Source organism: Mytilus trossulus, chromosome 14 (assembly GCF_036588685.1).
Source record: "Mytilus trossulus isolate FHL-02 chromosome 14, PNRI_Mtr1.1.1.hap1, whole genome shotgun sequence".
Classification (NCBI taxonomy): Eukaryota; Metazoa; Mollusca; class Bivalvia; order Mytilida; family Mytilidae; genus Mytilus; species Mytilus trossulus.
In genome coordinates this window covers 14,058,022-14,128,400 of record NC_086386.1, presented here as the reverse complement: position 1 = coordinate 14,128,400, position 70,379 = coordinate 14,058,022, and the positions used below count along the sequence as shown (strand labels likewise).

At 33.8% G+C, this 70,379-nt stretch overlaps 1 protein-coding gene across 1 annotated transcript; it reads right to left on the bottom strand.

The window, feature by feature from the left end:
- Positions 1 to 35,702: 35,702 nt before the first annotated feature.
- Positions 35,703 to 57,847, bottom strand: LOC134697221 (macrophage mannose receptor 1-like). The gene is made up of 8 exons (XM_063559349.1): positions 57,677 to 57,847; positions 55,792 to 55,960; positions 52,196 to 52,305; positions 51,166 to 51,276; positions 39,489 to 39,660; positions 38,465 to 38,568; positions 38,003 to 38,119; positions 35,703 to 36,043 (listed from the first exon to the last, which is right to left on the bottom strand). The coding sequence occupies exons 1-8, from the start codon at positions 57,744 to 57,746 to the stop codon at positions 35,703 to 35,705; spliced, it is 1,194 nt and encodes a 397-aa protein (XP_063415419.1). The 5' UTR covers positions 57,747 to 57,847.
- Between the last annotated feature and the right edge of the window lie 12,532 nt (positions 57,848 to 70,379).

The window sequence follows — 70,379 nt, the reverse complement described above, 5'->3', positions numbered from 1 at the left end:
TATTGACTGTTTTTACCTAGTGTCTGACAAACTACAGTAGAACCAAGATCAAATGTCCAGTCATTCTATTGATCGTTCTTACGTAATGTCTGAAAAACAACAGTAGAACGGAGGTTACATGGCTAGTCATTATATTGATTGTTCTTACCTAGTGTATGACAAACTTCAGCAAAACGAAGATTACGTGTCCAGTCGTTATATTGATAGTTCTAACCTAGTGTATGACAAACTACAGTAGATCGGAGATAACATGGCTAGTCATTATATTGATAGTTCTTACCTAGTGTATGACAAACTTCAGCAAAACGGAGATTACATGTCCAGTCATTATATTGATAGTTCTTACCTAGTGTATGATAAACTACAGTAGAACGGAGATTACATGTCTAGTTATTCTATAGGTAGTTTTTACCTAGTGTCTGACAAACTATAGTAGAACGGAGATTACATGTCTAGTCATTATATTGATAGCTTTTACCTAGGGTAGAACGGAGATTACATGTCCAGTCATTATATTGATAGTTCTTACCTAGTGTATGACAAACTATAGTAGAACAGAGATTACATGTCTAGTCATTATATTGATAGTTCTTACCTAGGGTATGACAAACTACAGTAGAACCAAGCTCACATGTCCAGTCAGTCTATTGATTGTTCTCACCTAGTGTCTGACAAACTACAGTAGAACAGAGATTTCATGTCCAGTCAATCTATTGATCGTTCTTACGTAATGTCTGAAAAACAACAGTAGAACGGAGATTACATGGCTAGTCATTATATTGATTGTTCTAACCTAGTGTATGACAAACTTCAGCAAAACGGAGATTACGTGTCCAGTCGTTATATTGATATTTCTAACCTAGTGTATGACAAACTACAGTAGAACGGGGATTACATGTCCACTCATTATATTGATAGTTCTTACCTAGTGTATGACAAACTACAGTAGAACGAAGATTACATGGCTAGTCATTATATTGATAGTTTTTACCCAGTGTATGACAAACTTCAGCAAAAACGGAGATTACATGTCCAGTCATTATATTGATATTTCTTACCTAGTGTATGACAAACTACAGTAGAACGGGGATTACATGTCCACTCATTATATTGATAGTTCTTACTTAGTGTATGATAAACTACAGTAGAACGGAGATTACATGTCTAGTCATTCTAGAGGTAGTTTTTACCTAGTGTCTGACAAACTATAGTAGAACGGAGATTACATGTCTAGTCATTATATTGATAGCTTTTACCTAGGGTCTGACAAAATAAAGAAGAACGGAGATTACATGTCCAGTCATTATATTGATAGTTCTTACTTAGTGTATGACAAATAAAGTAGAACAGAGATTACATGTCTAGTCATTATATTGATAGTTCTTACCTAAGGTCTGACAAACAACAGGAGAACCAAGATCACATGTCCAATCAGTCTATTGACTGTTCTCACCTAGTGTCTGACAAACTACAGTTGAACAGAGATTTCATGTCCAGTCATTCTATTGATCGTTCTTACGTAATGTCTGAAAAACAACAGTAGAACGGAGATTACATGGCTATTCATTATATTAATTGTTCTAACCTAGTGTATGACAAACTTCAGCAAAACGGAGATTACGTGTCCAGTCGTTATATTGATATTTCTTACCTAGTGTATGACAAACTACAGTAGAACGGAGATTACATGTCCACTCATTATATTGATAGTTCTTACCTAGTGTATGATAAACTACAGTAGAACGGAGATTACATGTCTAGTTATTCTATAGGTAGTTTTTACCTAGTGTCTGACAAACTATAGTAGAACGGAGATTACATGTCTAGTCATTATATTGATAGCTTTTACCTAGGGTAGAACGGAGATTACATGTCCAGTCATTATATTGATAGTTCTTACCTAGTGTATGACAAACTATAGTAGAACAGAGATTACATGTCTAGTCATTATATTGATAGTTCTTACCTAGGGTCTGATAAAATACAATAGAACCAAGCTCACATGTCCAGTCAGTCTATTGATTGTTCTCACCTAGTGTCTGACAAACTACAGTAGAACAGAGATTTCATGTCCAGTCAATCTATTGATCGTTCTTACGTAATGTCTGAAAAACAACAGTAGAACGGAGATTACATGGCTAGTCATTACATTGATTGTTCTAACCTAGTGTATGACAAACTTCAGCAAAACGGAGATTACGTGTCCAGTCGTTATATTGATATTTCTAACCTAGTGTATGACAAACTACAGTTGAACGAAGATTACATGGCTAGTCATTATATTGATAGTTCTTACCCAGTGTATGACAAACTTCAGCAAAAACGGAGATTACATGTCCAGTCATTAGATTGATAGTTCTTACCTAGTGTATGACAAACTACAGTAGAACGGGGATTACATGTCCACTCATTATATTGATAGTTCTTACCTAGTGTATGATAAACTACAGTAGAACGGAGATTACATGTCTAGTCATTCTATAGGTAGTTTTTACCAAGTGTCTGACAAACTATAGAAGAACGGAGATTACATGTCTAGTCATTATATTGATAGCTTTTACCTAGGTTCTGACAAAATAAAGTAGAACGGAGATTACATGTCCAGTCATTATATTGATAGTTCTTACCTAGTGTATGACAAACTAAAGTAGAACAGAGATTACATGTCTAGTCATTATATTGATAGTTCTTACCTAAGGTCTGACAAACTACAGTAGAACCAAGATCACATGTCCAGTCAGTCTATTGACTGTTCTCACCTAGTGTCTGACAAACTACAGTTGAACAGAGATTTCATGTCCAGTCATTCTATTGATCGTTCTTACGTAATGTCTGAAAAACAAAAGTAGAACGGAGATTACATGGCTAGTCATTATATTGATTGTTCTTACCTAGTGTATGACAAACTTCAGCAAAACGGAGATTACATGTCCGGTCATTATATTGATACATGTGTAGCTTTTACCTAGTGTCTGACAAAATATAGTAGAATGGGGATTACGTGTCCACTCATTATATTGATAGTTCATACCTAGTGTATGATAAACTATAGTAGAACGGAGATTACATGTCTAGTAATTCTATAGGAAGTTTTTACCTAGTGTCTGACAAACTACAGTAGAACAGAGATTACATGTCTAGTCATTATATTGATAGCTTTTACCTAGTGTCTGACAAAATATAGTGGAACGAAAATTACATATCCAGTCATTATATTGATAGTTCTTACCTAGTGTATGACAAACTATAGTAGAACAGATATTATATGTCAAGTCACTTCTATTTATAGTTCTTAAATAGGGTCTGACAAACTACAGTAAAACCAAGATCACATGTCCAGTCAGTCTATTTACTGTTCTTACCTAGTGTCTGACAAAATATAGTAGAACGGAGATTACATGTCCAGTCATTCTATTGATCGTTCTTACGTAATGTCTGAAAAACAACGGTAGAACGGAGATTACATGGCTAGTCATTATATTGATTGTTCTTACCTAGTGTATGACAAACTTCAGCAAAACGGAGATTACATGTCCAGTCGTTATATTGATAGTTCTTATCTAGTGTATGACAAACTACAGTATAACAGAGATTACATGTCTAGTCATTATATTGATAGTTCTTACCTAGTGTATGACAAACTTCAGCAAAACGGAGATTACATGTCCGGTCATTATATTGATACATGTGTAGATTTTACCTAGTGCCTGACAAAATATAGTAGAACGGAGATTACATGTCTAGTCATTATATTGATAGCTTTTACCTAGTGTCTGACAAAATATAGTAGAACGGAGATTACATGTCCAGTCATTATATTGATAGTTCTTACCTAGTGTATGACAAACTATAGTAGAACAGAGATTACATGTCTAGTCATTATATTGATAGTTCTTACCTAAGGTCTGACAAACTACAGTAGAACCAAGATCACATGTCCAGTCAGTCTATTGACTGTTCTCACCTAGTGTCTGACAAACTACAGTTGAACAGAGATTTCATGTCCAGTCATTCTATTGATCGTTCTTACGTAATGTCTGAAAAACAAAAGTAGAACGGAGATTACATGGCTAGTCATTATATTGATTGTTCTTACCTAGTGTATGACAAACTACAGTAGAACAGAGATTACATGTCTAGTCATTATATTGATAGTTCTTACCTAGTGTATGACAAACTTCAGCAAAACGGAGATTACATGTCCGGTCATTATATTGATACATGTGTAGCTTTTACCTAGTGTCTGACAAAATATAGTAGAATGGAGATTACGTGTCCACTCATTATATTGATAGTTCTTACCTAGTGTATGATAAACTACAGTAGAACGGAGATTACATGTCTAGTCATTCTATAGGTAGTTTTTACCTAGTGTCTGACAAACTATAGAAGAACGGAGATTACATGTCTAGTCATTATATTGATAGCTTTTACCTAGGGTCTGACAAAATAAAGTAGAACGGAGATAACATGTCCAGTCATTATATTGATAGTTCTTACCTAGTGTATGACAAACTAAAGTAGAACAGAGATTACATGTCTAGTCATTATATTGATAGTTCTTACCTAAGGTCTGACAAACTACAGTAGAACCAAGATCACATGTCCAGTCAGTCTATTGACTGTTCTCACCTAGTGTCTGACAAACTACAGTAGAACAGAGATTACATGTCTAGTCATTATATTGATAGTTCTTACCTAGGGTCTAACAAACTACAGTAAAACGAAGATCACATGTCCAGTCAGTCTATTGACTGTTCTCACCTAGTGTCTGACAAACTACAGTTGAACAGAGATTTCATGTCCAGTCATTCTATTGATCGTTCTTACGTAATGTCTGAAAAACAAAAGTAGAACGGAGATAACATGGCTAGTCATTATATTGATTGTTCTTACCTAGTGTATGACAAACTACAGAAGAACAGAGATTACATGTCTAGTCATTATATTGATAGTTCTTACCTAGTGTATGACAAACTTCAGCAAAACGGAGATAACATGTCCGGTCATTATATTGATACATGTGTAGCTTTTACCTAGTGTCTGACAAAATATAGTAGAATGGAGATTACGTGTCCACTCATTATATTGATAGTTCTTACCTAGTGTATGATAAACTATAGTAGAACGGAGATTACATGTCTAGTAATTCTATAGGTAGTTTTTACCTAGTGTCTGACAAACTACAGTAGAACAGAGATTACATGTCTAGTCATTATATTGATAGCTTTTACCTAGTGTCTGACAAAATATAGTGGAACGAAGATTATATGTCCAGTCATTATATTGATAGTTCTTACCTAGTGTATGACAAACTATAGTAGAACAGATATTATATGTCAAGTCACTTCTATTTATAGTTCTTAAATAGGGTCTCACAAACTACAGTAAAACCAAGATCACAGGTCCAGTCAGTCTATTTATTGTTCTTACCTAGTGTCTGACAAAATATAGTAGAACGGAGATTACATGTCCAGTCATTCTATTGATCGTTCTTACGTAATGTCTGAAAAACAACGGTAGAACGGAGATTACATGGCTAGTCATTATATTGATTGTTCTTACCTAGTGTATGACAAACTTCAGCAAAACGGAGATTACATGTCCAGTCGTTATATTGATAGTTCTTATCTAGTGTATGACAAACTACAGTATAACAGAGATTACATGTCTAGTCATTATATTGATAGTTCTTACCTAGTGTATGACAAACTTCAGCAAAACGGAGATTACATGTCCGGTCAGTATATTGATACATGTGTAGATTTTACCTAGTGCCTGACAAAATATAGTAGAACGGAGATTACATGTCTAGTCATTATATTGATAGCTTTTACCTAGTGTCTGACAAAATATAGTAGAACGGAGATTACATGTCCAGTCATTATATTGATAGTTCTTACCTAGTGTATGACAAATTATAGTAGAACGGAGATTATATGTCAAGTCACTTCTATTGATAGTTCTAACATAGGGTCTGACAAACTACAGTAAAACCAAGATCACATGTCCAGTCAGTCTATTTACTGTTCTTACCTGGTGTCTGACAAAATATAGTAGAACGGAGATTTTATGTTCACTCATTATATTGATAGTTTTTACCTAGTGTATGACAAACTACAGTAGAACGGAGATTACATGTCCAATCATTATATTGATAGTTCTTACCTAGTGTATGACAAACAACAGTAGAACGGAGATTACATGTCTAGTCATTATATTGATAGTTCTTACCTAGGTTCTGACAAACTACAGTAAAACCAAGATCACATGTCCAGTCAGTCTATTGACTGTTCTCACCTAGTGTCTGACAAACTACAGTAGAACAGAGATTACATGTCTAGTCATTATATTGATAGTTCTTACCTAGGGTCTAACAAACTACAGTAAAACCAAGATCACATGTCCAGTCAGTCTATTGACTGTTCTCACCTAGTGTCTGACAAACTACAGTAGAACTGAGATTTCATGTCCAGTCATTCTATTGATCGTTCTTACGTTATGTCTGAAAAAGAACAGTAGAATGGAGATTACATGGCTAGTCATTATATTGATTGTTCTTACCTAGTGTATGACAAACTTCAGCAAAACGGAGATTACATGTCCAGTCGTTATATTGATAGTTTTTATCTAGTGTATGACAAACTAGAGTAGAACAGAGATAACATGTCTAGTCATTATATTGATAGTTCGTACCTAGTGTATGACAAACTTCAGCAAAACGGAGATTACATGTCCGGTCATTATATTGATAGCTTTTACCTAGTGTCTTACAAAATAATGTAGAACGGAGATTACATGTCCAGTCATTATATTGATAGTTCTTACCTAGTGTATGACAAACTATAATAGAACGGAGATTACATGTCCAGTCACTTCTATTGATAGTTTTTTCCTAGTGTATGACAAACTACAGTAGAACAGAGATTATATGGCTAGTCACTTCTATTGATAGTGTTTACCTAGTGTCTGAAAAACTACAGTGGAACGAAGATTTCATGTCTAGTCTTTATATAGATAGTTTTTACCTACTGTCTGATAAACGTCAGTAGAACGGAGATTACTTTTCCAGTCATTAGATTGATAGTTCTTACCTAGTGTATGAATAACTATAGTAGAACAGAGATTACATGTCTAGTCATTATATTGATAGTTCTTACCTAGTGTATGAATAACTATAGTAGAACAGAGATTACATGTCTAGTCATTATATTGATAGTTCTTACCTAGGGTCTGACAAACTACAGTAGAACCAAGCTCACATGTCCAGTCAGTCTATTGATTGTTCTCACCTAGTGTCTGACAAACTACAGTAGAACAGAGATTTCATGTCCAGTCAATCTATTGATCGTTCTTACGTAATGTCTGAAAAACAACAGTAGAACGGAGATTACATGGCTAGTCATTACATTGATTGTTCTAACCTAGTGTATGACAAACTTCAGCAAAACGGAGATTACGTGTCCAGTCGTTATATTGATATTTCTAACCTAGTGTATGACAAACTAGAGTTGAACGAAGATTACATGGCTAGTCATTATATTGATAGTTCTTACCCAGTGTATGACAAACTTCAGCAAAAACGGAGATTACATGTCCAGTCATTAGATTGATAGTTCTTACCTAGTGTATGACAAACTACAGTAGAACGGGGATTACATGTCCACTCATTATATTGATAGTTCTTACCTAGTGTATGATAAACTACAGTAGAACGGAGATTACATGTCTAGTCATTCTATAGGTAGTTTTTACCAAGTGTCTGACAAACTATAGAAGAACGGAGATTACATGTCTAGTCATTATATTGATAGCTTTTACCTAGGGTCTGACAAAATAAAGTAGAACGGAGATTACATGTCCAGTCATTATATTGATAGTTCTTACCTAGTGTATGACAAACTAAAGTAGAACAGAGATTACATGTCTAGTCATTATATTGATAGTTCTTACCCAAGGTCTGACAAACTACAGTAGAACCAAGATCACATGTCCAGTCAGTCTATTGACTGTTCTCACCTAGTGTCTGACAAACTACAGTTGAACAGAGATTTCATGTCCAGTCATTCTATTGATCGTTCTTACGTAATGTCTGAAAAACAAAAGTAGAACGGAGATTACATGGCTAGTCATTATATTGATTGTTCTTACCTAGTGTATGACAAACTACAGTAGAACAGAGATTACATGTCTAGTCATTATATTGATAGTTCTTACCTAGTGTATGACAAACTTCAGCAAAACGGAGATTACATGTCCGGTCATTATATTGATACATGTGTAGCTTTTACCTAGTGTCTGACAAAATATAGTAGAATGGAGATTACGTGTCCACTCATTATATTGATAGTTCATACCTAGTGTATGATAAACTATAGTAGAACGGAGATTACATGTCTAGTAATTCTATAGGTAGTTTTTACCTAGTGTCTGACAAACTACAGTAGAACAGAGATTACATGTCTAGTCATTATATTGATAGCTTTTACCTAGTGTCTGACAAAATATAGTGGAACGAAGATTACATATCCAGTCATTATATTGATAGTTCTTACCTAGTGTATGACAAACTATAGTAGAACAGATATTATATGTCAAGTCACTTCTATTTATAGTTCTTAAATAGGGTCTGACAAACTACAGTACAACCAAGATCACATGTCCAGTCAGTCTATTTACTGTTCTTACCTAGTGTCTGACAAAATATAGTAGAACGGAAATTACAAGTCCAGTCATTCTATTGATCGTTCTTACGTAATGTCTGAAAAACAACGGTAGAACGGAGATTACATGGCTAGTCATTATATTGATTGTTCTTACCTAGTGTATGACAAACTTCAGCAAAACGGAGATTACATGTCCAGTCGTTATATTGATAGTTCTTATCTAGTGTATGACAAACTACAGTATAACAGAGATTACATGTCTAGTCATTATATTGATAGTTCTTACCTAGTGTATGACAAACTTCAGCAAAACGGAGATTACATGTCCGGTCATTATATTGATACATGTGTAGATTTTACCTAGTGCCTGACAAAATATAGTAGAACGGAGATTACATGTCTAGTCATTATATTGATAGCTTTTACCTAGTGTCTGACAAAATATAGTAGAACGGAGATTACATGTCCAGTCATTATATTGATAGTTCTTACCTAGTGTATGACAAACTATAGTAGAACAGAGATTACATGTCTAGTCATTATATTGATAGTTCTTACCTAAGGTCTGACAAACTACAGTAGAACCAAGATCACATGTCCAGTCAGTCTATTGACTGTTCTCACCTAGTGTCTGACAAACTACAGTTGAACAGAGATTTCATGTCCAGTCATTCTATTGATCGTTCTTACGTAATGTCTGAAAAACAAAAGAAGAACGGAGATTACATGGCTAGTCATTATATTGATTGTTCTTACCTAGTGTATGACAAACTACAGTAGAACAGAGATTACATGTCTAGTCATTATATTGATAGTTCTTACCTAGTGTATGACAAACTTCAGCAAAACGGAGATTACATGACCGGTCATTATATTGATACATGTGTAGCTTTTACCTAGTGTCTGACAAAATATAGTAGAATGGAGATTACGTGTCCACTCATTATATTGATAGTTTTTACCTAGTGTATGATAAACTACAGTAGAACGGAGATTACATGTCTAGTCATTCTATAGGTAGTTTTTACCTAGTGTCTGACAAACTATAGAAGAACGGAGATTACATGTCTAGTCATTATATTGATAGCTTTTACCTAGGGTCTGACAAAATAAAGTAGAACGGAGATTACATGTCCAGTCATTATATTGATAGTTCTTACCTAGTGTATGACAAACTAAAGTAGAACAGAGATTACATGTCTAGTCATTATATTGATAGTTCTTACCTAAGGTCTGACAAACTACAGTAGAACCAAGATAACATGTCCAGTCAGTCTATTGACTGTTCTCACCTAGTGTCTGACAAACTACAGTAGAACAGAGATTACATGTCTAGTCATTATATTGATAGTTCTTACCTAGGGTCTAACAAACTACAGTAAAACGAAGATCACATGTCCAGTCAGTCTATTGACTGTTCTCACCTAGTGTCTGACAAACTACAGTTGAACAGAGATTTCATGTCCAGTCATTCTATTGATCGTTCTTACGTAATGTCTGAAAAACAAAAGTAGAACGGAGATTACATGGCTAGTCATTATATTGATTGTTCTTACCTAGTGTATGACAAACTACAGTAGAACAGAGATTACATGTCTAGTCATTATATTGATAGTTCTTACCTAGTGTATGATAAACTATAGTAGAACGGAGATTACATGTCTAGTAATTCTATAGGTAGTTTTTACCTAGTGTATGACAAACTACAGTAGAACAGAGATTACATGTCTTGTCATTATATTGATAGTTCTTACCTAGTGTATGACAAACTTCAGCAAAACGGAGATTACATGTCCGGTCATTATATTGATACATGTGTAGCTTTTACCTAGTGTCTGACAAAATATAGTAGAATGGAGATTACGTGTCCACTCATTATATTGATAGTTCTTACCTAGTGTATGATAAACTATAGTAGAACGGAGATTACATGTCTAGTAATTCTATAGGTAGTTTTTACCTAGTGTCTGACAAACTACAGTAGAACAGAGATTACATGTCTAGTCATTATATTGATAGCTTTTACCTAGTGTCTGACAAAATATAGTGGAACGAAGATTATATGTCCAGTCATTATATTGATAGTTCTTACCTAGTGTATGACAAACTATAGTAGAACAGATATTATATGTCAAGTCACTTCTATTTATAGTTCTTAAATAGGGTCTGACAAACTACAGTAAAACCAAGATCACATGTCCAGTCAGTCTATTTACTGTTCTTACCTAGTGTCTGACAAAATATAGTAGAACGGAGATTACATGTCCAGTCATTCTATTGATCGTTCTTACCTAGTGTATGACAAACTTCAGCAAAACGGAGATTACATGTCCAGTCGTTATATTGATAGTTCTTATCTAGTGTATGACAAACTACAGTATAACAGAGATTACATGTCTAGTCATTATATTGATAGTTCTTACCTAGTGTATGACAAACTTCAGCAAAACGGAGATTACATGTCCGGTCATTATATTGATACATGTGTAGATTTTACCTAGTGCCTGACAAAATATAGTAGAACGGAGATTACATGTCTAGTCATTATATTGATAGCTTTTACCTAGTGTCTGACAAAATATAGTAGAACGGAGATTACATGTCCAGTCATTATATTGATAGTTCTTACCTAGTGTATGACAAACTATAGTAGAACGGAGATTATATGTCAAGTCACTTCTATTGATAGTTCTAACATAGGGTCTGACAAACTACAGTAAAACCAAGATCACATGTCCAGTCAGTCTATTTACTGTTCTTACCTGGTGTCTGACAAAATATAGTAGAACGGAGATTTTATGTTCACTCATTATATTGATAGTTTTTACCTAGTGTATGACAAACTACAGTAGAACGGAGATTACATGTCCAATCATTATATTGATAGTTCTTACCTAGTGTATGACAAACAACAGTAGAACGGAGATTACATGTCTAGTCATTATATTGATAGTTCTTACCTAGGTTCTGACAAACTACAGTAAAACCAAGATCACATGTCCAGTCAGTCTATTGACTGTTCTCACCTAGTGTCTGACAAACTACAGTAGAACAGAGATTACATGTCTAGTCATTATATTGATAGTTCTTACCTAGGGTCTAACAAACTACAGTAAAACCAAGATCACATGTCCAGTCAGTCTATTGACTGTTCTCACCTAGTGTCTGACAAACTACAGTAGAACTGAGATTTCATGTCCAGTCATTCTATTGATCGTTCTTACGTTATGTCTGAAAAAGAACAGTAGAATGGAGATTACATGGCTAGTCATTATATTGATTGTTCTTACCTAGTGTATGACAAACTTCAGCAAAACGGAGATTACATGTCCAGTCGTTATATTGATAGTTTTTATCTAGTGTATGACAAACTAGAGTAGAACAGAGATAACATGTCTAGTCATTATATTGATAGTTCGTACCTAGTGTATGACAAACTTCAGCAAAACGGAGATTACATGTCCGGTCATTATATTGATAGCTTTTACCTAGTGTCTGACAAAATAATGTAGAACGGAGATTACATGTCCAGTCATTATATTGATAGTTCTTACCTAGTGTATGACAAACTATAGTAGAACGGAGATTACATGTCCAGTCACTTCTATTGATAGTTTTTTCCTAGTGTATGACAAACTACAGTAGAACAGAGATTATATGGCTAGTCACTTCTATTGATAGTGTTTACCTAGTGTCTGAAAAACTACAGTGGAACGAAGATTTCATGTCTAGTCTTTATATAGATAGTTTTTACCTACTGTCTGATAAACGTCAGTAGAACGGAGATTACTTTTCCAGTCATTAGATTGATAGTTCTAAAATGTGTCTGACAAACTACAGTAGAACAGAGATTACATGTCAAGTCTTAATGTAGATAGTTTTTACCTAGTGTTTGATAAAAGACAGTAGAACGAAGATTACATGTCCAGTCATTCTATTGATAGTTCTAACATGGGCCTGAAAAACTACAGTAGAACAGAGATTACATGTCTAGTCACTTCTATTAATAGTTGTTACCTAGTGTCTGACAAGCTACAGTAGAACGAAGATTACATGGCCAGTCATTATATTGATAGTTCTTATCAGTGTATGACAAATTACAGTACAACCAAGATCACATGTCGAGTCAGTCTATTGAGTGTTTTTACCTAGTGTTTGTCAGACTACAGTAGAACAGAGATTACATGTCCAGTCATTATATTTATAGTTCTTACCTAGGGTCTGAAAAACTACAGTAGAACCAAGATCATATGTCCAGTCATTCTATTGATCGTTCTTACGTAATGTCTGAAAAACAACAGTAGAACGGAGATTACATGGCTAGTCATTATATTGATTGTTCTTACCTAGTGTATGACAAACTTCAGCAAAACGGAGATTACATGAACAGTCGTTATATTGATAGTTCTAACCTAGTGTATGACAAACTACAGTAGAACGGATATTACATGGCTAGTCATTTTATTGATAGTTCTTACCTAGTGTCTGACAAACTATAGTAGAACAGAGATTACATGTCTAGTCATTGTATTGATAGTGTTTACCTAGTGTCTGAAAAACTACATTGGAACGAAGATTTCATGTCTAGTCTTTATATAGATAGTTTTTACCTACTGTCTGATAAACGTCAGTAGAACGGAGATTACTTTTCCAGTCATTAGATTGATAGTTCTAAAATGTGTCTGACAAACTACAGTAGAACAGGGATTACATGTCAAGTCTTAATATAGATAGTTTTTACCTAGTGTTTGATAAAAGACAGTAGAACGAAGATTACATGTCCAGTCATTCTATTGATAGTTCTAACATGGGTCTGAAAAACTACAGTAGAACAGAGATTACATGTCTAGTCACTTCTATTGATAGTTGTTACCGAGTGTCTGACAAGCTACAGTAGAACGAAGATTACATGGCCAGTCATTATATTGAGTGTTTTTACCTAGTGTCTGTCAGACTACAGTAGAACAGAGATTACATGTCCAGTCATTATATTTATAGTTCTTACCTAGGGTCTGAAGAACTACAGTAGAATCAAGATCATATGTCCAGTCATTCTATTGATCGTTCTTACGTAATGTCTGAAAAACAACAGTAGAACGGAGATTACATGGCTAGTCATTATATTGATTGTTCTTACCTAGTGTATGACAAACTTCAGCAAAACGGAGATTACATGAACATTCGTTATATTGATAGTTCTAACCTAGTGTATGACAAACTACAGTAGAACGGATATTACATGGCTAGTCATTATATTGATAGTTCTTACCTAGTGTCTGACAAACTATATTAGAACAGAGATTACATGTCTAGTCATTGTATTGATAGTTTTTACCTAGTGTCTGACAAACTACAGTAGAACAGTTTACATGTCTAGTCATTATATTAATAGTTCTTACCTTGTGTCTGACAAACTATAGTAGAACGAAGATTATATGTCAAGTCACTTCTTTTGATAGTTCTTACCTAGGGTCTGCCAAACTACAGAAGAACCAAGATCACATGTCAAGTCAGTCTATTGACTGTTCTTACCTAGTGTCTGACAAACGTCTGTAGAACGGAGATTACATGTCCACTCGATATATTGATAGTTCTTATCTAGTGTATGACAAACTACAGTAGAACGGCGATTACATGTCTAGTTATTATATTGATAGTTCTTACCTAGTGTCTGACAAACTATAGTAGAACTGAGATTACATGTCCACTCATTATATTGATAGTTTTTACCTAGTGTATGACAAACTACAGTGGAACGGTGATTACATGTTCACTCATTATATTGATAGTTTTTACCTAGTGTCTGATAAACGTCAGTAGAACGGAGATTACTTTTCCAGTCATTCTATTGATAGTTCTAACATGTGTCTGACAAACTACAGTAGAACAGAGATTACATGTCTAGTCTTAATATAGATAGTTTTTACCTAGTGTTTGATAAACGACAGTAGAACGAAGAAAATGAAACTATGTCACTGCATCTCATGTACTGTAATCGGTCACTGAGGCTGTTATTATTAGCACGCGCGACCCTCTTATCAATGTCCTATTTCTTAGATATCTACTTGCATAGGGAATTCCCTGAATCTGGTTGGTATGCCAATGTTGTTATGGCACAAGTTCCTAACGGCTGGTCCGTGAAGGTTAAAATACCAATTGGGTTAGACATCAGATTTAGAGCTAAATGAACTAACTGACCATTACTTACCGCTTATTTCCTTATCACAAGGAGATAGTTGAATGAAACAGTCATCCACGAAAAAGCTTTACTTAATGATAAGTGTTAAGATAAAGGGCAGCAATTCAACTTTTGTATGTATCAAATTTTGTAAATGTAAGTCTTGCATCCATCACTATCTAAATGACTTTTTACATTTAAGTAGACAAACTTGTATACTGTATTTATTTGCATGTTTATTACCGAATGTTCGTTATAAAGCCGCAAGCATGAATGACTGTTTATATTTACAAGAAGACTTTGCACATATCCTATCATAATCGAAAGAAGAGCATTTGTCTTGCAACCTTTTATCCGTTTACCTTTTTGTGATCAAACAATACGGGATAACCAGTAGAAACTACTATTGGAATAGATTTGTCATTACATTCAACCTTGTATGATAACTAAAGCTCTAAATGATCTTGAGTCCATGAACTAGTTTGATCAAGCGCTTTGAATTAAGACTCAATTTTGCGCTTTGTACCCAAGCAAATTAGCGACATTTTCTTGAAAAGATCTTGGAATCTACTTTGATATACTGCAGAATATACACTTTAATCAATGCAGTTGTCAATTGGCCAAAAGACACAATTGTGTTTCAAAAACTAAAAGAGTAATGTGGAATTAAACTTGAAATATGTGAAATTTATTTGAAAATAAATTTCATTCTGCAAATTATCATACTTGAAAGAATTGTCTCCCTTTGGTCTCTTTAGAACTCTTAAGTGCAGAGGGAAAAAGTGTTTATTGAACACATGACATAAAGCTATCTCAACTTCGATATGTTGAAGAAACATTATTTCTGAGGAAACAACCATTTGATTTATACTTGAAGGGAGGGGATTTCAGAATAACTTCTGAAAGGATAACATTTTGACTCGTAAGAATGAAAATAAAAAAAAAATGTACAGAATGGGACGAAAATACATGTTCTGCAATATAAAGTGCAGGATAGTTGAGATACATAAGTTTACAAAAATAACCATTTGTTTTCTCACGACAAAGCAAAATAAGCATGCATAGCAATAAATCAAAATAGCATCTGTTCAGAAAGAATAATAATCAACAGAACGCCACTACTTCCTTTCGAAAATGACATCACGCATTCGTAGCAACGGATGAAAACAATATCTATTCGGTAAAAAAAACCTACCTGACCACCTACCACCTCCCTCTATCCCCATATCAAGAACACTGCATATACAAATGTACATTCATAATCGCGTGTGATATATTGGGTTATATATATCAACTGAACTTTTGACAAAGAGAGATGTCTAGCATGATGGCATAACATATGTTTATAGAAAACAACGTTGTCTAGTCGCCTGGTTCAACAAATGTTTTTTGTTTTATCTTTGTTGAAGGTGGTAAGGTTTCCTATAATTTAAACTTTAGTCGATAGTCGCATCATCAATCATGCTACATTTACATTCTCCTAATTTTTTTCATATAAATCAGAAAAAAAAACATTAAAATTTCTTATAAATTGAAATTGACTAATTGTTAATTTCATTTGTTATAAGTTAAGTTTTCTGATGTTATTTGATGGTAAGCATTTTTTGTTTGACTTTGATTAAAATCATATATATGAAAACAATTTAAAGCTTGTTCCGTCAATTATAAAACAAGTAATTAGGGGTTTTATTTCCTGATTCAATGTTACAATTTGATTCTGTTATTACACACTTTTTAGCAAATTACTAACGTTTGTCAGTCGTAGACTAGTTCCATACCGGACAAAAATGGCTTTAACTTGATGAATTGAATGTGATATATCTGCGGTTTAACTAATTTCTAGAGGACAAATAATTCTGAAGTCAATAGTATTTAGTTAAACCACAAATTAATTGTATTAAAAGATTTAAAAAACCTTATAAATTACTCACATTACGCACAGATAGGTTTGCTCTTTCTGCTAGCTCTCCATTGTAACTAAAAATTCATGTCCCTAATAAGGGAGACAACTTTTGTATGGATCTCTAATTTTAGGGTCAATTACGGGAATTAGCAAAAAGCCTATTGTTTTGCGTCATTTCAGTAGATTAAGAATGAGAGTATTATATATGTACTTTATGGCAACATTGTGGCACTTTTTGTCATGAAAGGAAATAGTGCTGCAATGTAGCGAGAATTATGCTAGTGGCATCATTCAGCAAGCAATTATCCGGCGTCAATGTTCTGACAACCTGATTAGCTTGTAGCTTTAAAGCCGCAACATCGCATCATGTTATTGCTGCAACATTTTTTATTTCATAATCATAACGTCCGGTATGATTATCAGGTACAAAACCTCACAAATCTGGTAGGAAAACATGAAATTGCATTCATGTTATAATTTTTGTCTCTCAAAAACAGGATTTGAAGAACTTCACATAATTTTATGAAATAGTTATAAAAAGGGGTATTAAAGAAGTTTATCTGGCTGTCACATGCTAAAAATAATAAGCTTCAGGTTCACAGTCAAATGGTAGGTAATGTAAACCCTAAGGTTTTGTTGTTGTTGTATGGGTTTGTTTTGTTTTGTTTTGTTTCGGTTTTTTTTTTTAGGGGGGGAGACACCTGACAGCTGCATTTCATTACTTTTTGGTCTTAAAAGAGGTTTAACACTGCATTTAAAAGAAAAATGGTATTAGGGAAATTGCATCTACTTACATGTTCCAATAGAAATGAAATTGCTCGTCTTTAAATAATTTTTTGAAAAATCTCGGGTGTAACATATGTCGGTCGCCTGCTTTTGTTGTATTATGATATTTCAAAATGACATTTACTGAAGGCACACCCCAATTTTTTTTTTCTATATCTCTTAATAGTTGTTCCGACGATAATATTTCTATGAATATCACAGATCCTCAATTGTGACGTATAATGTAATGTCATATTCCAGTAAAGAAATTTCTGACAAAAAATTATACTCTTTTTCCTTTGGAAGCGTTTTTAAAAATACCTGTCGTCACTGCAGTTGTCACAATTGCCGACGCAATCTTTTATGCTACACATTTCATAACTATTATTCGAAGATTATATAAATAAATCCATTAAAAATTTAGTCACATTAAGCAAAATAAACTATAAAATACACTGTCTTAGTAAAAACACAGTCGCAAGAATGACAGTAAGAAAATTAAATGTAATATGAAATTATAGGAATGAAATAATCTTTAAAAATATGTACATAACATGAACTATACAGATATTCACTGTTGGGTTTGCTCAAATTAAATTTCCATCTGAATCCAATGTATTTATTGAAATTTCTTCTGAGTTATCTCCCATAGACCATTTAGAGTGACTATCCTATACAACAACAGTGAATGTCTCAGAGTGCAAATTTAGTATTTGATTTTAATGTTGGACTTTGTCTTGCTATTGTATTTTATGTTTTCTTATATATGTATTTATTGTAAATTACAAATATGTCTTAAGGTTTCACAGATCTGGAAAAACTATACAGTTTTAAAGGAAAAGAACTTTAAAAGTCCCTTGATTTCACAAATTTCATGGTATATTTATGTATACTCACTAATCATTAGAGTTATAAATATTGATAAAGATAAACGCATGCATGAAGGGTGATATTCTTAAAACAATTTCTTATAATTGTCAAGGTCTGTATACAAAGGAGAAACGGAGAGATGTTTTGAACTATTTAAAGTCGAAGAATTTTAATGTATATTGTCTTCAGGACACACATTTTACAGAACAAGATGAATTAAATATTAAAAATCAGTGGAAGGGAGAATGCCTTTTCAATTCATTTACATCCAATCAGAGAGGTGTGGCCATCTTTTTTAATGAAAACTTTGATCTTCAAATGCACAAAGTTAAAAAAGATGAGGGTGGAAATCTTCTTGGATTGGACATTACAATTGAAAAACAAAAAATTACTTTAGTAAATATTTATGGGCCAAATGTAGACACTCCTTGCTTTCATCAAAAGGTGGCTGACATTATTGAGGAATTTGATAACCAATCTTGTATTCTTTGTGGAGATTTTAACCTCATTCAAAGTTTTAATCTTGATACCCATAATTATGTTAATATCAACAACACAAAGTCTAGAGAAAAAGTATTACAGCTAATGGAAGACTTCAATCTAGTTGATCCATTTAGAGAATTATACCCCAATCTGAAAAGATTTACTTAGAGGAATAAAAACCCTTTAAACAATCTCGTTTAGATTTTTTTCTGATTTCTGATAATATTTTTCACTTTGTTAATGATGTTAAAATTGATAATAGTTACAGGTCTGATCATTCACCTGTGGTCTTTTCTTTCAAGATTAATGAATTTATAAAAGGCAGAGGCCTTTGGAATGTCTGTCACACAGAGGCAGGGAGGGATAACATGTATTCCAAAAGATGGTAAACCAAAACAATTTCTTAAAAATTACAGACCTATTACTTTACTAAATTCTACATATAGATTGGCATCAAGCTGTATAGCAGAGAGAATAAAATCTGTTTTGTCAAAATTAATAAGCTCGAATCAAACTGGTTTTGTTCCAGGTAGATATAAAGGCGAAAATTGTCGATTGATATATGATATTCAACATTTTACTGAAGAAAATAATATTCCAGGAATTCTCCTGCTGATTGATTTTGATAAGGCATTTGATTCCATATCTTGGTCATTTCTTTATGATACATAAAGATATTTTAATTTTGGTGAATCTGTTATATCCTGGGTTAAAACCTTCTATAACAATATAACAGCTGCGGTGACACAAAACTGCTGTCTGTCAGAGTTCTTCACTATAGAGAGAGGCTGTAGACAGGGAGATCCTTTATCCCCTTATATTTTCTTGCTATGTGCAGAAATATTAGGCATTTTGGTAAGAAATAGTAAGGAGATAAAGGGTATTACTATAGATGATACAGAGTTTGTACTTTCTCAATATGCAGATGATACATCCTTGATATTAGATTGCTCGCCAGAATCGCTCGATGCATCTCTTCGTGTTCTCCAATTGTATGCTGAAATCTCGGGACTGAAGATAAACATAGAAAAAAACAAGTGTTATTTGGATAGGTAGCAAAAAACATAGTCAGGATCAAATTTGTGTAAAGTGGGGATTGAAATGGGGCTCCAGTATATTTAAACTACTTGGAATTACTTTTTCAGTCGACCTAGATAGAATGATTAATTTAAATTATAGGCCAGTTTTAGATAATATAGACAACACTTTGCAAAAATGGTCAAAACAGTATCTCACCCCTTTGGAAAGATTACCATTTTAAAAACTTTGATCATAGCTAAATTAAATCATCTGTTTCTATCTATCCCTAGTCCAGATGAGAATATGTTACTTAATTTAACAAATAAAATGTATGCTTTTATCTGGGATAATAAACCAGATAAGGTCAAGCGAGATCTTTTATGTCAAGATTATTATAAGGGTGGTTTAAAAATGCTAAATTTAAAAGCATTTATACAGGGACTAAAACTTACATGGGTGAGACGTTTGTATAATTCGAATTCAAAGTGGGTGAGATTAGTCTCTATTCTGGAGCAAATAAATTTTATTGATATAAGTTATATTGGGCCTATTAAAAGGTCATCAAATAAATTTTGGCTAGAAGTTTTTGATGCTTGGAAAACCCTTAATCAAATTAGAAAACCAAGATGTATTGATGAAATTCTATCTTATTCTTTATGGGAGGTAGAAAACTTTAAAATTGGTGGTTCAAGAGTCTACTATAAAAACTGGGCAAATGCGGGAATTTGGACAGTGCAAGATTTGTTGGATGACCAGGGCAAAGTTATGTCATTTCAAAATTTCCAACAATTATATCAATTTAGGCCAAATATTTTACATTATTATGGAATAGCACACTCGCTTAATGAGTGGTTAAACACGATAAATATTGAAGTAAACGAGAGAAAAATTCATGCAATACTACCTTTTAACATAAGTATCTTTTTTTAATCAAAAAAAGGTTCAAAAGACATGTACAACATATTGAATGAAAAATATATTACATTTGCTGCAAAGGAACAATGGGAGAACCATCTTAATATGACTGGTATTAACTGGAAAAAAAATACACACTTCGTGTACAAAATATAGTAAAAGCACTAAGCTTAGCTGGTTCCAATATAGAATTATCCATAGAATTTTGAGAACTAATTCACTACTTTACAAGATAAAAATAAATAGTGACAACATGTGTACATTTTGTAAAGAAGGACCAGAGACCATAGAACATTTATTTTGGAGCTGTCCGAAGGTCGCCAGTTTCTGGCATGCACTAAACATTTGGATTTTTGAAATGACAAATATTGAACTGCCTTTGAATATTATGATTATTTTATTTGGTATCTTAGAAAATGTTGAAATGAATTTTGTTAAAAATAAGATTATTCTTTTTTCAAAATAATACATCTACCGAACAAAACTACAAGAAGTTTTGCCAAATTTAAATGCTTTAAAAAACTATTTAAAGGAACAGTTGAATTTAGAAAAAATACATTTCATTTAAAAACCTCTCTGTAGAGGAATATAACAAATACTGGAGTCCCTGGGCCCCTATCATAGAATAAATAAAAAATGTTAAAATTTTATTGAAACACCACTTATGCATATCGCAAGAACAAGTAAGACTTCAATGTTATAGGATATTTATTTATTTTCAAGCTACTATTGCACCATCATATATATTCAATTGTTGTTTATTATCTAATACTTCTTTTGTGTTAAAATGCCATTCTGTACACCTTTGTTCATACATGTTGTGCTAGTCTATTTGTTACAATAAAGAAAATTCATTATAAAAAAAAAAACACAGTCGCAGTTCCATTGTTATGATTATATTTCAAAAACATGAGCATATCACACCAACTTAACCATATATAAAAGTGTAGGCTAACATCTCTGTGAAAAAAAATCCATTTCCCATTATGCTTGAATAAAAAACATGAAAGAATTCGCAAAATAATGTTGTCTGCATTTGTTGACCTTTTCCCACCTGTTTTTAATTTGTTTCTTTACAAGAAAACTCCGTAAAGGGAGGTTATTTGATTGGGTAAATACAGGACAACTCAACTTTTCAGGGTCAATTTATTTCAACACAGTCAAGTTTGCCCACTGATTTTTATCTTTTCTTGTATAATCTTAATCCATTCTATCTTTTCATATAAACAACACTATAATACATGACTGTATCTTATCAAAATAGGCTCTACCCCTCCCTTTTATTGCACCTTTTACCATATTTTAGCTATAGAGATTTTTTTTTAAAGTTTACTGTTGAACTCAATTTTTATTTGTTTTTTTTTAACTGAAAAAAGTTTAAAATGTCTGAATATCTATATTATTTTCTTTTTATTAGACATAATTGATCATAATCTGTTAACACTGCATTTTCCTTCTTTTTTGCCATTTTAAAGTCCTATTACCAAGGAAACGGTAAACATATGGGGTTAAGTGTAAAAATATTTTTTGTTAAGCTCATGTGGCTCTACAGTCTTATTAGAATAAGTTCTCATCACTTGCTCCTCGATTTTTTATATGTCGCCGTGTGAGGCGACATATAAAAAAATCGAGAAACAAGTGATGAGAACTTATTTTAATAAGATGGGTGGCTCTATTGAAATCATTATGTTTAAAACAAACACTTTTTATTGCCTGACGAAATATTTTGGTAATTACAAAGAATTGATCTTAAATGCTAGAAATTTGGTGTAAATGTTTCTTTTTAAATTAATGATTACATAAGATGCCTGTATAGCCCGTATTTTTTTATTATGTCAGGGAACATATATTTAGTCTAGTCAGCTTCCTCCAGGCATGCTTGGAGGATGCTCCGAGCATTTTAGAGAAGCTAAAATCGTTAATACACCATATATATGCATTACATTCCCATTAATGTCAATCAAATTTTAAAGTTCTAGTTAAGAGCTTGTATGATCTTTTTGTAAGCATTGTGAACGCCTGTATAATAAAGATTTACTATGTTGCCCTAGAAAATTAGTTAACTGACACAAACATAGATACATCAAAACTTGAGATTAAACAGTTAAGGGACATTTCATCAACATGAGAACGAAAAGCTCTAATATAACTAAAACATATTTATATAAAGCCGGTCAAAATAACCCGACAGCGGTTGTAAAAAATCGATTACATCAAAATAGAAACAAGTCACCTTAAAAGTTGCCATTACTTGAAAATAACTATTAACGTTGTTGTCAAATCTATAAAAGATAGTGTTGAAAAACTATATAGGAAAAAAGAAATAGATTAACAAACTTATAATTTTTTGAAGAAAAATAACAAATCAAAACATAGACACTTCTTTCGAATATTCATAAAATCAATCTAGAAATAATAAATTAGGCCTTTCGAAATGGTCAAATAGTAAGCACCATAAACATTTCACACCGACCAATCTTTCATAAGTGTAACTCTACTATGAGACGCATTGAAAGATTACTGGATCTAATTCTAAAACCGTTATTGAAGAATTCATTATTTTTACATTCAAGATACGAAAGACTTCATTTATAGAATAGAGTCGCACAAGGTCAAGAAAGAATGCATTCGTATTGCCTATAATGGAACAGTTATCAATGCATTTTCGTTAGTTAACAAACAAGAATATACTTTAAAAATTTCAAACAAACAGCATAAACGGCATTTTTAAAGTTAAGAAACAATAAACTTGAATTAAATGGACATTTATACAAACTAATTATAGGAGCGCCTATTTGTGGTACATATTCTCCGACATGCAGATTAGCTGACTAGAATAAATATATGTTTCCTAACCAAGACAGTTGGTTATAAAAGGTAGACTTCACAGCTGAATAAAACAACATTTTTCATCCAAATTTTTATTGTGCATGTGATATCGTGACTTGATTAAGAATATTGACAAATAAAAGTATCAGACGAATTGTCACAAATGAAAACATGGTTTATACGGAAACACCACAGGCAAAAAGAAATAACATCGAACGTTCGTAGAAAAAGAAAATGTGAAGTCCAAATTGTTAAATCTGTACCAAAAAGTAAAATCACAAAAATACTGAACTCAGAGGGAAATCAATTCGGAAAGTCCATAATCACATGGCAAAATCAAATAACAAAACGCATCAAAAACAAATGGACAAGAACTGTCATATTCCTGACTTGGTACAGGTATTTTCAAATGTAGAAAATGGTGGATTAAACCTGGTTCTATAGCGCTAATCCTCTCACTTTAATAACAGTCTCATCAAATTCCGTTATATTTACATGATGTAGACTTTGTTTAGATATTTAAATCACCAAAGAACTATTTAATATGATAAATTCAAATAGTCCCGGAACAATACCCAAATACTTTATAAAAAAGATAAATTAACCCCAAGAAACAATGGTAATGTAGTAACTGGTCAATAGTAGGTATAATACAACACGAACTATAATATATTATTTTATTTTGCCATTGTTTTTCTTTCTTTATTCTTTGATAATGTTATGTCGTATTCCATTTTTGCAATTTACAGTTAACAAAACCCTTTCATTAAATAATATCTATAAGCCAACGAAAATAATTAAAAACATTGTCATAATTTTTTTTTTTTAAACTGTGAATGTTCAAAACAAATATTCAACAAACATTGGTTGAAACCACAAAAAACATCTGTTAAATAAAAACGTATCACATCTACGCGTATTATGCAAAAGTTAATGTTTACTGTCTCAAACGGGATATATAAAGAAATATATGATATATGAATATACACTGTATGATATAAGCAAGAAAGATTCATTATTCCCTGAATATTTATAGGTGTACAAATGTATATTGATCAAGGATATTGACATACATACCTAGTTTTAAAAAAGGAAGTGAAACGGCAGATATAAGAGTTGCCATGATTAATATAGAAACACCGCAGGGAAAAACAAATAACATCTAAACTTCGTAGAGAAAGAAGAGTTTCATCCGAATTGTCATTTGTGTAAAAGAGTAAGACGAAAGATAGCAGAGGGATAGTCAATTAATCAATCGAAAAATAATTGACAACGCCATGGCTAAAAATGGAAGACACAAAAAAGACCAATAATAGTACATATGTCAAAGAAACCTAAAGATTAAGCAAAACGTATATGAACCCCACCAGAAACCGGGGTTGATCCTAGCTGCTCCGGAAGAGAAGGCATATCCTGCTCCACTTTAAGAACCCGTCGTATCGAAGAGTTATTACAATCCTGATAAATAGCCTTATTCGGTATGTCACACTCGTGAAAAGGGAAGAGGATTGAAGTTACAACGTTAGGAACATATCCGATATCATCTGTGAAACGGTTATTCCATCACGGTTAACCAACTAGTGATGGCGTCCGTAAAATTTACGGAGGGCTGCTTTCAACTTTACCCTTGCAATTTCTAGGTTAATACATTTGTAGCTTCCTTGAAACAATGTTGACTTCGTTTAAACATCAAAATCCACAAGGAACTGTTTGATATGGTGCATCTAAATAGTCCTCTGAACACCGCTGAATCGTTGGCTCCATATTGAAGGGTGTACGTTGACAAATTATTGTAAACGTTTGTTTTATATATATTGTGACTTCGATGGAGAGTTGTCTTAATGGCACTGAAACCTCATCTCCTTAGTAATACCAGTGGAAAAATTTGTTTGATAAATTAAAGAATCTGACAAACAGTTGCTTAGATATATCATGCATCGATAAAAACACCCAGCCGTTTGAAATGATTTTTTTGAGTCAATAGATATATAAATCTTAATTGAAAACAGGGTTCAAACCTATGAAAGCGCTGGATAAAAACCGCATTTTTATACATGTACAAATTTGTTGGTAAAAGGTCTAAATACAGAACAAAACATTTTCCTAAAGACTTAAATAGTAAAAAGAGAGATTTAGTCATTTGTTTTACGTGTTGTAAGTTAATGCATATTATAAGTTGTTTCCAGGGCAACATTTTTACTAATTTCACTTGGAACATTGATGATATTAAAATCAATTTGTCAAATCTAGCACGTTTCAAGAGGTATACAGGAAGGATGCAACTTGACCGCTAGTTTCCATGGCAACACGTACATTCAAGTGCAAATATTGCGCAATTTGAATTAATCATTTTTTTAAACAATGTGATCCGTTTTTTTCTATATTGATTTTATTTTTTGTAAAATTGGAATGTTCCTATAATATTTTTCATAATCAGCATTTTTTGTTTTCCTCCTTTTGTGCAAACATGAGAAACAAACGGAAAACTTTTTTTTTCACAATTGATTCTAATTTGTGTATCATTATTAAAGTGTTTCCATAGCAACACAGTTAAAACTATAATGATGTTATACATGAATACGTTTAAAATTTTAATGATAAAAGTAATTTCTACAAATTGTGTATCCTTTTCTAACTGCAGAATTGCGTTTTGAAACAATTTAAGATTGCTTATTTTAGCGTTAATATTGATTCACTTATAGGGTCTTTGCATCGGAACTAAACACATTTATTCAAAAACCAGTTGTTGGCATGACACGGGTTATGTTCTTCTCATATATGTTATGATGATATGATACTAAACCCCTAACGGGAAGAATTGTGCCTGATATTCATATGATGAAATCATAATCTTTCAATCAGGTTAATTGAAGTTTGGAGCTGGCATGTCAGTTAAATGCTAGTAGTCTGTTTTAATTTATGTTTTATTGTCTTTTTGTTTATTTTCTTTGGTTACATCTTCTGACATCAGACTCGGACTTCTCTTGAATAGAATTTTAAATGTGCGTATTGTTATGCATTTACTTTTCTATATTGGCTAGAGTTATAGGGAGAGGGTTGAGATCTCATAAACATGTTTAACCCCGCCGCATTTTTGCGCCTGTCCCAAGCCAGGAGCCATAAATGTTTCCCATCAACTGAATTGCCAAATAATCGACTGAAGGGCAACCTTAAAAGCCCTCAAGTTCCAAACGAATACTACACAAAGGTTAGGAGTGGGTTAATGTGATTATGATTGAATTTTAACCATAACAGTTGTTGAATCACATTTTATATATATTAGAAAACGCTTATGTCTTACTATTTGGTTCCTTGAATACAAATTGCCTTGCTTTCAATTTTTATAATAAATAAAATCTGGCACAATGTTGATTAAAATTGAGAATGGATATGGGGAATGTGTCAAAGAGACAACAACCCGACCATAGAAAAAAAAATACAGCAGAAGGTCACCAATAGGTCTTCAATGTAGCGAATTCCCGCACACGGAGGCGTCCTTCAACTTGCCCCTAAGCAAATATATACTAGTTAAGTGATAGTGATACTTTTGCCAAGACCATACTGTATGACTTCAGAAACTCGTCTTACTGTCCTTCCGACAACGATAATTTTACAAGTAGGCAAGATTTGTTGCTGGCCATCAATGAACAGATAAAGTTTAGTGACAATGAAACGTCAATAGAATTTGATTACGCAACATCAATTGCCAGACATGCTTACTGCCGCAACGTCAACTGCTATTCAAATTAGGAGTGGGTTAATGTGATTATGATTGAAATTTGATTTTACCATAACAGTTGTTAACTCACATTACTAAAATAAATATGTTTCAAAAAATCATGTAAATATTTGTTTCTCTTTTCTTAATTTTAAACTAAACGTTATTTATCAGATGAGACTATGTTTGTTTATGAATTTGAGGTTTGGTAAATGCAAAACCAGAAGGTGTAAAACTGAACCCAAAACATGTCAGACAGAATTTCTTGACCTTTCTGACAATTATTTTGGCGTTTGTAACATGCAGTCATCGCTTTGACGGGAACACATTCATTCAAAAATAACACAAACATAATATAGTGTTATAACGTTTCTAAAGCCTTTTTAGTTTGAAATGATGTATATCCGGTTGGGGGTAAAACTGGTCATCGGTGCTCACTGGTATGCGTAGCAACCCAAGTTTTGCCATTTTTCTTCTTTTTTTTCATCAAGTCAAGTTAGTGTGTAAATTTTGTAGAAAATATAACCATGTGTACCACATTACCTATTTAAGAGTTTACATAGTAACAAAGAACTACTGTTAAGGAATACAAAAACCGATTGCATGCTTGCAAAAAATCAAGAGAGAAAAAAGAACATGGTCCTTTTTCGTCTATCTTCGACCGTCGTCGTTCACCTTTACACTAATCTTCGACCGTCGTCGTTCACCTTTACACTAATCTTCGACCGGCGTCGTTCACCTTTACACTAATCTTCGACCGGCGTCGTTCACCTTTACACTAATCTTCGACCGGCGTCGTTCACCTTTACATTAATCTTCGACCGGCGCTGTTCACCTTTACACTAATCTTCGACCGTCGTCGTTCACCTTTACACTAATATTCGACCGGCGTCGTTCACCTTTACACTAATCTTCGACCGTCGTCGTTCACCTTTACACTAATCTTCTCTTCTGACACTACTGGGCCTACATAAAATAAACTTCAGTTTTAGAAAAATGTGTCTCATGACGTCACCTGCCAAACAAGATAGACAACATGTCTTAATACGGAACATTGCTGTAAAATGTAAGTTAAGTCAGTTTCGCGAAAATCTCGTATTTTGGTCGGTTTGTGATGTAAAATTCAATGCCCTAGAATAAAATATTAACAAAAATAGTTCTATTTAACTTTTTCACAAGTCTCTAATTCACCAGCCCAGTAGTCAACACTTCGGTGTTGACATGAATATCAATAATGTGGTCATTTTTATAAATTTCCTGTTTAGAAAACATTTTTCGAATTTTTCGAAAAAACTATGGATGTTCTTATCCCAGACATAAATTACCTTAGCAATATATGGCACAACGTTTTGGAATCTTTGATCATCAATGCTCTTCAACTTTGTACTTGTTTGGCTTCATTACTTTTATGATATAAGCGTCACTGATTTCTTATGTAGACGAAACGCGCGTCTGGCATACTAAATTATAATCCTGGTACCTTTGATACTATTTGCATCACTGGGTCGATGCCACTGCTGGTGGACGTTTAGTCCCCGAGTGTATCACCAGCGAAGTAGCTGACACTTCGGTGTTGACATGAATATCAATAATGTGGTCATTGTAATAAATTTCCTATTTACAAAATTTTAGAATTTTTCGAAAAACGAAGGATTATCTTATCTAAGGCATAGATTACCTAAGCCATATTTGGCACATATTTTGGACTTTTTAATTCTAAATGCTGTTCAACTTTGTACTTGTTTGGCTTCGTTACAATTTTGATATGACGCTGGTGAGTCTTATGTAGACGAAACGCGCGTCTGGTGTACTAAATTATAATCCTGGTACCTTTGATAACTATTTACACCACTGGGTCAATGCCACTGCTGGTGGACGTTTCATCCCCGAGGGTAGCACCAGCCCAGTAGTCAACACTTCGGTGTTGACATCAATATCAATAATGTGGTGATTTTTTTAATTTTTGAAAAACGCAGGATTTTTTTTATCCCAGGCATGATCATGATGAATTACCTTAGCCATTTTTGGCACAATGTTTTTGAATTTTGGATCCTGAATGCTCTTAAACTTTGTACTTGTTTGACTTCATTACTACATATGTTTTTTATATGAGCGTCACGGGTGAGTCCAATGTAGACGAAACGCGCTTCAAGCGTACTAAACTATAATCCTGGTACCCTAGATAACTAATTAAACATTGTTATCACTTTATAATCGTGGCAAAATATGACTCGTACGGAACATACTCCTTTGTTCACTGTCATCATTTTGGTGTCTTGTTTAAAAATAATATCCGTTGACAATACATGCCAACAAAGATGATCGATATGCTTAAATGGATAGAATGCAAGTTTTGTCTAATGTCTAGAAATTGGTTTGAATAAAGACAATCGGAAAGGAACCAAAAAGTTCAGAATGTTGAGTAGATCCGTCCTCTATTTATTTTCGTCAAAACTGTATGACTACTTCTGATGGGAGTTTACCATAGATGTGAAATTCTAACATTTGTTTTAACGTATGAATATCAATATTATTAACAATTTCTAGGATGTTTTCTTTTTTGTCAGAGTTTTGTCAACTTCCGTTATCTTATCATCACGACATTTAATGTTATACATACAAGTTTCCTAACGAAGTGTTCAATAACTTAATTATCAGATCTTCCTGGTACATTTTAGAAATAGAAAATAAGTCATATTTAAATCTATATCAGATTACAACATATTCTTGTACATCTTACTCATTACACCTTATAACCTTTAAAATCTTTTCTTTAATTCAATTGCAGATAATACATTGTTTAAAAGTCATAACTTTTAACCATAGATGATATGTCCATCAAAAGCACATTTATACCTAAAATACACTAAAAAAAATTATTATTTTTAGTGTATTATTGGTATAAATGTGGTTTTTCATTGACATACCATCTATGTCTATTTAATCTAGAGGATATAACAAGCCTGTACCATTAAGCATTGCATTTACAGCATATTACAATTTACGTTGAAACATTTCTATCATAATATAAGTAGATTATGTAACAAATAAATAAATGGTCAAAAGAGAATTTGCTATGGAGCTGAAGGGGGTCATATTAACTGTTGATGTTTTAAATAAAGAAAATTTCAATGAAGACATCGTTTTATGGTGCAATATGATGGAGGGGATACAAAAGCAGATGATGTTTTATGTAAAGAAAAGTGGCAATAAAAAATGTTCTATAGTGCTTAAAAGGGGATAATTCTATATATCAATTTGGTCATCTTGTTTCTATTTTAATTCAACTAAGAAAAACTTAATTTTGAAGTTGATATAATACTAATCAATTTAAACATCATTTTTCAAAGATAATTCATACATCATTCTTAATTACAAATAATTAGTTATCAGAAGTACCAGGGTTACTCATCAGTGACGCTCAGATCCAAATAGTTATAAAGCCAAACACGTACAAAGTTGAAGTGCATTGAGTAGCCAATATTCCAAAACGTTGTGCCAAATACAGCTAAGGTAATCTATTCCTGGAATAAGAAAATCCTTAGTTTTTTTTTTAAATTCAATGTTTTGTACAAGGAAATTTATAAAAATGACCATATAAATAATACGTGTTCCATTTCGAAATATTTGATTTTGCATCTGTTAAATATTTGTTACATGATTTCATAGCATGCCTGTATAGCCCGTAGCCGAGACAGTTGGTGATAAATAAGGCAGACATCACAGCTGAAAATAGATATTGACAAACAAGATAAAAATCATTCATCAAAAAAGGATTGCATACTCGTGATAAAAAAGCAGTGATTGGTTAATTAAACACATTGATGTGCGTAGGTGTGTCCTAGCTGTATATGCATACTATATATTTCTTAACATTCGGATTGTCCTAATGTTTTAATCAGAACATCAGTCTGAGAGGATGATGAAATATAAGGTTAGTAAAATAATTTATATCAATAATACAATGTTTTTTTTTAATTTTATCGTTTTTAAAATTATTTAGGGAATCAAAAATTCAAAATGAACATATAAGTTTAAAGTCCTAGATTGATCACTTGACAACTTCCTGTTTACCGAACACTTGTATGATTTTACACATGATAGCCAAGTTGAAAATTTTCGTCACATTTTTCTCAGGAACTACAATACAAGGATTTCTGAAATTTGGTTTCAGGGTTAATCTAAGTCAGCTATACCGTGTGATGCGTTTTCAGATTGATCACTTGACAACTTCCTGTTTACCGAACACTTGTATGATTTTACACATGATAGCCAAGTTGAAAGTTTTCGTCACATTTTTCTCAGGAACTACAATACAAGGATTTCTGAAATTTGGTTTCAGGGTGTATCTAAGTCAGCTATACCGTGTGATGCGTTTTCAGATTGATCACTTGACAACTTCCTGTTTGCCGAACACTTATATGATTTTACACATGATAGCCAAGTTGAAAATTTTCGTTACATTTTTCTCAGGAACTACAATACAAGGATTTCTGAAATTTGGTTTCAGGATTTAAATAAGTCAGCTACACCGTGTGATGTGTTTTCAGATTCATCACTCGACAACTTCCCGTTCACCGAACACTTGCATATTTTTACACTATTAATATTATCCACTTGCGGCGGGGGTATCATTAGTGAGCAGTAGCTCACAATTTCACTTGTTATAGTCCTGTAATATTGTGTTGTCATTTCAATGTTATATTTAACAGTGCTATGAAAGTGCAAGTATGGCACGCCACAAAACCAGGTTCAACCCATCAGTTTTTCCTTTAAAAATGTCCTGTACCAAGTCAGGAATATGGCCAATGTTATATTATAGTTCGTTTCTGTGTGTTACATTTTAACGTTGTGTTTCCATTGTGTTATTTGTTTTCTCTTTCTTTTTAGGTGTGAATTCACATTCCTATAAGAGGTCACGGTACTTATCTATACCAAATTCATGTATTTGGTTTTGATTTTTTATATTTGTTATTCTCATAGGATTTTGTCCAATGCTTAGTCCGATTCTGTGCACGTGTGTTATATTTTAATGTGTCGTTGGTCTCCTCTTATATTAAATGCGTTTTCCTGAGTTTTAGTTTGTTACCTCGATTTTGTTTTGAACAGCGGTATACTACTGTTGCCTTTATTTAGTGACAATTGTCCTAGTAAAGGAACTGATAGTGTAAGCTAGAAATTAACGACACGAGACTAGACGTGTTTGAATCAAGGCAGAATTATCTCTAAACTAGTGGTTTAGATTGCTTTTTTTCTTTTTTGATGTAATCAGAGTGAAAAAAAAAACCTGAAAGTAATACGCAATAAATGTTCTTTCGTTTAAAATGTGGTAATTTCAACTAAAAAAAATACTCTTACTAGAATCTTGAAACACTTATGATTAATTGTATAAACATTTTCAGCTTTTTTTATATGATAAATTTGATTTTTAAAGTATCATTTGAACAAGTAATATAAAAAGCAATTACTTTATTGTTCGTGTTGAAGATGACCTGTATGATAAGATATTTTTGTGTACCCAAAGAAACCACTTTTTTTTTTTAAATGTAACCATGGGAGCTTACGACGATATTCATGATTTGAAAATATAATGGTTTTCCAATAGGTTGCATATAAATATAGCCGTGTGTTATATATAAACTCAATGGATACAATATTCCCGTTCTTGCATTTCCTATCATGATTTTCTTGATAGAGTGTTGTTTCTCATAAGGAAGCTATTAAATCAAGTGTTCAAAATGGTGAAGGTGCAATCATTTCTTCGTAAATTTTACGAACGCCATCGCGAGTTGATTGACCGTTATGGAATAACCGTTTCACAAATGATAGGGGACATAATCCTTACGTCGTAACTACAATCCCCCTTTCATAAATACGACCTATCGAACAATTTACTGGATTGTTATCTCATAAGCAACACGACGGGTGCCACATGCGGAACAGGATCTGCTAACCCTTCCGGAGCACCTCAGATCATCACTGGTTTTTGGTGGGGTTCGTGTTGTTTATTCTTTTGTTTTCTATGTTGTGTAATGTGTTCTATTATTTGTCTGTGTCAAAATACTAGATTAATGGAAAGTGTCCTGTTCTAGGAGATACTATTTATTATTAATTTTGATTGGCTAATAACTAACTTTCGGTAATTTAAAGGTTGTAAATTAAATCATCTAAGCATATTTATAACATTTTTCTCATACTCTAGCGACAAATTATATCTGAAAAACTCAGAAACGGACAGTTTGTCGCTGAAATGTACAGTATGTGTTTCGCTTATGTTAAATGATGTCCGCTTTTCGTCGGTCCACGAGTATTATATCTATTTATTACTGAAAAAAGTAGATAAAAGATAACCAGAATTTCAGATTTACTTAAAAGAAAGTAAACAATTTCGAAAAGGCTTAATAAACAAACAAATGTCAGAGAGGCATGACGAAAAACGTCTAATCCTGTTGCTAATGTTTGTACCTTTTATAAGTGAAGAATCTGATGTACAGTAGTTGTCTTCTGTCTATGTTCATTCGTTTCTTGTTTCTAGTTTTTATATAGATTAGACCGTTGGTTTCCTCGTGTCAATGGTTTTACATAAGTAATTTTGGGGGGCCTTTACAGCGTGCTGTTCTGTCTGAGCTAAGGCTCCGTGTTGAAGGTCGTACCTTGACCTATAATTGTTTACTTTTATAAATTGTTATTTGGATGGATAGTTGTCTAAATGGCACTCTTACCACATCTTCCTATATCTACGCCTGGCATCGGTTAGGAAGTTTGCTCCTATATAATGACAATACCATGAATACAAAAGAAATGTTCAGTAATTAAAAAGTTATATAAATCTTTTAGGGAAACTCTGCAATGTAAAACGTGATTTGTTTCCACAAAATAAACGATTACAGCACGATTTTCCAAAACACTTATGATGTCCGTAACTTCAAAACAACTTGTCCGTAACTTTTTTCCTTATATAAATAGGGATGTCCGTAACTTTAGCATGATGTCAGTATAGCTTTCAACGAATTTTTATTCGTAGATGTAATTATAAAAAAAAGAAATGATAAATAACAGAAATATCGACTTCATAGGAAAATTTAAACGGGAAGTCCTTTATGGAATGGCAAAGCCAAAAGCTCAATTTAACACACCAAACGAATGGAAAACAACAGTCATATTCCTGCCTTGGTACAGGCATTAAAAAGTAAAATTACAAAAATACTGAACTCTGAAGAAAATTCAAAAAGGAAAGTCCCTTATCAAATGGAAAAATCCAAAGCTCAACCGAATGGATAACAACTGTCATTTTCCTGACACGGTACAGGCATTTTCTTATGTAGAAAATTGTACGGCAAAATTAACGTATCTTACCGGCATTCTACTGGCTTTATAGATTGTTAACTGCTTAAGTTTTAGATGACGAGTCATGACATGCAGGTTATAAATCTCACCATTTCCAACTCTAGAAATTACATTAATTGTGAACATATGAACATCACCTTATGAGAACAAGTTCGGAGTTTGATCCTTAGCAGAAATACATAGATGAATCAGTCCAAACCTCTAACGAAGATATGTGATTTGATACCCGATCTTATTGAATCCCTGAGGTCAATGAAACTTTTAGAAGATTTTAAATCTACTTTTGTCGTTACATGTATGATAAACTGACACCTGTTCAACACTATAGCCTTTCATCTACTCCTAGATATTTGCTTTTTTTTTTCTCACAATCAACAACACACCACACTAGATATAGTGAAGAGACCATACATTTCAGTTTGGCTAACAATTCAGAAATTATTTAAAGGAAAGGATATCATTGTTTTCCAAGGCATCATCACAAGAATGTTAGATAATTTTTGCCATACCGTAAGATCCCGTTTTATCCCGGGAATAATTCTTAAAAATTAAACGGAAATTCGTGACACTCTGGCTTGCTTTTTTATCTTGTTTAGTTTGAAGCATATCGTTATTGCATAAATCTATGTAATAGTTAAGGAGTTTGATAGTGTTTATTGTCCTTTATTTAATCTTACAATTTTGAAAAAAAAGTTACCCACATCCGAAAATAAAGTTACGGTCAGTCTGATTATTTTTGACTTATAAGTTACGGACATCTTATGCATTTTTTAAAAGTTGGTCTTGCGCTAAAGTGAAGTCAAAATTAACAAATTTGTAGTGATGGTAAGTGATTTGTTTATTCAAAACTCCTATCATTATTTACATTGATCATGAAAAACGTTGCAAAAAGTAGATTTCGTATCAATTATAATCTCAACGAGTTTAGAGTCCGCCATCTTGGGATGTGGGTAACTTAAGTTACCCACGGCCGTTTAAGCACAGTGAAATGGAGATTTGTTTAACAAGTTAACGTCGATCAACTTTAGAGTTAAAATGTCTTTGAAAAACGGAGAGTATGTCCATGAATAGTATGAGTGTAAAACCAAATGCCAACACTGCAACTCCAAACATTCCGATGTTCTTTGCACTCTGTCTGGGATCTTCTGCGCATGTCCTGGAGCGAATGGTGGAAGACAGTGTCTCTGAATCAACTTTTAACTCCTTTTGTAGTTTCTTAATGTAATTTGCGATGTATTCGTCAGTTATATTAAAGACATCACATGCGCAAGGACAGTAAGTGGTAAAGTCAATAGTGCTGATTATTGATAATGCTGTTGTTTCAACACCAGCTTGCTGCAAACTGGAACCTGCAATAGTTTAATTGTATTATTTTAAGACATAATTGTTTTGATAAAACAGTGGAATCCAAAGATACTTACTGTTTAAATGTTTACCTCGTATCATTAGGGAAGTGTTTGTTTCTGTTCTAAAACGTTTTGAATAAAGAAGTAAATGCTCGACAAAAGGTATCGAAACTTGACCTATTCTAATATAAGGTGAGGGAATTGCCGCTGCAATAGGTCACATTTTTCAGCTTGCAAATATGTAAATAGGTAGGGAAAACTAAAGTACATGATAAGGTCAATTAAGTTCCCTTTTTTGTATAATGTCTTAATTCTTCTTCGTCTGTCATCGGTTGAACATTCAGGTTTTTAACTTTATACATTATAATATCCCTCTTTTTGAAAAGGGTGAGGCACGATATCACATAACCATCGATTAAGTATTGACATATCTTACCTAGTGTCTCACAAACTACAGTAGCGGTTAGATCACTTCTTCCGTCTTTTAATTGACATATCTTACCTATTGTCTGACATCTGCAGTGGCGGCTAGATCACTTGTTCCGTCATTTGATTGACATATCTTACCTAGTGTCTGACATCTACAGTAGCGGTTAGATCACTTCTTCCGTCATTTGATTGACATATCTTACCTAGTGTATGACAAAATACAGTAGCTGTTAGATCACTTCGTCCGTCATTTAATTGACATATCTTACCTAGTGCCTGACAAAATACAGTGACTGTTAGATCACTTCTTCCGTCATTTGATTGACATATCTTACCTAGTGTCTGACAAAATACAGTAGCTGTTAGATCACTTCTTCCGTCATTTAATTGACATATCTTACCTAGTGCCTGACAAAATACAGTGGCTGTTAGATCACTTCTTCCGTCATTTGATTGACATATATGAACTAGTACTTGACAAAATACAGTAGCTGTTAGATCACTTCTTCTGTCATTTGATATGCCATGTCATAAATCAATAGTTCTAACCTAGTGTCTGACAAACTGTAGTAGCAGTCAAATCACATGTCTTGTTATTCTGTTGACAGTTCTTACGTAGTGTCTGACAAACTACAGTAGCGGTTAGATCACTTGTGTCGTCATTTTATTGACATATCTTACCTAGCGCCAGAAGAACTACAATAGCAGGCAGATTACATGTTTAGTCATTACTAGTATATTAATTGTTCTTATCTAGTGTCTGACAAACTACAGAAGCAGGCATGTTTCATGTTCGGTCATAATATTAACTATTCTTACCTAGTGTCTGACAAACTACAACAGAACGGAGATTACATATCTAGTCATTATATTGATAGTTCTTACCTAGGGTCTTACAAAATACAGTAGCTGTTAGATAACTTCTTCTGTCATTTGATTGACATATCTTACCTAGTGTTTGACAAAAGACTGCAGCTGTTAAATCACTTCTTCTGTCATTTGATTGACATATCTTACCTAGTGTTTGACAAAAAACTGCAGCTGTTAAATCACTTCTTCCGTCATTTGATTGACATATCTTACCTATACCTGACAAACTACAGAAGCTGTTAGATCCCTTGCTCCGTCATTTAATTGACATATCTTACCTAGTGCCTTAAAATGTACAGTAGCGGTTAGATCACTTATTCCGTCATTAAATTGACTGTTCTTACCTAATTTTTGAAGAACTACAATAGCAGGCAGATTACATGTTTAGTCATTATATATTAACTGTTCTTATCTAATGTTTGACAAACTACAGAAACAGACAGGTTACATGTTTAGTCATGCTTACCTAGTGTCTGACAAGCTACAGTTGAACGGAGATTACATGTCTAGTCATTATTTTGATAGTTCTTACCAAGGGTCAGACAAACTACAGTAGAACCATGATCAAATGTCCAGCTAGTGTATTGACTGTTCTTACCTAGCGTCTGAAAAACAACAGTAGAACCAATATCACTTGTTCCTAGTTTAAATTACATATCTTACCTAGTGTCTGACAAACTACAGTAGAACGGAGATTACATGTCCAGTCATTCCAATTGTAGCTTGAAATAGAATCATATCTCACACAATGTTGATCACCACCAGCGTTATTTGGGTCCCCTGTAAAAATCAGTTGAAATTCAACCTATACACAATAAAAATCACACAAATACTGAAAATTCAAAAACGGAAATTCCAAAATCAAATGGCAAAATCAACAGCTCAAAAACATCGAACGAATGGACTGCAACTGTCACAATCCTGACTTGGGACAGTCATTTTTTCATGTAAATAATATATTTTACAAAATAACTTTTACATAAAATGATTGGAATGATTAGTTTCTTTTTTCTCATTTCTGTAATTGGTTTGATATATTTCAAATAAGATTGAAGTGTTGATCAAGAAAAGTAAAAATCTTTCACATACAGTCACTATTACGTATGTTTCGTAATTATGCCTCACCATAGCCGAAAGCTCTGAATTTACTATCAATACCATTGTTCCATACAAAAGTTCCTTCTTGGTTTATATCTGTTAGTCCAACCCATACATTATCATTAATGTACCTTCATATAAAAAAATCAGATAAAATATATTTATAGTTCAGTTGTTGTAAAACTGTATAGACATTGATATTTTAAGACTCATTAGGTGACTCTCGAATCAAAATACCTAAATAAAGCTAAATAAAGAGCGACATCACTGAGCATTGAGGACCCAACTATCCGCAATGTTGTGCCAAATAAGGCTGAGTTGATCTATTCTCGCATCTCGTGTTCATGCATTATTATCAATATTATAAAACGATGCGACTGTCATACAAGTGAGAGGATTAGCGGTAAATAACCAGGTTCAATCCACTATTTTCTACATTCGAAAATGCCCGCAGTAAGTCAGGAATATGACAGATGTCCTATCGTTTGATGTGTTTTATGATTCGATTTTGCCATTTGATTGTGGACTTTCCGTTTTGAATTTTCCTCGGAGTTTAGTATTTTATTGATATTACTTTTTTCTGTGGTTAAAAATTCTTCGTGTCTCAAAAAACCAAAGAGTTACGCTGATTCATATTATATCAATAACATTTCATGTTAATACAAAAGTAAAGACTAGTGGGATATTGATACTTGCGAGGAGTGAACATATATTAGCAGTGGCTGATAAGTGATCGTAAACTCATGGTATATATCAGGCACTGAATATTTTGTACGCCAGACGAGCGTTTGTCTTCAAAAGACCTACCATTGAATGTGTCCTTGGTATAGTCCGCAGCTTTTGTTCCTAAATCTATACTAGTAGTTCACTTGTGTATTGTTGAACGATAGATGCAATATAAACGCTAAGCAAGCTTGATTTCATTTCAGCTTTCCGCCCGGTGAATAATCTTGAAAACATATTAAATTAAAAAAAATGAGGTATTTTAGTGTTTAAAACTGTTTCCCTCAAACAACAAGTAACTAATATTTGAAGATAAACAAATACTTACTCTATTATATACCACTTCATAAAGACATGTTCTTCTTCAGTCTTAGGCATTAGTATGTCTAATCCTTCAGCTTCACAGGCACTCAGTGCATCATCGTAATATTCACTTCCTAGCTTCTTGTAGCATATATCCTGGTATGGATGTTGGAAGAAACCTAACGAGGAACAGTGGTCTGAAATGTGTAATGAAAAAGTTTTACCTGATAAAGACGAATAGTTTGTAAAATGTGCAATAATAGGTTATCGTGTGGATACCGCTAGTTATTTTGAGAAAACAAGCAGGTTATACTAAGAGAAGAATTAACAGCCTTTTAGCATAAGCAAATAAAAAAATAATAATGCACAACCATTGCATAAAATCTATCAATATAATTTAATAGGCTTAATTTTACAAAGAACAGACCAAAAGTGTAGTAAAGAAACAATTTCAAATTTTACAGCGACACAAAAAGACTAAAACTTGACAAAAAAGACTGTTACGGTTTATAATACGCTACACTGAGCAATATGAAGCCCTAAACTAATTGAGATCATCTCTGGCGCTCAAAAGGGTAAGCAAACTACGTTCCATCAGAGGAAGCCTTCGTGTTGCGCATGATAAGTATGCTATAAGTCATGATTGACGATCGACAATGTCAGTACTGGGTATTGGCTGTGTTGCGCATGATCAGTATGCTATAAGTCATGATTGACGATCGACAATGTCAGTACTGGGTATTGGCTGTGTTGCGCATGATCAGTATGCTATAAGTCATGATTGACGATCGACAATGTCAGTACTGGGTATTGGCTGTGTTGCGCATGATCAGTATGTTATAAGTCATGATTGACGAACGACAATGTCAGTACTGGGTATTGGCTGTGTTGCGCATGATCAGTATGCTATAAGTCATGATTGACGATCGACAATGTCAGTACTGGGTATTGGCTGTGTTGCGCATGATCAGTATGCTATAAGTCATGATTGACGATCGACAATGTCAGTACTGGGTATTGGCTGTGTTGCGCATGATCAGTATGCTATAAGTCATGATTGACGATCGACAATGTCAGTACTGGGTATTGGCTGTGTTGCACATTATCAGTATGTTATAAGTCATGATTGACGATCGACAATGTCAGTACTGGGTATTGGCTGTGTTGCGCATGATCAGTATGCTATAAGTCATGATTGACGATCGACAATGTCAGTACTGGGTATTGGCTGTGTTGCGCATGATCAGTATGCTATAAGTCATGATTGACGATCGACAATGTCAGTACTGGGTATTGGCTGTGTTGCGCATGATCAGTATGCTATAAGTCATGATTGACGATCGACAATGTCAGTACTGGGTATTGGCTGTGTTGCGCATGATCAGTATGCTATAAGTCATGATTGACGATCGACAATGTCAGTACTGGGTATTGGCTGTGTTGTGCATGATCAGTATGCTATAAGTCATGATTGATGATCAACAATGTCAGTACTGGGTATTGGCTGTGTTGCGCATGATCAGTATGCTATTAGTCATGATTGACGATCGACAATGTCAGTACTGGGTATTGGCTGTGTTGCGCATGATCAGTATGCTATAAGTCATGATTAACGATCGACAATGTCAGTACTGGGTATTGGTTGTGTTGCGCATGATCAGTATGCTATAAGTCATGATTGACGATCGACAATGTCAGTACTGGGTATTGGCTGTGTTGCGCATGATCAGTATGCTATAAGTCATGATTGACGATCGACAATGTCAGTACTGGGTATTGGCTGTGTTGCGCATGATCAGTATGCTATAAGTTATGACTGACGATCGACAATGTCAGTACTGGGTATTGGCTGTGTTGCGCATGATCAATATGCTATAAGTCATGATTGACGATCGACAATGTCAGTACTGGGTATTGGCTGTGTTGCGCATGATCAGTATGCTATAAGTCATGATTGACGATCGACAATGTCAGTACTGGGTATTGGCTGTGTTGCGCATGATCAGTATGTTATAAGTCATGATTGACGATCGACAATGTCAGTACTGGGTATTGGCTGTGTTGCGCATGATCAGTATGTTATAAGTCATGATTGACGATCGACTATGTCAGTACTGGGTATTGGCTGTGTTGCGCATGATCAGTATGTTATAAGTCATGATTGACGATCGACAATGTCAGTACTGGGTATTGGCTGTGTTGCGCATGATCAGTATGCTATAAGTCATGATTGACGATCGACAATGTCAGTACTGGGTATTGGCTGTGTTGCGCATGATCAGTATGCTATAAGTCATGATTGACGATCGACAATGTCAGTACTGGGTATTGGCTGTGTTGCGCATGATCAGTATGCTATAAGTCATGATTGACGATCGACAATGTCAGTACTGGGTATTGGCTGTGTTGCGCATGATCAGTATGCTATAAGTCATGATTGACGATCGACAATGTCAGTACTGGGTATTGGCTGTGTTGCACATTATCAGTATGTTATAAGTCATGATTGACGATCGACAATGTCAGTACTGGGTATTGGCTGTGTTGCGCATGATCAGTATGCTATAAGTCATGATTGACGATCGACAATGTCAGTACTGGGTATTGGCTGTGTTGCGCATGATCAGTATGCTATAAGTCATGATTGACGATCGACAATGTCAGTACTGGGTATTGGCTGTGTTGCGCATGATCAGTATGCTATAAGTCATGATTGACGATCGACAATGTCAGTACTGGGTATTGGCTGTGTTGCGCATGATCAGTATGCTATAAGTCATGATTGACGATCGACAATGTCAGTACTGGGTATTGGCTGTGTTGTGCATGATCAGTATGCTATAAGTCATGATTGATGATCAACAATGTCAGTACTGGGTATTGGCTGTGTTACGCATGATCAGTATGCTATTAGTCATGATTGACGATCGACAATGTCAGTACTGGGTATTGGCTGTGTTGCGCATGATCAGTATGCTATAAGTCATGATTAACGATCGACAATGTCAGTACTGGGTATTGGTTGTGTTGCGCATGATCAGTATGCTATAAGTCATGATTGACGATCGACAATGTCAGTACTGGGTATTGGCTGTGTTGCGCATGATCAGTATGCTATAAGTCATGATTGACGATCGACAATGTCAGTACTGGGTATTGGCTGTGTTGCGCATGATCAGTATGCTATAAGTTATGACTGACGATCGACAATGTCAGTACTGGGTATTGGCTGTGTTGCGCATGATCAATATGCTATAAGTCATGATTGACGATCGACAATGTCAGTACTGGGTATTGGCTGTGTTGCGCATAATCAGTATGCTATAAGTCATGATTGACGATCGACAATGTCAGTACTGGGTATTGGCTGTGTTGCGCATGATCAGTATGTTATAAGTCATGATTGACGATCGACTATGTCAGTACTGGGTTTTGGCTGTGTTGCGCATGATCAGTATGTTATAAGTCATGATTGACGATCGACAATGTCAGTACTGGGTATTGGCTGTGTTGCGCATGATCAGTATGCTATAAGTCATGATTGACGATCGACAATGTCAGTACTGGGTATTGGCTGTGTTGCGCATGATCAGTATGCTATAAGTCATGATTGACGATCGACAATGTCAGTACTGGGTATTGGCTGTGTTGCGCCTGATCAGTATGCTATAAGTCATGATTGACGATCGACAATGTCAGTACTGGATATTGGCTGTGTTGCGCATGATCAGTATGCTATAAGTCATGATTGACGATCGACAATGTCAGTACTGGGTATTGGCTGTGTTGCGCATGATCAGTATGCTATAAGTCATGATTGACGATCGACAATGTCAGTACTGGGTATTGGCTGTGTTGCACATTATCAGTATGTTATAAGTCATGATTGACGATCGACAATGTCAGTACTGGGTATTGGCTGTGTTGCGCATGATAAGTATGCTATAAGTCATGATTGACGATCGACAATGTCAGTACTGGGTATTGGCTGTGTTGCGCATGATCAGTATGCTATAAGTCATGATTGACGATCGACAATGTCAGTACTGGGTATTGGCTGTGTTGCGCATGATCAGTATGCTATAAGTCATGATTGACGATCGACAATGTCAGTACTGGGTATTGGCTGTGTTGCGCATGATCAGTATGCTATAAGTCATGATTGACGATCGACAATGTCAGTACTGGGTATTGGCTGTGTTGCGCATGATCAGTATGCTATAAGTCATGATTGACGATCGACAATGTCAGTACTGGGTATTGGCTGTGTTGCGCATGATCAGTATGCTATAAGTCATGATTGACGATCGACAATGTCAGTACTGGGTATTGGCTACATGTTGCGCATGATCAGTATGCTATAAGTCATGATTGACGATCGACAATGTCAGTACTGGGTATTGGCTGTGTTGCGCATGATCAGTATGCTATAAGTCATGAGTGACGATCGACAATGTCAGTACTGGGTATTGGCTGTGTTGCGCATGATCAGTATGCTATAAGTCATGATTGACGATCGACAATGTCAGTACTGGGTATTGGCTGTGTTGCGCATGATCAGTATGCTATAAGTCATGATTGACGATCGACAATGTCAGTACTGGGTATTGGCTGTGTTGCGCATGATCAGTATGCTATAAGTCATGATTGACGATCGACAATGTCAGTACTGGGTATTGGCTGTGTTGCGCATGATCAGTATGCTATAAGTCATGATTGACGATCGACAATGTCAGTACTGGGTATTGGCTGTGTTGCGCATGATCAGTATGCTATAAGTCATGATTGACGATCGACAATGTCAGTACTGGGTAGTGGCTGTGTTGCGCATGATCAGTATGCTATAAGTCATGATTGACGATCGACAATGTCAGTACTGGGTAGTGGCTGTGTTGCGCATGATCAGTATGCTATAAGTCATGATTGACGATCGACAATGTCAGTACTGGGTATTGGCTGTGTTGCGCATGATCAGTATGCTATAAGTCATGATTGACGATCGACAATGTCAGTACTGGGTATTGGCTACATGTTGCGCATGATCAGTATGCTATAAGTCATGATTGACGATCGACAATGTCAGTACTGCGTATTGGCTGTGTTGCGCATGATCAGTATGCTATAAGTCATGAGTGACGATCGACAATGTCAGTACTGGGTATTGGCTGTGTTGCGCATGATCAGTATGCTATAAGTCATGATTGACGATCGACAATGTCAGTACTGGGTATTGGCTGTGTTGCGCATGATCAGTATGCTATAAGTCATGATTGACGATCGACAATGTCAGTACTGGGTATTGGCTGTGTTGCGCATGATAAGTATGTTATAAGTCATGATTGACGAACGACAATGTCAGTACTGGGTATTGGCTGTGTTGCGCATAATCAGTATGCTATAAGTCATGATTGACGATCGACAATGTCAGTACTGGGTATTGGCTGTGTTGCGCATGATCAGTATGCTATAAGTCATGATTGACGATCGACAATGTCAGTACTGGGTATTGGCTGTGTTGCGCATGATCAGTATGTTATAAGTCATGATTGACGAACGACAATGTCAGTACTGGGTATTGGCTGTGTTGCGCATGATCAGTATGCTATAAGTCATGATTGACGATCGACAATGTCAGTACTGGGTATTGGCTGTGTTGCGCATGATCAGTATGCTATAAGTCATGATTGACGATCGACAATGTCAGTACTGGGTATTGGCTGTGTTGCGCATGATCAGTATGTTATAAGTCATGATTGACGAACGACAATGTCAGTACTGGGTATTGGCTGTGTTGCGCATAATCAGTATGCTATAAGTCATGATTGACGATCGACAATGTCAGTACTGGGTATTGGCTGTGTTGCGCATGATCAGTATGCTATAAGTCATGATTGACGATCGACAATGTCAGTACTGACAAAAGAGACGATTTTTCATTTCCGATTGTTAATTTTCCTTTTTTAGACGGCGATGTGCCTTTGGCTCCATCATACGGTGTTTATGTATCGCAACTCGTTCGGTTTGCCCGTGTATGTTCTGATGTCATAGATTTTAACGAACGTAATCAATGCATCACTGGTAAATTGTTGTGTCAGGGATTTCGATACCATAAATTACTTAAAACTTTTACTAAATTCTTTCATAGATACAAAGATTTGATTAGTAAATTTGGCTATACCTGTAGAAAGCTTATTAAAAATGGTATTTCTCATCCTAAATTTTATGGTAATATTGTACTTAAAGCGAGGAAATCACTATGTGATCCTTGTAAACTCATCGAACCTTTAAACAAACTTATAAGTAAGGGTTATCGTACCAATATTGTAATAAGATCTCTGAATATAGTTCACATTGGCACTAATATTGATTTTGTCATTAGCAAATTAAAACATAACTAAATTTCATTATCTTTTGAGGCGAGATGTATAGGGGACACAGCCACGTTTACTTTTATTTCTATAGAAGTCGCTCTTCACTATACTACTACCTGTCGATACATTTATTTTTGGCATTGCACAAGTCATGTCTTTTTTGACTATTAATGACGTTAAAATACTAAATCCCTGTGATGTGTTTTAGTCGATTTTAGTCTCTGATGCATGATTTTTTACTATTAATTGGTTTTGGCTTTTAACTAGCTGTCAGTAACTGCGAGTACTCTCAAATCGTATTTTCTTGTTAATTCGACCTGTTGATACTGTTTATAATGCTTTTTTGTCATTTTTTATTTATATGGATCTTTGCTGTATACCAGCTTTGATTATTTGTAATATCTTCAATTTTTCACTTATTCTTACAACATTTGTATAAACTTCAAGATTATAAAAAACCGGTTTTTTTCTAAAGTGAACATTGATTGGTTAAATATTTCTCAGTGTGTTTGAATTTTTTTGTTAGCCTTTTGGTCATGAATGTTTGTCTCTAATATTTAATTAACTGTGCATTTGTATTCAGATATCGCAGATCAAATTTATTCGTTCATTGTGTAATCATACGTTTTTTGATTGAGTTAAGTCTGCCAATTGATATTTTATCGTATGTTTTTATATGTTGTGATGTTATGCTATTGTTTCAGAAAAAGGGAGAAGGTTTGGGCCCATTAAAACGTTTAATCCCGCTGCAAATGTTTGCACCTGTCCTAAGTCAGGAATCTGATGTACAGTAGTTGTCGTTTGTTTATGTAATATATACGTGTTTCTCGTTTCTCGTTTTGTTTATATAGATTAGACCGTTGGTTTTCCCGTTTGAATGGTTTTACACTAGTTATTTTGGGGCCCTATATAGCTTGTTGTTCGGTGTGAGCCAAGGCTCCGTGTTGAAGGCCGTACTTTAACCTATAATGGTTTAATTTTTGAATTGTTGTTTGGATGGAGAGTTGTCTCATTGGCACTCACACCACATCTTCCTATATCTATTGGCTGTGTTGCGCATGATCAGTATGTTATAAGTCATGATTGACGATCGACAATGTCAGTACTGGGTATTGGCTACATGTGGCGCATGATCAGTATGCTATAAGTCATGATTGACGATCGACAATGTCAGTACTGGGTATTGGCTGTGTTGCGCATGATCAATATGCTATAAGTCATGATTGACGATCGACAATGTCAGTACTGGGTATTGGCTGTGTTGCGCATGATCAGTATGCTATAAGTCATGATTGACGATCGACAATGTCAGTACTGGGTAGTGGCTGTGTTGCGCATGATCAGTATGCTATAAGTCATGATTGACGATCGACAATGTCAGTACTGGGTAGTGGCTGTGTTGCGCATGATCAGTATGCTATAAGTCATGATTGACGATCGACAATGTCAGTACTGGGTATTGGCTGTGTTGCGCATGATCAGTATGCTATAAGTCATGATTGACGATCGACAATGTCAGTACTGGGTATTGGCTGTGTTGCGCATGATCAGTATGCTATAAGTCATGATTGACGATCGACAATGTCAGTACTGGGTATTGGCTGTGTTGCGCATGATCAGTATGCTATAAGCCATGATTGACTATCGACAATGTCAGTACTGGGTATTGGCTGTGTTGCGCATGATCAGTATGCTATAAGTCATGATTGACGATCGACAATGTCAGTACTGGGTATTGGCTGTGTTGCGCATGATCAGTATGCTATAAGTCATGATTGACGATCGACAATGTCAGTACTGGGTATTGGCTGTGTTGCGCATGATCAGTATGTTATAAGTCATGATTGACGAACGACAATGTCAGTACTGGGTATTGGCTGTGTTGCGCATGATCAGTATGCTATAAGTCATGATTGACGATCGACAATGTCAGTACTGGGTATTGGCTGTGTTGCGCATGATCAGTATGCTATAAGTCATGATTGACGATCGACAATGTCAGTACTGGGTATTGGCTGTGTTGCGCATGATCAGTATGTTATAAGTCATGATTGACGAACGACAATGTCAGTACTGGGTATTGGCTGTGTTGCGCATGATCAGTATGCTATAAGTCATGATTGACGATCGACAATGTCAGTACTGGGTATTGGCTGTGTTGCGCATGATCAGTATGCTATAAGTCATGATTGACGATCGACAATGTCAGTACTGACAAAAGAGACGATTTTTCATTTCCGATTGTTAATTTTCCTTTTTTAGACGGCGATGTGCCTTTGGCTCCATCATACGGTGTTTATGTATCGCAACTCGTTCGGTTTGCCCGTGTGTGTTCTGATGTCATAGATTTTAACGAACGTAATCAATGCATCACTGGTAAATTGTTGTGTCAGGGATTTCGATACCATAAATTACTTAAAACTTTTACTAAATTCTTTCATAGATACAAAGATTTGATTAGTAAATTTGGCTATACCTGTAGAAAGCTTATTAAAAATGGTATTTCTCATCCTAAATTTTATGGTAATATTGTACTTAAAGCGAGGAAATCACTATGTGATCCTTGTAAACTCATCGAACCTTTAAACAAACTTATAAGTAAGGGTTATCGTACCAATATTGTAATAAGATCTCTGAATATAGTTCACATTGGCACTAATATTGATTTTGTCATTAGCAAATTAAAACATAACTAAATTTCATTATCTTTTGAGGCGAGATGTATAGGGGACACAGCCACGTTTACTTTTATTTCTATAGAAGTCGCTCTTCACTATACTACTACCTGTCGATACATTTATTTTTGGCATTGCACAAGTCATGTCTTTTTTGACTATTAATGACGTTAAAATACTAAATCCCTGTGATGTGTTTTAGTCGATTTTAGTCTCTGATGCATGATTTTTTACTATTAATTGGTTTTGGCTTTTAACTAGCTGTCAGTAACTGCGAGTACTCTCAAATCGTATTTTCTTGTTAATTCGACCTGTTGATACTGTTTATAATGCTTTTTTGTCATTTTTTATTTATATGGATCTTTGCTGTATACCAGCTTTGATTATTTGTAATATCTTCAATTTTTCACTTATTCTTACAACATTTGTATAAACTTCAAGATTATAAAAAACCGGTTTTTTTCTAAAGTGAACATTGATTGGTTAAATATTTCTCAGTGTGTTTGAATTTTTTTGTTAGCCTTTTGGTCATGAATGTTTGTCTCTAATATTTAATTAACTGTGCATTTGTATTCAGATATCGCAAATCAAATTTATTCGTTCATTGTGTAATCATACGTTTTTTGATTGAGTTAAGTCTGCCAATTGATATTTTATCGTATGTTTTTATATGTTGTGATGTTATGCTATTGTTTCAGAAAAAGGGAGAAGGTTTGGGCCCATTAAAACGTTTAATCCCGCTGCAAATGTTTGCACCTGTCCTAAGTCAGGAATCTGATGTACAGTAGTTGTCGTTTGTTTATGTAATATATACGTGTTTCTCGTTTTGTTTATATAGATTAGACCGTTGGTTTTCCCGTTTGAATGGTTTTACACTAGTTATTTTGGGGCCCTATATAGCTTGTTGTTCGGTGTGAGCCAAGGCTCCGTGTTGAAGGCCGTACTTTAACCTATAATGGTTTAATTTTTGAATTGTTGTTTGGATGGAGAGTTGTCTCATTGGCACTCACACCACATCTTCCTATATCTATTGGCTGTGTTGCGCATGATCAGTATGCTATAAGTCATGAGTGACGATCGACAATGTCAGTACTGGATATTGGCTGTGTTGCGCATGATCAGTATGCTATAAGTCATGATTGACGATCGACAATGTCAGTACTGGGTATTGGCTGTGTTGCGCATGATCAGTATGCTATAAGTCATGATTGACGATCGACAATGTCAGTACTGGGTATTGGCTGTGTTGCGCATGATCAGTATGCTATAAGTCATGATTGACGATCGACAATGTCAGTACTGGGTATTGGCTGTGTTGCGCATGATCAATATGCTATAAGTCATGATTGACGATCGACAATGTCAGTACTGGGTATTGGCTGTGTTGCGCATTATCAGTATGTTATAAGTCATGATTGACGATCGACAATGTCAGTACTGGGTATTGGCTGTGTTGCGCATGATCAGTATGCTATAAGTCATGATTGACGATCGACAATGTCAGTACTGGGTATTGGCTGTGTTGCGCATGATCAGTATGCTATAAGTCATGATTGACGATCGACAATGTCAGTACTGGGTATTGGCTGTGTTGCGCATGATCAGTATGCTATAAGTCATGATTGACGATCGACAATGTCAGTACTGGGTATTGGCTGTGTTGCGCATGATCAGTATGCTATAAGTCATGATTGACGATCGACAATGTCAGTACTGGGTATTGGCTGTGTTGCGCATGATCAGTATGCTATAAGTCATGATTGACGAGCGACAATGTCAGTACTGGGTAGTGGCTGTGTTGCGCATGATCAGTATGCTATAAGTCATGATTGACGATCGACAATGTCAGTACTGGGTATTGGCTGTGTTGCGCATGATCAGTATGCTATAAGTCATGATTGACGATCGACAATGTCAGTACTGGGTATTGGCTGTGTTGCGCATGATCAGTATGCTATAAGTCATGATTGACGATCGACAATGTCAGTACTGGGTATTGGCTACATGTGTGATTCAAACGTATGTAGATCTATATATCATTGGTATAACACGATTTGAATAAATGGGGAACAGAGGTCTGTCAAAGATATCAAACGGCTTTTACCTAACAGATCGAAGTGGTGTGTGATAATAGGAAACAAACTGGTTTAACAAAGCGGAGAACAGTGGTATGTGATAGAAAACATGATAAGAGTATGAAGTTAAGAGGTATTTAGGTTAGAAAAATCAAAACTTTGAACATATTCAAAATCAACAAGATAAACTTGCAATATATCACGTAAATAGTCAGTAATAGGTAACAAGTAAAGATCGGGTTACGAAGAATCAGTTCTATGTTACATATGGATATCAAACATATTTAATCAAACATAAAGGTGTATAAAGGAAAAAACAGGTTTAACCTAAATGATAACTGAGGTCTATAACATGCTATTAGAAATAAACAGATTTAAATATAAATGCTTCTTATAGTTTAATCGGTGCACATGAATATGACGGCTCAATACCCTTTATATCCAATCAATGCCCTTGATCAAATATATATACAATTTATTTATTATATACAATGTACATAGTACATAATGTGTTATAGAAAACATATATACGTTTGACCAGAACATAATAATACCAAAGCAATAAAATGATAGAAACTCACCTATAAAATTCAATCTTTTCTGGCAAACAAAGTCTCGCCCTGTAGAACAACTCTCAACTTTCCATTTACCATCATGTTGCATAGTGACACAGTCTTCAATTGTAGAGTAAACTATAAGAAAGTTATATTATTCAATAATGGAATAGTACAAAATATGCATACATACCATAACTTGTATATTGAAATAATTTATAAGTTCTGTTCTTGACCAAACTAAGAATTGAATATTTCTAATGAAGAATTCGCAATTACAATTAATCTGTCAGCAGCTACATGCTTTAATGGAGCTTCCATTTGATTTTCATGAAGAGAGGGATGCTAGGAGGGAAAAGACAGAACTAAATAGAGTGCAAAATAAAAAGGAAGGATAGACATTGCTACTTCAAAATGCAGGACAAAATGTTTCATCCTAGCCCCCACCCCCCTGAAAATCAAATGGTATATCCCCAACAAGAAAGGTCAGTTCACCAATTGGTTAAAAAAAGAGAAGGTCCCATATGATACACAATATTGTTCTAAAAAGTTTAAAGAAGTGTTCTAAAGTCATCGACTAATTTTTACAGTTTAATTATCAAGCCCAATTCTCTCGGGATATATGAACCATTCATACAAACAATTTGATTCTAAAGGGAAAAAAAAGCTGGGTTATTTAATGAATGGCTCTTATTTATTTTGAATTCATTGAACCATAAAACTAATTTTTGACTCTTCACATTAAATAATCCGCGAAGCGGATTATGTAAAATGTGAAGAGTCAAAAATTAGTTTTATGGTTCAATAAAATCAAAATAAATTATAGCCATTCATTATAAATAAATTTCTATCAAAAATAAGGATCAAAGAACTTTTTATATTATTTATATTAACAATAACAACGTACACAAAAGTTGGCGTATGCATATACAACGTCAGAGTGGGCGTGTCGCCATAAAAATTGACAAAAATAAAATTAATAATTTAAACCAATCAGAGGACGGTAAAACTACCAAATTTATTTATTTTTCAATAATTAATTAACTAATCTACTCACCTTTACAAAAAGGACTTGAACTGAAAACAGTAAAGTTTAAGTCATTTCCGTCGTAATATTCCCATACATTTTGATCTGTGTTACCATAGATACCTATTCTTATATCACCGCTGAAAATGTATAAACACTTTATATAGTCACGTGTTTCTATTATAATACTTTGTAATACTATTACTGAAAAAATAACATCCTGGTATGGGAACGATTTTTAAATTATTTGGTTATTCGGGAGAATGTCAGTTGCCAAAATGGACTGTTTGATGAACTCAAATGGTACTATGTAGAGCCCCAGTCACACTATCAGGTTTCAAGAGCTAAGTTTTGAAAGCGTCACGAAACGGGAATTTACGTAACGAAGCGTAACGAAACGTAGTGATCCTTTGTTCAGAACGGGACCTGGCCCGTATGTTTAGAAAATTCAACAACAAACGTAGCGAAAGTTGAAACGATATAGAAACTTAGTAAAAACGTATCAAAGCTTAGCGGAACGTAACACAACATGCTTACTACGTTATGAAACGTATCAATGCGCGGTGGAAACATGGATCTACACGTACTAATACGTAGCAAGAATGTAGCACAAACCAAAAAAAACAAGCTTTCAAAATAACGGGACATTTTTTTTTGGTTAAAACTATAGTTGAAACATAGCATTTTAAAACGTAGTAATACGTGACAGTGTGACTGAGGCTATATCATTTCTGCTTCAAGAAATTGTAACAAAAAAAAATATTATACAGGTCAGTATGGACCAATCAAAACGATATTTACGTCTAAATTTATTCGGAAGATTGGTATAGCTCAATAACTGTCACACGACAGTGATAAAAAGAGTATTGAAAAAACATTGACAAACACATCATTATTTCTTAAATTTTCACATGTACCTTTTATATGCGTTTAGTACCCCGTGCAACTAAATTCGACTTACAAAATGGTGTCGGTAGTTTGTAAAAAATGTATGTTGTAAAACAAAACACCTGTATTTATTTTACAAAGCCTAGTTTGAAAGACTTAGTCTTAAATGAAAAGGAATTGAATAAACCGTGACTTAGATATAAGAAGATGTGGTATTAGTGCCAATAAGGCAACGCTCTCATTTAAGACACACTTTTCGAAACTGTACTAGTAAACCATTATAGGTCAAAATTCGGTCTTCAACACGGAGCCTTGGCAAATTTCGAACAGCAAGCTATAAAGGGCCCCCGAAAAATACTAGTGTAAAACCATTCAAACGGGAAAACCAACGGTCTAATCTGTACGAAAAACGAAAAACGAGAAACATTTATAAACCACATCAACAAACAACAACTAATTCACATCAAATTTAACTTAGGACAGAGGCAAACAAATGCAGCGGGTTTAAACGTTTAGATATGTACCAACCTTCACCCTTACATGAAACAATAGTGTAACATCACAACATAAAATAGAAACAATGTAAAATATCAATTACAATGGCTTAATTCAATCAAAAGACATTTTTAACACAACTAAAAGAAAATAAACAGAAAGAAAATATTTGATGGGGTAATACCACCATTGATTTTCCCCTATTAGTCTCTGTTAAATTTGCACTTTTCAAAAAATTGTGCACAATAAAGAAATACTTGGCATGAGTAAAGTTTTATCCTATCCAGTACTATAGAAAAATTTTCACACAACATTTCATTCGTATAAGAAAAAAACCATCAATGGAAATTAACCAATCAAATTTCTCCCCTTATTCTATCTGTGTACAAGGTTTAGTCACCATGTAACCTCAAGATTACAAAATTTTCTATAGAAATCACAAATAAAAAATAATGGTATTTTGAAATACCCAAGACATATGTTTATGACACAAAAATAGTTTTACTGCAATAAAATGTAGGATCAATTACCTACAACGGTCAAATTCAAGGGAATATTTTTTTTCGACCTACAACCGGATGTGACGTACCATGATTTTGTGGTATTACACCTGAAACAATAGTGTAACATCACAACATAAAATAGAAACACTGTAAAATATCAATTACAATGGCTTAGCTCAATCAAAAGACATTTTAACACAACTGAAAATAAACAGAAAGACAAGATTTGATCTGTGACTCAATGTCAATACAAAATCCAAAAAAATAAGATGTATATGCAAAACGAAATGAGAAAAACTAAATTGAACAAAATGCCGCCACATGGAATAATGTACACAGTCAGGTAAATTAAAATAACTTTGTTGACAATCTACTTAATACTATATTTGAAGAAAAAATGTAATTGTTCTCGTCCTCAATATCCTGAATATGCAAGGTACATTTCATACTAAAAGGTGGGCAAACACAAATCAACCAATAAAACATACATATCGTGGTATACTATTAAATAAAAACAAAATAATAATAATTTATTTTATTAAAGACCATTGGTAGATTCCACCATGGAAACAGTTTATTAAATAAAAGATATGGAGGATAAACGTAATAGTGACAGAAACTTGAGAAACGACATCAAAAAGTTGTTTCTATTTATTTAACAGTCTCCCCTTTGCGATAATCTTTCGAGTGTTAATAATCGCGATCTCTTTACTTTTCTAAACATAGGAATAAAAAAATTAAAACAACACGTTTAATAAATTCAGGCGTCCGAAGCGCTTTTCTGGATTTACCTTCATCAGGAACGCTCAAAGCCAAACATTTGTAATCCGAGGATGTATAAGTACCAAAAACCGTTGAAAAATTGTTAAAAAATACCTAAAATAAATAGCCAAATTCATCTAAAATCAGCCTGAGGGAGTTAAAACCTTATTTTCTTGAAAATTTCAAAATTTATAAACGGACAATTTTAGAACGGTTTGTTAAATCATATCAGTACAGTACTGACTAGTGAGCTGATGTAGCCCTCGGCAGCTTATAGTCAACCAGATGATGACATCATCAATGAAACTATCCTATGAAATATGTTTCAAAGTCAAAAATTTCTGTTTCCTTAATTCAGTCTTTTGTTTTGGTGACTGACCATCCATCAAAATAGAGGAAAAACTAAAACAAAGACGGTTCCTTCAATAGAATGTACCCATACTTTACGAGACTGTTTTCACAATAACATCAACTATACCAATATATAGTGTTTTTCTCTTGACAAATGGAAATTAAATCATTAACAGTGTTCACGATGCTTTAACCTCCTTTATCGTATAATATTGATAATTTGCATGTGTATAATCAGACCATGTCTAGTAAGTTGTTAAAGTCTTTGTCCACGAACAACTTTGCATATCAAAATTATTTTTAAACTATGAATCATATAATGCTCATGATGTTGATGCAGTAGAATGTGTCTCCATGCTTGTGGTGTAAACATCATTTATTAAAGTGCAGATTTTATTTCAGAATAAGCGAGTTGTGCTTCGTTGAAAATAAAGCTATACACCACATATCTACACATTTGATTGTTTGTAATTTCTGGTTAATAAATGTAGTACACATCATTTATAGCCAATGTCTCCTTTTTATATGATTCAACTTGAAGAAAGCATAATTTTTCTTTTCATTTTTTAATGTTCTCGCGAGTTGAACGTGAAAAATAATGTTAGTATACAAACATTAATGAAATACCTTTGAAGTATGTGGATAAAGTTATTTTCTGTCTCTGTCTTCGGTGCAGCAACCGTAGCATTATACTCGTCAAAACAATATCTCTTTGCACCGTCCATATCTTTGTATATACTAACAGCTATATAGCATGACGTCAGAGAAGGTGAACCTGACCATCCAGGCGAACATCCTGCAATGGGTGACAAGTAAATATGTAGATAAACTTATTATTTGTAAAAAGTGAAGTATTGTTTTATGTGAAGGCGTTCGTATTATTGTTACAATATATTTTTTTTACACTGTCGACAGCTGTATGGTTGCCTATAATAAATTAATTCAGACTACTTTTGAACATCTGACCTGCTATATCTTGTTACTGCCACAAACAAAACTGACAGTGAAAATGTGTTTCGATAGTTTTAGAGGAGAAGAATTTATTACAAGATTTACAACAAATTGTTAAAATCTGGATTTGAATGCCAAGGGTAATAAGTCCTTTAGGGGTTAATTGACTTTTTCAATCATCATGGTCATGTTGACTTATTTGTAGGTCTTACTGAACATTTTGCTGCTTACAGTTAATTTCTATCTATGATAATCGTCAAGATAATAACCAAAAACTGCAAAATGTCCTTAAAATTACGGAATCACTGGCAGCACCCCAGCAATGGGTTGTTTGATTCGACTGAAAATGTCAATGTAGGTTAGACCTGAACGTGATGAACATTTGTTTATATTCATTCTATTGTCAGATTTGCTCTACATTCTGTAGTTTCAGAGATAAAAGCCAAACACTGCATTATATTATCCCTGTGTTGCACATGTGAATATGTGTCTGAATGTTTCCAAATAAAGTATATTGTTATTGTTTTATTTTTACCCATGTGTGATGGCCTGCAGGGTTTGGCAATCATACCACATCTTCTTTTTTTATAATTATGAATTTGAATGTTCCTTTGATACCCTTTAAATTTTAAATGACACAATTGGCAATATTCACTCAATATTCATGTTATCAATATAAAATAACTGTCACGTACAGATTAATGTCTCTGCTGGCGAACCAGACCTATTTTGTAAAACAACACATTGAAACCCACTGAAAGTTTTTTTTGGGGGTAAAAACGTAAAGTCAAATATACAATAATAAGAAAATATAGGAACAATCTGCAAAAAGACGAACAATGCAGTGAATTTTTTTAACGAAATCCCTATTAACGCAAATAAAAGTAACCAACATTTAAAAGAATATCTTGTAAAATTAGGGTAACAGTTGAAAGACTATTGTGAGTGACCCTTGCTTAAACTTTTTTAAGAAAAAAATATCCAGATACCCTGTTAGGAATAATCTTAACTATAGGTAATGAACTTAGAGATACAATGTAAGAGTTTGTAGAAAAAACGATGTTAATTATTGAAACTTATTGCGAACGTTGGAAGAAAAACCGCATTTCATTATATTGAGAAGAGTTCGGGAAACCAAGATATCAATCTTCTGAATTATTCATGTTATGAATATTCATTGATAATGTCATATTAATATCAATGTGTAATTAACAATTCTCAGTGTGTCTTGTCAAATTTATTTCATCTCATTTTGTCTTTTCAAAATCTCAGTGTGTAATTTTAAATTCTCATTAAGCGTTTTTCCATTTTTTTTAAATTTCAGTGTATACGTTTAAAATCATAGTTTGTTATTTTAGGTTGTTAAATCTCAGTTTGTTATTTTAGGTTTTTAAATCTCAGTGTGTATTTTTTATTTCGAAAAAGGGTTTAAATATAGTTTTGATGAGAAAGGCTTGCCATAAAAAGTTTTTGAAATTTTACCACTGAAAAAAAGATGTCAACGAGTATCAAATTGGCGTGAATTATAAAATACATAGACGAGATCCTATTCTTATCTTACCTGCAGGTGACCCACGTTGTATGTGACCAACAAGAAACACAAGCGGCAACACACATGCTGTATTTACCATCTTAACAAGTATTCTTTCTGTAACGATATCTGGTTATTTTGTGTTAATCCATGCCTTGGTTACATTAGTGCTTGTAGATATCTACAAGTATGTCATTTTTGTGAGAGCATAGTTGTATATTGTGATGTAATTAAATGTTACTGAATAATTTATATACATAGTTTAATGATTATCTTGTACTAAATTACTATATTCTACCAAAAACTCAATATTTAAAACATGGGAATATTTGTTTCCAATTAATTTTGTTGATTTATTTAAATTAAAATGATTAAAATTATATTGAAATTAAACAATACATGAAAGCTTACTTAAAGCTTTTAATGGTAAATCCATTATCTTAACAGCTCTACAAATAAATACTTTTAATTTATCAATCCTCTAGGTATATGCATTTTTCACTTACCCTAGAAGCTACTCATGGATCTATTGAATAGAAAAAAGAATTGACGAAAAAAGAGTTGTATAATAACCAATGAGACAACTACCGACAAAAAATCAACTGAAATAAATGTAAGCAATAATATTGCATGGCCTTCAGCCATGAGAAAATCCCATACCGTATAGTTGTCTATAAAATACTTCGGTATGAAACATATGAAACAATTCAATTGAGAAAACCAACGACATCATTATATAACAAAATAAATTTACGTAATAAAAATATGACACATATGAAATAATGACAACCACCGAACTACAGGTTCCTGACTTATTACAGGCTCCCAAAAACTATGGCGGGGTAAAACAAGCTTGTGAGCGCTCACACCCCCCTTATCTTGGACAGTGATGTAACATCAAAGAACATCTCGGAATGTGACGAAATAGCACAATACATAAACAACCTATAAAAGTCTGCTTAAAGGTGACTCCTGACATTACTTACCTGGTAACTGTACTGGTGATGACCTGTTGTCATTTTTGTATCTATACCCTGAAAGCCATGCATCTGCTTCTGTCCGTTATACCAGAATAATGTGACAGTGGAAAAAGCAGCTTCGTTTAATATTTAGGACTTTAATATTTAATTCTCAATTTTGATATTTTAGACATTAATTATCTGTGTTTTATTATTCATTATATTTTATAATTTCATTTCTATTTACATTTCGTATCCAGGACTTAAAATCAACATTCTTTAATATGCATTTAATTCTCAGTTTGGACATTGAGTGACATGTTTCAATCGGTTAGCTAATTAGTGACATTTTACCTTATTCATAATGTATGTTCTTAATTGTCATAATCAGATTATCATTTAATATCTATTCTTCAAGTTCTAAAAATAGTTTAATCTTTGTCAGTGAACAATATCACTCAAATTAATTGTTATTTGTTATGTCCATACTTGTTAATTCGATTGTGTATAAATACTTGTTTATAATTTCCATAAGCAAGATTCGGACTCAGGACTTTACCCTGAACACAGTCCATCCGTAATAAAAGTAAAAGTATTCCATGCTGAATTATTGGTTTATTCATCGCTAGTTCCAGAGTCTCAGTAGTCAGTTTTCACCCGAGTTCCAGTCTCCAGAATTCTCATTGCTATTCAGAGCAATCATTCGTTGTGTGATCAGGTGCATCACACAGCTTCAGTAACAAGAGGCCATTCAGTCAGGCTCTTGTTGCACGACCCTAAAAGTCACCCAGTTTCCCCGGTGACAGATTGGTGGACGACGACGGCGTGCTGACTTCTATGCTCAGCACACGATCCAGAGACCTCAAGCAGCCAAGCGATTTCCCTAGATAAGTAGCGTAGACAATATTCAGTGATGGAGTACAGCTTCCGACCACAATGGAGACCATGGAACATCCAGTCAGGTTATAGTCCAGCATGTGGAAGGTGTGGCAAATTTCACAAACATTATATTTGTAACTCTTTCAATCAGAGATGTTACTCGTGCGGAAAATTCGGACATTATTCTAGTAAGTGTTTTTCTAAAGTAACAAAGGACAGCAAAAGTAAATCAGTTAGTGTGAAATCAAGAAAACAAAAAGAGCGCGATACAGCTAGAATACACAGCTACATTCAGAGTAAAAATATTATACGTGCTTTACCGTTCTCTGGTATGAGAAATTCACCGTTCATTCAATATTTAGATATTTCAAATGTGCTCAAGACAGAACTAAAAAGTGTGAAGCAGAAAATTTCAAAGGAAAGGAATGCAAATCTAGAACAGCAAAAGTGCATCGAGGCACTCAAAATTCAATTAAAGAACCAGCAAATCATCATATCAGAAAGAGACCAGTTCAAGCAAGAACTTGAAAACCTGCGTCAACAGAAAGAAGAAAGTGCTTTGCGCATAAACGTAGAGAAATATGTGAATCAAATTCAAGAATTAAAGGACCAAGTAATCGAAAAAGACGGGACTGTTAAAATGGTGCAAGATCTTTACTATATGCGTTCGACCGAATTTACAGATGAAATCCAATCATTGAAAAATGAAAAACAAGCTTTGGAAAAAGAAAAGGCAGACCTATGTTCAAAGGTAAATTTCCAAGCGGATTCGATTTCTAAATTAACTTTTCAACTTCAGGACCTTAACCATGAACGCCATCTTGTATCCCGTCAAAACCAACAGCGTCCCAATAACAACAACAGACACTATAACAACCGCAGAGGAGGCCGATTCAGATAGTGCTAAGTCCGAGGACGGACTTAATTGGGAGGAGAGGCATATGTGACAGTGGAAAAAGCAGCTTCGTTTAATATTTAGGACTTTAATATTTAATTCTCAATTTTGATATTTTAGACATTAATTATCTGTGTTTTATTATTCATTATATTTTATAATTTCATTTCTATTTACATTTCGTATCCAGGACTTAAAATCAACATTCTTTAATATGCATTTAATTCTCAGTTTGGACATTGAGTGACATGTTTCAATCGGTTAGCTAATTAGTGACATTTTACCTTATTCATAATGTATGTTCTTAATTGTCATAATCAGATTATCATTTAATATCTATTCTTCAAGTTCTAAAAATAGTTTAATCTTTGTCAGTGAACAATATCACTCAAATTAATTGTTATTTGTTATGTCCATACTTGTTAATTCGATTGTGTATAAATACTTGTTTATAATTTCCATAAGCAAGATTCGGACTCAGGACTTTACCCTGAACACAGTCCATCCGTAATAAAAGTAAAAGTATTCCATGCTGAATTATTGGTTTATTCATCGCTAGTTCCAGAGTCTCAGTAGTCAGTTTTCACCCGAGTTCCAGTCTCCAGAATTCTCATTGCTATTCAGAGCAATCATTCGTTGTGTGATCAGGTGCATCACACAGCTTCAGTAACAAGAGGCCATTCAGTCAGGCTCTTGTTGCACGACCCTAAAAGTCACCCAGTTTCCCCGGTGACAATAACCAAAATACCAACGTCATTCTAGTTTAATCTAGGTATCCGTTTGTTTCAATCATTTCTCTACAAATTATGTACTATTTATCTTCATAATGCCAGGACATCCAGCTGGTATACACATGCCCCCATCGTGACAGATCAACTTGTCTCATCCATGGTAATATAACCAAGGTATTGACTTGACTTAGATATTGATAACAGATATTTATCGTTCCTGTTTAATATTGACACATTTTTTCAAGACGACTTTGTACGATTGACATATTATCTCCTTTCTGCTGGTGGTGGACTGTTACCTACGGTATTAGTATTTTAGTAGCTAGTGCTTTGTTAATGTTATAATGTATAACATGCATTGCTTATTTTATGTTTATGGTTTTAAGTTTAAGAAGTTACATGTATAAAAACAAACAAGTTTCCAACTCCCTAAACCAAAGTTGAGGTAAAATTTGGTTATGATTGTTAGGCTTTATAGCTATAAGTCATATATATTCTGACATGTTAAAGTTCTTGTCATTCTTTTCAATATTTTTTTGGTATAGAATCCTGATGGAGGCAATTTTAGACAAATCCAGATAATTGTTCGGACCCACCTGCACAATTTGTAAGTGTTTATTTCATTTTCATTTTGATATATATATGCCAACTTAAAATAAAACAACAAACAAAACAGTTCACAAAAAAACATAAAGTAAAAAAACCACATGCAATTAAATCATATACACAGCTACTTTTGCATAGGTACTATTTCTGTACCAAAAATCTGTAGTACTTGAAATCTACTTTTAATATTCAGTACTATTTTGTTACTTTAAAATTATTGTAATATTTAGGTGCATGTACCTATATTTTACAGTACCTGATTTGTACTTCAAATTTAAGTACTACAGATTTTTGGTTGCACGGTTACATTTTCAGCATTTTGAAAGTTTGTCTTTTTCAAATCTCATAAAGTTATGATGTTCAAACATGGAATACTGTGATCATTGTTGATATTATTTTTGTACCAATATTTTAAGTACAAATCAAGTACTGGAAAATACAAGTACCTAAATTATTACAATAATTCTTAAGTAAAGAAATAGTACTAACTATTAAAAGTAAATTTCCAGTACTACAGATTTTAAGTACAGAAATAGTACCTATGCAAAAGTAGCTGTGTAAGTACTGAAGCACTAGCTACGAGATATATCGTTCGTTTCGAATCTCACAAACTTCCGATATTTTGAATGAAATACAAACAACTCATTTCTACTTCATTTTGTGGAGGTCACGATTTATCTCCCTTTCATCACTTTTCTAAATGTGTTTTTATCTATTACAGATTTATGTTGACTTACATTGTAAAATTTACAAACGGTAATTACTTTTCTGCTTGGTGTAGTTATCATGAAACAATATATAGTTTCGTATGGGCAAACACATATACTGTATAATTATCATTCTTTCCTTGAAAATGACCCGATGACTATTAAATGGTTACGTCCCCTTGAACTTTTATATAACTACTTTATAATCAAATGACATAGTAGCAATCGCAGAGCACAGGGACTAGGCCTTAGACAAATCACATGTTTCCTATACTTAAAAAAAATGACAAAATGAAAACAATACGTTTTTAATTTTATTCGTCTGAAGCGCGTTTCTTGGTTTATCGTTCATCAGGAACGCTCACAGCTCAATATTTGACAACCGAGGATGTATAAGAACCGAAAAAAATTGGAGATTTTTATAACAAAAAACAAAAAAGACATGAAGGTGTGACCGAGGCTTAAATCTTGTTCATCCGTTTTATCCGGTACGCTTCCGTTAGGTGTCCGTTTTATGCGGTACTCGTCCGTTGGATATACGTTCGACATCCGTTCTGTCCGGTACGTGTTGCATATCCGATGTGTGTCCGTTATGCATCCGTTACACGTCCGTTTTATTCGGTCAGTACATCAACGGACTCCAGACGGATAACAATTTTGTCAACGAACAACTTTTATTTTCATCCGTTAGGCGTCCGTTCGTGCTATCCGGTAAGGTGTGACCGAGGCTTTACTCCATTACTCTATCCTTATGACCTTTGTATATATTTTCTTACAAAGTTTAAACCGATAAATAATCGAAAACATTACATCAGTCCTAGCTGGTAAAAGTTAAACAGACACAGAACACTGAGAAAGACATACAAGGGAACAAGATGTTACAATACAAACTCCAAATAAGTTATATTTCAATATTAAGGTGTTTACTAACTGCCAATGTCTTAGAACTGTTCGTGCACATAAACTTTAGAAAACTAGATATTCAGTATATCCAATCTCCGCTGGAACAAATATGTTGGCATCGAGCATCACTGAAGGAATGTTGATTGTCAAAATGCGCATCTGGTGAAGAAACATTGGTACCGTTTATGTTATGGCTGTCACTGGGTCGATGACTCTGCTGGTGGACTGATAGTCCCCAGTGGTATAACCAGTCCAGTAGCCAGTGGTTTGGTACGTAATGAAAATACGGATTTCATGTTAACATTTCTGTTATCGACGTGAACCTTGAAAATTCTAAAACCGAGAACAGCCGTGAGTGATAAAGATTTGAACGACAATTTGCAAATTAATCAGCAAGTGAATGTTTAGCATGAAAACTCTGGTTTGACACCTCATGTGAAGGGTTATTTGTTTATCTAATATCAGATTAGATGGAACATAAGAACAGCAATGTTTTCTAATAAAGATCTGGATAAATCATTTAACATAATGTCTGATGGCAACAATCGTATCCAAATGATCACATGCAATAGCAGTCAATTGAAAACATGCCTAGTAAATGTGTATATGTCATCCTCACAAGTAGCTTGATATCTTGATTATTAAGACACAATGGATCAGATTTCAGATAATAATAGAGAGATACAAAGATTCTTACCAGACAACTACTTGCGAGGACATGAATGCTTCAGTACACAGAGTTACGAGAAGACGAGACCAAAATCTTAAGGAATTCATGATCAACAATAACTTATTAACAACCAGTTTTTGGTGGTGTTCGTGTTGTTTAGTCTTTAGTTTTCTACTGTATTTTTATTTGTTTGTTTGTCTTTTTATTTTTGGCAATGGCGTTGTCAGTTTATTTTCGATCTATGAGTTTGACTTTCTTCTTGTATCTTTAATCCCTTCTTTATCCATAGCCAAAAGATATCCAACGGCTCCTACATCTTTTTTTCATCATAATGGGAAGTACATTTCCCAAATACATCTCATAATGTTCTTTGAAAATGTGGCTTGGATACAAAATAAAAATAGACATACTACGAATATCTAAAACCCCACTCTAGTGAAGGCTTATATACAAGTACCTTGGAAGATTAACAAAACTAACTCAACCAATTAAAATAAATACTACACCAAACTAAGCAAAATGTGTAACATGTTTAACATATGCCTAAACATTGCAACACGAGCTTGATTGCAAAAGTCGAAGAATAGAATTTAGCGTTAAGGAAAGCTTCGAATTGCTTGAAAATTCAATACACACGGCAGTTAAATGCCCATTCTAATGCAGTTTTTAAGTAACAATTTTTTTCATTGGCTAAAAGTTACCATCAAATCTACAGTTGACCAGTCATAACTAAGGGGACGACCATTTGATATACTGGGGGGGGGGGGGGGGGGGGGGGGGCAGGAGGATTTTGAAAATGAATAACTCAGCCTTGATAATCACAAAAATAAATGGTTTGTTCTGTGGTAGTTTGAAAATAAATTACCTGACTTGCAATGTATTGAATATAAATAACTCAGCAGGTCTAATCGAAAGTATGAGATGGCACTAGATTCTTCATAAATTCATCTTTTTCCCCAAAAAAATCGTGAAACACTTCCCAATTTTTTTAATAATAAAAGTATAAATATTATTTAAATATACTTGAAATGTCTGAAAATTGGTTTCATTTAACTTGAGGTATATTGTCTCAGGTAATCTTACCTCACTTTTATTTTAACAGGGCCTTAACAACATTGAGGCAAATGCCTCATGTAGGAAATTTCAAAACCAAACGCTTGTTTCCATATCAAATTGTGTTCACGGCGAGTGCCTTGCAAGAAACAAGTTCTGTTTTCCCTCAGACGTAGCCCTGATTTTTCGGGATCAATTTCTCTTATTTATTTGTCTTTTGTTCATCTATTCCCCTTCTGTAATCTGTAAGTGTTGCATTCCTTTTGTAATCTAGTAATTTTGTTATGTTCTTGATCATGAGTTTAAAAAAACAACAGCAGCCACAGACTTAACTATGTGATTTCCATTTTTGCTTTATCATGCACATTGGTCTTTTGATGTTGTCCCTAGAAACGTAAGTCTTGAATTTATACATTTGGCTTTGAGACCAAAATATTGTCAAAACATTATTAAAACAAAATTTGCATTTTCAGATTATGAAAGGGTCTTCGGAACACACAGAAAGCATCATTTGTTCTAAAGCTTCTTGGGCCTTCAGTGGCTCAAAAAATGTTCTATTTACTACAATATTATCGTAAATAAAACAACAGCTACCTCAAAATCGCCGTTTTGATGTGATTTTATCCAAATATGAATATGACAGTTGTTGTCCATTAGTTTGATGTGTTTTATCATTTTATTTTGTCATTTGATTGAGGACTTTCCGTTTTGAATTTTCCTCGGAGTTTAGTATTTTTGTGATTCTTGTTTTTTCATGAAGTTTTGCAGAATTTTATTTTATTTAAATTCATACAATTTTTCAAGCAATTACCTATTATTTCGTTTTGTAATGCATTATAATCGGAACAACAGTGACGGTGGCAACTCTTCAACTACAGTTCTTCTATTCCTTTATTCCGAAATATACAAAACTGTAGGAAAGGATATTTGGAACATAAGCATCTAATGAGTATCAAAGAGTGCTCATACATTATGGAAGGGAAAAATCAATAGTCAACAAAATGCTGAGCAGGAAAAAACCAATCCTACTAGCAAAAAGCGAAAGTTAAGACAGCTCTAAACACAACCCTAGCCTCCAAGATAGACAAATTGATCAACGATACAATACATGCCTCTCAGAAAAAAACAGCCAAACTTTTCATGAACTCATCAATCAACAAAGATCAAAACATGATACAAACACAGGTATACTATACATTGAAAACAAACATTTAAGGGACAAAACTTTCCATCAGCTTGACAAACACAGTTTGAAACACTTGGAACAGCAAATATGATGAAAATATTTTTTACTTAGAAATGCTTCATCCATAGAAATTGGTGCTTCTATTATGATAACTGTATCATATTTGAACACTTCATAATGCAATTTATGTAATCACAGATGAAATACTAGTAACTGAAATTGTAAACAAATAATTTTTTACGATTTAGACGTAACACAGAGACGATAAAATCGAATTTATATACCCGTCCTAAAAAAATTAAGATAAAACTAAACCTGTAAGCTAAAGAGGTATTGTAGTCATTCCAATTTATTGCAAAATTCTTCGAAACAATTAATTAAAGACAGACTGGAACGAAAGATATTTCCATCCCAAAATACTCTGCCAAAGTATAAGGCTCGTAAAACAAAATGAGAAATGATTCAGACGAGTAATCACCCCGACCGGATATAAGCTAAAACAAATACGACAGACACCAACCAACAACTGATAAAATTGAGCAGGAAAATGGGTAATGTATCAAAGAGACAAGTGCCCGACCAAAGAGAAAATCATTACCGTAAAACCTAGGCTAATGGTTTTTCAGTTACGTGTACGATTCAGATCTAGATGTCTATTCAAACGGCGTTTTTTGGTTAGGTTATATGTTTCCGAGTATATTGTATTAATCGAACATTTTTTGAAAACAAATCAATAATTGTGGATTTGACGGAAACTTTAGCCAACAAAACGAAGAGATGGCATTATAATTTTCTACTGAACGAACGGTTATCTAGATGCCTGTTGGTTTGTTATTTTCTACTGAACGAACGGTTATCTAGATGCCTGTTGGTTTGTTGTGTCGCTGAGTTATTATCTAATTGTATTTTCAACATCTCATTTAAAATATCATGTTCAGTCCATTTTATTCCTTTTTATCGGGATGTAGTCATTCATTAAGCATTTTAACATTTGATACGTTTGATAGAAACTTTCTGTTATCAATTCGACAAACTTTAAATTTGTACGATCTGAGATTAATCAGTGTAGAACTAGAATTTGACAAACCCAATTTCCGAAGTCATATGAAATAAACCAGACTTCCCTCTATTCAACGCCGGGAGTAATAGTCTAATGACATTTGTCTGAACCTTTGGTTAATATTAAGATCTACAAAAGTAAAATAGATCAGATCCGTAATTCAATTAGACAGTCGCACTGCCTCATTAGAACTGAGACATGTGACATGTCCACTGCGTGTAGTGTTCACGCTTTCATCTCAAAAATCAAATTGATTTTGTCTTCGTACATGATTACTATTTGTTCTCATGATAACCAACGAAACCAAATGTGGTTTTTTCCACAGTTTGCCAAAAGATTTATTAAAAACATCAACTCTAAATAAATGTTTTAATGGAAAATCGCACACTAGTGTTGCTTAGTCTTGAGTTGTCTATGTTGCGTCTTATCTACTATTATTTGTCTGTTTGTCTTTTTTCTTTTTTAGCCATGGCGTTGTCAGTTTATTTTCCATCTATGAGTTTGACCTTAACTCTGGTATCTTTCATCCCTCTTTTATGCAGATTTTGCGATTAGTGACAGAACAAGTGTTTTCAATTGGTTAAACAGAAAAGCTTTCTGACTTACCTTAACTTAAATGAGAACAAGCATCTCCTTTAAAAAATATATTTTCTTTTTAAAAACTACAACAACACACAAGGTAAGCACCACATAAGTTTAGAACCGAGAAAGAGACTACTGTATAGATGTAATTGATAATTTAGTGAAAAGTAAGAATAGGTATATGAGGAGGAATGATATATGATTGTGTATGTTGAAAACAATTTTTATGAGGTGGTACTGTATCCTCGAATTCATCAGGACGAAGAATGGTTTCCTTTCTATTAATAAAATTGAGAATGGAAATAGGGAATGTATCAAAGAGACAACAACACGACCATAGAAAAAACAACAGCGGAAGGTCACCATTTAGTTCATTTTCTAAGAATGGAATTAAATAAATCAGAACAAATGTCTTTCATTGTTCCTAACCGTGTATTGCTTGAACCTTAAAATCATCGGTTAACATTGACAAATTACTCCTAGTAACCTTTTATGGACCTATCAATGTTTCGTCACAATACCGTATTATAAACAAGACATGGGAGACGCGGCCTTTATGTCCTTTAATTTTCGACAAACATTAATTTTTATCGATTATTCGTCAAATCTGACATGGACAACTATATCAAATAATTGACCATTGATAAAATTGTATATTTTGTGATGCTTCAGTTGACCTATTAATTGATAATTATAAATCCGGTCTCGCATGTATATTATATAATACTTACTTTTTTCATGTTTTCTTATATTTATTAAATTTGGGTATATGTTTCGGGATTTATTTATCTTTTATTTTTTTTCCGTTGTTTTTCACGTTTTGGTTTGGTTTAATTTCGTTTGTTTCGTATTTCCTGTTTGATTTTGTTCTTTTGTGTTTTGTTTTTTTGCTTTTGGTATTGTGCTTTTACTTTTTGGTTGTTGGTTGTAAGACGACTTTATTTCTATGTGATATCTTGCAAAATTGAAAAACTGAAAAGAATGTAAATATTAAGGTATAAACACATTATCTGTCGTTTCCTAAAAATGTTCTAAATCGTTTAAACTTTCTGCGTATCAAGAAACAAAGACAAATAGTTGGGTTTAAGCTTGCATTACTCTTCAAACTCAACTACGCCATGTAAATTGTTTCTGTGTGCTTTTTAAAAGCATATAAAGATTGGAGTTTTCTAAAGTTGAATTATGAATTTACAACATTATGCAAATGAAGTTGTTACCAAAACTAGATACGATATTAGGAAAAAGAAGTAGTAAATCTCCTTTGTGCTATGTCAAGGATTACGATGATGTACCAGAATTTGTCAAGTTGTGATTGCTGAATTAAACGATTTTTGAGTATTGAAAAGGTTTCTTTTAGATTTGCTATAAAGAACTATTTTGGAAGATATTTTTGGAAACAAAACAGCAGAGAAATAAGAGTGTGATTGGTTAATTTTGACAAGGAAGTATATTGCTTGTATATTGTATGATGTTTAAACGTTTTCATTAATCAAACATGTTTGCAATTAATAACAAAGTTTCCGCCGAACAATATAGTAATGTTCTAGATATAAGTGCATGTAAACTAAAAACCAATTTTATTTATCTTAAACTTTTATAAAAATATTAGAAACAAATGGTGTACTTGTTTTACAAAATTAAAACAACTGCCAAGTTAAGTCTCAAGGGAAATTATAACAATCTAGACTCGCTTTTTGTTTTTGTGAAACAACATGTCATAAGTTAAGTATTCAAAATTAATGAACACAAAAACATTTGGGAATTCTATTATCAATTTCATCAGGCAAATACAACAGTTTGTATTAGCTTGTATTGGTGTTTGCAAATAAAATACTAATTGGTCACCAGAACAGTGCAGGTAAGTTCATATCCGGTTCAATATAATAAAGAGATAATAGACATGAAAGTTGGACCATTTGATCAAAAACCTAATAAGTGATTGGTTACATTAGACTTTTTAGGTCTCAAGTCAAAAACATACAACAAACAAACAAAAGTCTACATGTTAAACACAAAATTGAAAAGTTGGAAACATAACATGAATCCCGGGCCACAAAAATCGAGTTAATCAGTTGCTCCGAAAATTAAAAGTAGGCTAACATTAGGCCGTTGGTTTTCCCGTTTGAATGGTTTTACACTAGTAATTTTGGGGCCATTTATATCTTGTTGTTCGGTGTGAGCCAAGGCTCCGTGTTGAATGCCGTACTTTAACCTATAATGGTTTACTTTTTAAATTGTTATTTGGATGGAGAGTTGTCTCATTGGCACTCACACCACATCTTCCTATATCTAATATAAAGTGTCTTGAAACTTCTTTTAACATTAAAGTGTTTCAGCACATGTTTTACAATTGCAACGTAAAAACAAAGTGCAGTTATAAAATGTTTTTCTATCATATTTACCATGTATCTATTGAGGAATTTAAAGTAACTCAACGTTCTTATTTAATTACATTGTTCCCAACACTTTACATTTAAACGCTTAATTTGACTAGCATTAACA

Excerpts from the sequence above, each read along its gene's own strand:
- LOC134697221 (XM_063559349.1), bottom strand. The coding sequence starts at position 57,746 with ATGGTAAATACAGCATGTGTGTTGCCGCTTGTGTTTCTTGTTGGTCAC. Across the intron at positions 39,661-51,165 it reads GAAAAGATTGAATTTTATAG|ACCACTGTTCCTCGTTAGGT; the intron begins GTGAGTTTCTAT and ends TACACATTTCAG. Across the intron at positions 38,120-38,464 it reads ATTCAGAGCTTTCGGCTATG|GGGACCCAAATAACGCTGGT; the intron begins GTGAGGCATAAT and ends TGATTTTTACAG.